Source organism: Erigeron canadensis, chromosome 5 (assembly GCF_010389155.1).
Source record: "Erigeron canadensis isolate Cc75 chromosome 5, C_canadensis_v1, whole genome shotgun sequence".
NCBI classification, from domain to species: domain Eukaryota; kingdom Viridiplantae; phylum Streptophyta; class Magnoliopsida; order Asterales; family Asteraceae; genus Erigeron; species Erigeron canadensis.
Genome location: NC_057765.1, coordinates 5,153,699 through 5,225,787, shown reverse-complemented (window position 1 = coordinate 5,225,787; position 72,089 = coordinate 5,153,699). Strand labels below are relative to the sequence as shown.

The window sequence follows — 72,089 nt, the reverse complement described above, 5'->3', positions numbered from 1 at the left end:
TTAAAAATAAATTGACCCCAATTAGGGGACACACTTTTTAGTTTTGGCGTTATTCAAAGAGTAGCAAAAACTAAACAAGCTAATTATATAAACGTCATTAAAATATTAGAATAAACTAGATTTTAGACCTTTTACGACATTATCAATATAAGAATTAATATATGGAGAATAAAACTTATACGTTAACATGTAAAAAAATATACTTAAAGAATAATTGAGATATTCAAATGTAAATATTAAATGCTAAATCATATCAAGGCTGAATGGTGTAGGAGAATTCTTTTATACAAACTCTTGTAGAGAAACAATATCTTAACCTTAATTACCTAATTAACCGAGTTCTCATTGATATCTTGCAAAAAAGTAATTTTGTTTTTTGTTACCTATAGTTCTTAAGAATAATAAAAGTAGCAGTTAGTTTGTGGGTTTTCAATAATTTCGTGCGTTGTAATTTTTTTTTGTAAGGTTCTGTTTATACAAGAAGAATCTGTATATCCTAGATATAGTTTGATTTTAATTACTAATAACTACAACATTACAATTAGATAAGATATTGAGAGTTTGTACCTTCTTAGGTTTATGTGGACAATCGTTAATGCATATGTGAAAGGAGATTAGTTTTAATGATTATTTGGTTGGAATGTTTGGGCATGATTTTTTGGTGTGTTTGTGTGTTTCCGCATATATATCTTGGTCCACTATTTTGTTATATTTTTATATTAATAATAAAACCAAAAAATGTAAATTAAATATTTCTAAATTGAGTTAAAGTGTAAATTGGTGATAAAAAAACAAAAAGTGTAAATTTACTATATCTACTCTTAATTTTTAAATAACTACACTACCCATTTTACATTAATAATGACACCATTATTGCAACTGTCGCCACTACTACACCATCGAATCACGTGATCATAACACTAATTATACAATGTCCATGTGATTCAATTCCTCATTTTCTCATTAATTGTCATTCTAATATTTAAAATATCAAAATATCTTTTTCTTCTATCTTGTTTTTATAATTTCAAACTTTTCCTATAATTTTTATTTTTATATGTTATAATAACTTATAGAAGTAAAAAAAAAAAAAAGAAAGTCTCAATTACCAACATCTTAATTCCAAGAGTACAAAACTCATAAGATCGAAATCCCAAGAGAAGGTAAACAAGGTTTAGAAAAACAAAAAATACTCATTCAAACATTGGGTCCAACTCGATTGTGATTACAAATTTGAGGTATTGAGGTAATATCATTTTGGTTTCGGCTCAAATCGATTGTCGTTTGAGGCAAGTATATGAATATATCTTCATAATATCATTTTTGGTTTTGATTAAATTAAGCTTATGTCGTTTTGTACTTTTGTATATGATCCCAAAACTTAAATAATCAAATTAAATAACAAGTTGAAATTGGTTACACTATTCATATTTAGCCGTAGTGAAACTTGGGATAATTATCACCAATCGTTCATGAATTTTGTAATTTTCGCACGAATAACATTTTGTTTTGTTTTTTAAGCCTCGATCAATTAGAAACCTAAATTCTCACGTTCGATTCGTATTTATTTTGACTACTATACTTTTTATAATTTTATCGCACTCTAATTCTATTCATTTTTATTCACTCTTCAATTCCTGGAGTTAGCGTCACGTCATTTTTCACTATCAGAATTTTAACAAAATTTCTACCAAATTTTTATAATGTGAGTGAAGATTTGGTGGTGACGATAAGGATTTTCGAATGCGATAATTTGACTCCTGAACGTGGCTATTAATATAGGCCTTAGCAATCTTAATCGAATTTTTACTTTTGAATTCTCGTTTTGTATATTAGCTCTCATTCATCAATCAACTACTAAATAGGTACTCTGTTAAAGTGTTAAGTCATCCAGCCACTTGTTTTGTCTTTTCCCCTTACACTCGACGAATTATCAATAGTTTTTCAGTATCAACCATTATACACCCTACAAAAATAACTTTGGTCCACTCTTCTGATATAGTAAAACACGCTAAAAACAAAGTTAAAACCCAAGATCTTCGATCTTCTTCTCAAAAATCCTTCTTGTAGAAATTTACGAGTCTGAGTACCACTTGAGTTATCCTCATTTGGTCATTTGATATGTTCTTAATGTTTAAACTTGTAAGAATACAAAACCATTTTATCGTTTCACTTAATATTCATATCTGAAGAACTTTATTATTAACGATGTTCTATCGTACTCCAACTCCTAAATTACATGCATGTTTCGGATGAAAGCTAAAACTCTCGTAATTAAAACCTATTAATTCACCTCACAAATATATAAAGTGAGACTCAAACCTAGGTGAAAACTCTAAAGGTCAAAGACCTTACAAATAGCCACTTACCCGATTAGCTAATGTACCCAAAAAATAGACCTTAAGTAAATATTTAATAGCCAAAAACAAGATTTTCTTTATATAAGAGTTATCATCACATTAAGCACAATTCTTATTAGTTTAACCCTGATTTCTAAAGATCAGACTCGCTCCTTTTTAATGCATTGTGTAAAAAAGAATACAATTTTTTTCGTACCACATATTAGAGGCGGGCCAAGAAATGGAAAAAGAACCCAATTTTGAACTCGGTCAAATCCGGGTTTGACCAAAACCAGTTCGAGTTTTGAAAAATCCCGCTGTTTGATACCCGTTTAGGTTTTCGGGTTTCCAAACCGGGTAAAGACTAGGTTCAAATCGGTTCGGGTTCGGGTTGTGTAACACCCCGAACTAGGGCTCGGAATATTATGGAAATTAAATAGCACATGGTGGAATTATCGTAGGCAACTAAATGAAAAAATAAATGAATTCGGCTGAATTCAACAAGTTAAGTCAAATACAAGTACAAAATGCATAAGGAGCAAGTAGTCATCAAGCGTCTACAAAACAATCTAAAGATGGAAAACGATCCTAAGCATAATGCAAAAGAAGGGCAAATGAATCCTTGATTCATGTAAGTCCAGGCCCGAGTCCAACATAATATCAATCAAACTCCGCGTCTAAGATTTTCCTGATTACCTGAAAGGTGTACTAAACAAAGTCAGCACTAGGTTGGTGAGTTCGTAGTAATGGTTCACATGGAACCATCCAAGACACAATATATGTAAAGTATAAGCGAGTCATAAAATGTACAAAATGTAAGAAAAACCATAACTTACGGTAAACCATCGCACCGCACAAGAAGGTAAAGAGGGTTACTCATGGCGTAACCTAGCCACGTGTTAGTGTACGTACAAGTGTCTAATCACAATAGATAGAGAAAGCATAACATGTCTGCTCAAACAATAAGACATCAAATAATGTATCATAAGTGTACCACATTAACAACAAGAACCACCAAAACCACAATGATCTCAAGTATGAAATACTTGGTAGTACGTCGTACGAAAGCGCGTTCTCAAGTGTATGAAACTTGGTAGTACGTCAAACCAACCAATAAGTACATGCATGACCAAATCCATTCATAAGTCCACCGTATCACAATCCAACCGAAACCACAATGCACATACATTTCATACGACTTTACATTTAAAGAGCCACAGATGCTTATATATAGGGTCACCTGCAGCCTTCCCACCACATCTACAACTCATTAAAGATATCATCGTCTTACATGTATGTACTACTATTCTAAACATACCACATAATCCAGACCAAACACATAACTCAACAACAATAAGACAAATCGTAACTCAAGCCAATCAATCAATAAGTACAAAGCATGTTATCAAGTGCAAGACACTTGGAAGTACGTCAACCAATCAATAAGTACAAAAGCATGTTCTCAAGTGTAAAACACTTGGGAGTACATCAAACCAATCATTAAGTACAAACATAATCAATCTCAATCATAAGTCCATCCATTACCACTAACAACATGTACATACACTTCAGAGGATTTTACTTTCATCAAGTTCTAGATGCTTATGTATAGGGTCACCCGCAGCCTTCTCACCACATCTAAAACCCTTTGAAGGCATAACCGACTTCCATGTATGTACGACTATCCTAAATAATCACTATGTCACAATCATATGCGTAAACCATCCAACAATCAATCAAAACCATCCATCGATCAAGAAATCAATAAGCCGTCAATCAAATCAACCAAACAATCAAACAAACACGTATGTGTACACTTTTCAGTCCGAATCTCAATTGAGTAGGGAGCTACGAAACTCACCTTGATTGGCAAATAATGTACACAACATGTTTACAAATCAAGATGAGATTATAAGTGATTAATGTGCTCCACGTGTCCACAACCTAATAATGTACACAACATGTTTACAAATCAAGACTTATATATGGTTTTAACTAGTTCATCTTGGTTCTGAATAATAAGTATCGAGAGTTAAAAACTAACGGATCCTAGTTATGATTAGTTCATCTTGGTTCTGAACTGTAACTAACGGGCGTTAAAAACTAACAGATTTTAGTTCTGATTTGTTCATCCTGGTTCTGAACTGTTGTTAAGAACAGTCCTAAAAATTAACGATCGTTAAAACCTTCACATTTTTTGACCTAAAATGCACCCAAGCTTCATATTGACCTCAAAATCAATTAGGAGACGCTTCCGAACTCATTTCCAAGCATAAATGAACATAACCCACAACACAAACTTGATCTATAACATCAAATCTTGTCTAAAACCGTTGTTGACCCAAATCAAAACACTAGGAAACCCTAATTCGAACCAAAAATTGTTTTGAACATTTTATAACCATTTGGAAGCCTCTAATCATGTTACCAACACATTTTGGACAAAACCCATCATCAAAAACTTTTTCACTTCACAGTCCAAGACCAATTTATACCCAATTTCAACCAAAACCCTAATTCTTGGCAATTAATCCGACTTGTGAATAAACCAAACTTAATTACATTAGACATAACAAAACATAACCCATATCACCAATTGTTCTTGACCCGCTTTGACTTTTGACAAAAACCCTAAATGACCTAAAATAGGTTCTTGGAGGTTTGGAACTCATTTTTATAGCTTGTACCAACATATTTAGACATAACCCACTTCAAAACTTGATTCAAAACAACCAATTTTATCTTAAATCCGAATTTGACCTAAATTACCCACTTTGTAACCCTAATTTTGACCCACTTCATTTTTGACTTGCAAATTGACTCAAGAACACTTGGGTTTGACTAGAAACATGATAATAAACATAAAATGATGAATTTGAGTGAAATGTAACTTACCAAAACCCCTTCCAAGTTTTGTAACATCCCAAAACTTTTTGACGTTGCCCGTTAACTTGCCGTTAGCGACCGTTAGTTACTATGTGTTTTATATGTGCTAGCATGAATTAAATGATTTACGTGAGATATGTGTTAAAGTGATTTAAAGTAATGAAAGTAAAGTTAATAATGATTAATAAAGTCAATTAATGTTCCCGATAAGATATAAGGGCCGATAAGTGTTCCCGTGGGCGTTTAAAGAGTCGTTAAGGGCCGAAACGAGTTGTAACGAAGTGCAAGCGCCTAGATGTAAAGTTTTGTAAGTTGCTCCAGTATATATATGGCCTTGTGCACGACCCAAAGGCTGGGAAATCAGATTAAAAGCCTAGAAAAGTCTTTCACACAAAACCCTAGGTCAAATCCTCAAGTTATAGTCGATTTCGGGGGATTTCGGAAGGGTTTTTGCTTGGTTTTCGATCCGTTGATCAACCCTACAGGTATTATATCATCAATTGATTGTTTATTAAGTTTTAAAGTAGGTTTTGTCCCTGTAGATTCGACCATGAGGGCTGGGGTTGTTGGAAGATGATGTTTTCGGTTAAAAACGACGTTTTCGTGAGTAAAATCCTTAATAGAGTTGATTAACTATGTCAAGATGCAAACTTTAATGTTGAATAATGTTGTTTATATGTAAATAAGTGAATTCCAGGTGTTTAATTAGATCCATGTGTGTTCAATTGGGTTTTTGGACCAAACGTTGCGGTTTCGAGTCGTTTTGATGATCAAAAAGAGGGATTCATTTATGCAATTGATTGAAGGATTAATTAATGTTTTCAAATTCTTAATTGTGACCTATTTTATTTCAATTTAATGGGTGTAAGTCGTGGTTGAGGTTTGGGATCCGTTTGGAAGGTGAATAAAGAGAAACGAAGTTGGTTTTGCTGGTCGACACTCGAGGTGCGGCGCACCTGGGCCTTGGTGTGGCGCACCTGGTGCTGGGCTAAAGTCACTGGTTGTTTGGTGCGACGCACAGATGGGGGGTGCGGCGCACTTGGAGGTCTGGTGGTCGTTTAGGCTTGTTTTAGTGCTCATTTGACCCATAGACTTTAGGTATAAGTTATGTTGATGTTTAGGGAACTTGGAGATGTTCTTTAAGATCCCGTTTATGTTACATGTCGATTATATGTGTGTGATAGGTAGTCGGGAACTCGAACAAGATACTTTAAACTTGCTTATTGATCGTTGTGCTCGTCATCAGGTAAGATACATGACTTTTCTCACGCTGGAGGCACAACAAAATGTGGTTTTCTATAATTAACCTCTTAATCAGATTATCTTCTATGTGCTGGGTTTTCCGGGCTATGCGAGAGGTTATGTGGGAATGTATGCATGTTGATATGATGATGTTTAAAGTAGAAGTAAATATGTGCATATGAAGTATTAGGCTTATAATAACGTTGCCATGATATGTTTAAGATATGTGTTATTGATAATGTCGTTGATATGCCTTAATGTTGATATGTAATGGCTTGTATGTGAGATTTAAGTATGATATGTCTAGTTCACTAGATACACGTGGGAATTGCTATATATTGTGCACGTTAGTGGGATTAAATGCTAAAGTAGACGTGAGACTAATTAGGTAATGATTGTACCTAATGTTAAAGTAAAATGTGAGATGTGGGAAACCTATCTAGCCTTAGTGTTAGTGCGCAAAAAGTAAGAAATATATAAATACGTGGGAAATGCTATAGTTAAATACGTGAGATTGATGTGGGAAGTGTTAAGTTTAACCCGTGCTAGTTGTATGCTAGTGCGTAAGACGTGGGAAATCGTGCTAGTTATAATGCTAGTGCGTAAGACGTGGGAAATCGTGCTAGTTGTAAAGCTAGTGCATAATATGTAAAGATGTAAGACGTGAGAATAAGTTGATTAAGATAAATATATGAATATGTGAGAAAGATGTACATGTAATTTAGGACGTGGAATTACAATGTGAAGTGGTATTTAATAAGATGTGTTGAGACGTGCGATAAGAACGACGCATAGGCACAATTAGAAGTATATATCCTACATGTGTTATACATATATGTGCAATATGTTTATGTGTGTTATGCAAAGATATGAGATGTTGATTAAGTTGTAAGTATATAATGGTATGATATGAAGATACTATTGCATTGTAAGTATATAATGATACGATTGCCTTGTAAGTATATGTTAATATGATATGATGATACGTATGTGTTGCAAGTATTTGTTAATATGATACAAAATGTGTTGGGATGTGGGAACAAGTAAAGATGGGATTATCTTACGACGTTTGTGGATAATATGTAATGTGATCATGTTTTGATATGTAAAATACGAAGAAGTTTTATGAAAGTAAAAATGAAGAACGTTTTATTAAATGTATGTATCTTACTTAGCTAATTTATTAGCTAACACTTGCTTTTATGAAAATGTTTTGTTCTTCAGGATAAGCAAGTTTGAGCTAGGAAAGGATTAGCTCGGTGAGATGGGTAGATGCAATAAAGAAGACTAGCATAGTTTGTTGAATGCTTAAACTTTCCCTTTTAGCCTTATGTCTTGGCTACTTTCATTTATGATTTATGAACATGTAATCATGATGACATTTATGTTGGTGCCATAACTTGGATTTCATTTATATTGTTTTGATGATGCACGTTAGTAACACCATTTTATAAAGGTATCATCCGGTTACGGATGGAGCAGTTTTAAAGTGATCCTTTTTCGCTACTTTTTAAACGCTATTTGGCAAAGTTTTTTGAAATCCAGGTTTTTAAAATGACAGGTGTTACAAGTTGTTGACCCAAAATTTGAGCTAGATGGGAAGAATTCTTGCACTTTGACTTTCAAAATTTTGATATGATATAGTAATGATGAGGCTAACAATGATTCTTATACAAATCTTACTTGAAACAACAATTTTGTAGAAGAGTTTTAGAGAGATAATGAGATGTGTGTGTGCAAGAGTTCTTGCAAGTTTTAGAGAGATGGAGAGATAAGAGAAATGAAATGAGTGGATGGAAAAATGAGAAGGTGGGATAGGGTTAGGTTTTCTTGATTGGCCATAGGTCATGGGCATAACCCATGGAGGATCCATTTCAATTTCTTAGTTAATTTAATGTCATCAAAACCGTAAAACCAATTAGCGTTAATAATGTTCTCAACTAACACATCAGTCTCAAATTAATCAATAAATTGATCTATATAAACACATTGTACTTAATTGAACTCCAAATTGTACTTAAATTATATTGGCTAACTTAATAATTATTTAAATTATACATGTGGTCAAATGGTCAAAGTCACAATTATTAGAGGTTGGGCCAAACCCAACCACCTCTACCAAATAAACTTCGGATCTCAATATCGATAGGGAAGAAACAACCCGCTTATGTAAGTGTAACCTGGATGGACCATGTAATCGTATAAATGTTTGTATGTCACGTCCACCATATATATCTCGCCTCTAACGAAATGAGGCATCCTTCTTATTGTTGTATTGCTCTTAAACAAACACCAAGATATCCCGTGACCAATTTTACTTCATTTTGTATGAGTGACGTACAATTAGAGTCATCTATAAATAAGGTCATCTATAATTAAACTTTTTATGTATCATATATATGTATTTATATAAATTATGGAAGAATTTCATATAGAAAAAGTTCGTGTGAGAACATTTAATTAATAATTTAATGTTCATATGTGAACAAATTCGTGTATATAAACATATCAAAAGTTATAACTAATTATCATATGTGAATGGTTTCGAACTTTCGACATAAATCTTTCCACACATATTATTATCTAATTATTGTGCCAATATATTAAGTAAGGAAAATTAACTTGGTAAATTGAGTATAAAACAATGGAAACAAATTAGGTATCATTTTCATCCAAAATCTTAGGTGGCACAATATCAAAAAGTGGGAGGGAGGCAAGGTTACACAAGTTGTGGAATTAGCATGTTATGAGAATGTGGGAAACAAACTAAGCCTGTGCAGCCTTGCCACATGCTACAATGAAATAGATTTGTATCTTCACTTGTATGTTTTTTTTTCTTTTTGAAAATTATATCTTCACTTGTTCAAATTAATAAAATTTCGAAATGATTTCCGTGAAACTATATTGTATCCAAATATACATATAAATTAGGGGGGAAAACTGTGTAGAAATAGCATGTAATCGCTTGTACGTTGGTTATTGGTTTGGCCGTGCGTATACCGTATACAGACCTAGCATTTTGTATTTTTAGTTTCAACATTTGACATAGTACGTCGTGTGAAATTTTGACCACTTACGATGGTATTACAGGTCTATTATAGTTGGTACTATAAAATAGAAAATTTTTCGTATTTTAGATTATGAGTGGTGTGTTGTGATCCACACAATCACTTTTCTCAGTCATAAATCACTAACATGTTTCACATTATTGTATAAACATATGGTGAAATCACATTGGTATCGTCATCATATGACCACATAAGCCCACAGATGAAAGCTAGATGTCACAGGTACAAAATTTGTCAAAAGCAAATGGAGAAACTATATCATGTGATTCTATGTGTGAGGATGATGACTTACCGGTACATGAAACCAGAAGGTTCCCACCCATTGACTATCTTTTTTTTTCACACGGTATAGCATGTTTGATTATTATATGGTCAAAAATAAATGGTGTATGTATCATCGCTTTTCCAATATATACCTAAAGTTGGAATTTTATACGTAGACATGTGGTCATACCCAATGTACCAGGAGAAACGATCTGTACACCATCAATTTTTGACGACACGTCATTAAATATGTTTTGTACTATGCAACACAATAAAATACATTTTGTGGTGTATCGCCAAAAACTGATCATTACCCATGTACTAGAGACTCATGAGTCAATAAATGGATCGCACACGTCCAATTGCGAAAATGGGGTCTTATGTATATATATAGAGAAAATCAAAGGAGCAAAAGAGTGAGTTAGGAAGATCAAATTGTAATGGTTTTGAAAATAGAGGTGGTAAAGGGGTGCATGTGCACACATGGATGGTCACACACAAATGTCCCCATAAAGTTGAACACTTGATTCATCCTTCGATCAAAATTTTCATTGCTACCCCACATCCTTTAATACATGCCAAAGTAGCCCCCTTGCTCTCACATGCAACTATGCAACTATGCAAGTATGCCACAAACTCATCCTATGTAAATTCTAAAAAAAACAGGTAGAAAAGAACCGGTATGATTTCTGGATTTGGGTTTGTTCAAATGTATATAAATTGTTCATTGTAAATTTGTTTGTATTTGTATAGTATATGTATATCATTTCCAAAATGTCCATTTTTAATTGATTTTTGCTTACTTTGTTTTCAAGCCACGAGTTTTTCTTTTTTCTATTAGTAATAAAATTTTGTTAAAACTTAAAAATACTTGAGTAAAATTACATTATATAACTAATTTTTCATAATGGTCCAGAATTTGTCTCTTTCTATAAAGCGTAAAAAAAAATAACAATGTAATTAAATAAAATATGTCTCTACTTGTGGTTAAATATATCTAATGAGTTAGAAAATTTTTTTAAAAGACAAATACATACATACACATAAACATATATATATAATATACAAAACCGTCTCTGAAAGTTTATGAATCCCGGCTGAGCGCAAAAATAAGGGCCCATAAGTTAAACGCAACAAATTATATTATATAAATTGATATCTAAAAAGGACAATAAATGTTATATTACTAAATAAAATCTATAACATATATACATAAATAAAATTTCGGGTAGGTTTAAACCAACATAAAAGAACTGCTATTGCTATGTCATTGTTTTTTAAACAATAATAATATATTATTTACAATAAATAATAAACAAAAATAACTACTTGCCATGCCAAATAAATGAAAAGTGGAACAATGAGAGATTGAAAAAGACAACAGGCACCGCTTGATCAGTTCCGAGTTTCTAATAAATAATGATAACTCTTTTTTTAATCCAATAAAATGTATATACGTGGGTTTTTTATGGGTTAAATTATATGTTTTTAGCTTTTAGATGATTGTTAGAGTTTACAGTAAACTAAAATAATTACACACGTATATACATAACAATATAAACTAGAAAAAAATCATGCCCCCTAGAAAACCGGGTCTCGGCCCATCGGCTAGTTTGGCCACCCTCTACACCGTCCAGGTATATATATATATATACACTAGTATGGCACCCGCGCAATGCGACGGCGGTGATGGTAACGGCGACGGCGGTTTAGTGGTGTCGGTGACGGGTGGTGATGACATCGAAATTTAATGTCAAGTGGTGTAACCGTGTAAGTTGATGTAATTGTGATAGTGAAAATATTTTAAAAGATAAGGACTTAGAGTATAAATTAACAAGATAAGGTTCTAAAGTGTAAACTAATTCATTAAGGACAAATTTGATAATCTCTAATAACCATTTTCATAGAAGGTGTTTATTAAGAGTAATTTAATTTTTGCATCTAACCATTTTATAACAATGTCATAATTTAGCGGGTTGATACTTATTATAAAAGAGTATATTATTTATATATATATATATATATATTTTAAGAACTTTTAAATAAGTAGTAACCTTTAAGAACTCTTTTTTCATTAATATAGTAAAGGGTAACATTGTAATTTAGTAATAAATTAATTTTAATTAAATGAATTATAAAGGGATAGTTATTCGAACTTATTGCTTACGGTTACATCTCACGTAACCATTTCAAAATTTTCACCCCAATGTTTGTCATTATATATACTCATTTTTCTTACTCCTTTTTCTAAACATGGTTTGTTTACATATGCTTTTAGTTTTGTTTTTATCTTAGGCTTAAATTTACTAGTTTTATAAAATACTTACATACATATGCTCATATGACTAGTATATGATCACCAACTAATTACATTGATATTTGTTTACCAAAATACTTGAATACATATGCTCATATGACTTTTCATGCATATATGATCACTAACTAATAACATAAATATTTATTTACAAATTACTTGTATACATATGTTTGGCATATGACTGTTCATGTATATCTGATCACTAACTAATAACATAAATATTTATTTATTAAATACTTGCATACATATGCTCATATGACTGTATATGCATATGTGATCACTAACTAATCACATTAATTATGTTTACAAAATACTTGCATACATATGATTATATGACTATTTATGCATGTACATGTGATCACTAACTAATCTTATTAATATTTAGTCCCTAATATTTATTATAAAATACGTGCATACATATGATCATATGAGCGTTCATGCACATGTGATCGATTACTAACTAATCACATCAAATATTTATTTACAAATTACTTGCATACATATGCTAATATCACTATTCATGCATATGTGTTTATAGTTGGATATATATAATGATATGCAATCAAAGACATGCTTATTTATATGTTCACGAGCATATGGTTGTTCTATGTAACATAAATAATATGATTGAATGAATCACAAATTAATTATGAAGAATAGAAATAGCAAGCATGACCAAAAATGTAGGCAAATAAAATAGAATTGAGGCTGAGCAATAAAATTGATTTCTTTGATTCGATGAATCACAATTAGTCACGCATAGCCCGCTTCAATTGAATTATACTAAGTGAACATAAGAACTAATATGAAACTCATTCATAAACTAGTTATCAAATCATGAAGAAACAAAATAATAACAGCCAAAGCAAAAACAATTGTGAATTGAATATTGCAGACCCAGAAACAGAAAATGTTGATTAATTATTAATTCAATATATAGTTGAATGAGACGAGGTTTGTTGTCAAAAAGCTTTAACCATCTTCATTAATTTATGGCAGTTTTTTTTAAGCCAAATGACTAAATCGTCCCTTCATAACTATTAAAATGATTTCTTAGATTTTTAATTAATTACAAATGTGAGCTTTAATTTTATCCATTGATTAAAGTTTCAAAGGTTGTGATTAGTCCTAAAAGGTTCTCAAAGGTTCTTGTTTTTTTTAAAATTCTCAAAATAACTTTTACATATATATATATATATATGGAAAAGAGAATATAAGGTTGTCCGATACCTAAGCTTATGTGTGGAACCCCTCACATACTAATATTTTATTATTTATTATTTAATAAATAAATGTCTGGGCCCCCATGATTTTTATGGTTTAAAAAATTAATATGTGAGTGTCCGACATCTAAGGTTAGGTACCTAACAGCCTTATATTTCCATCCCCATATATATATATATATATATATAGGAAAAGATAAATTATGACCATCTCTTAAATTAGGATCGTTACAACCAAATTTCAATTAGTCATTTTTTTCCCTCTCTCTCCCAAATCTCAACCACTCATGTTCTCTCTCTCCTAAATCTCAACCACTCATTTCTCTCTCTCCTCTTCCATAAATAATTTTATTCCTCTAATTCATTAAAAATCTTTTATCTCAAAAACCATACATCGATAAATTATAAAAATTATTTTGGTGTCTTAAAATTTCATGCTCTTTCATTAAAGAGGTCATTTGATATATTTTGATAAATTTTTAAATCCTAGTGCGGAGCCCGTACAGCGAAGGGCGGAACCCGTCAGGTAGATCACCCCATCACCAATTACCCCTATGATCTATCACCCCCTATGACTTATTACACTCTATGACCTATCACCCCACTAGCAACCCTTTATTAATACCCAAAAGGGCGAAACCGTATCAAATCGGAAAAAAACTGATCACAACTATGACCTATCACCCTCTATGACTTATCACCCCCTATGACCGATCATACACTATGACCTATCACACTCTATAACATATCACCCCACTAGTTACCCGTTATTAATACCTGAAAGGTCGAAGCCTGTATTGTATCAAAAATTCGTCGAAAGTATATCGAATGACCTCTCTAATGAATGAGCATAAAATTTTAGGAACACCCATATAATGTTTATAGTTTATCGATGTACGGTTTTGAAGATAAAAGATTTTGAATGAGTTAGAGGAATAAAATGATTTATGGAGCAGAGAGAAAAAAAAATTAGCGGTTAGGATTTAAGGATAAAAAGAAAAATGAATGTTTGAGGTTGTATCTAATAGTCCTAAATTTTAACATTGTTCTAAATTAACTTTATTTATATATATATATATATATATATTGAAAAGTTATTTTAGGAATCCCAAAATTACATGAATCTTTAGGAAACTTTTAAATCAAGCTCATTTATTGATTATTCATTACATGGTGATTTTTTTTATTTATTGATTTTTGAGGTTTTAAGTGAAATTTTGGATTTTATAATTATGTAGAGACATATATTATTATCCGGTACACAATTATGTAGAGGCATAGATTTTATAATCACATGATGCATGAATATTGCTAAGAGCATATGCATGCAAGTCGATCACATGTATGCAAGTATTTTGTAAATAAATGTTTTTATGAGATAGTAATATGAACATGTGTAATTAATTATATGATAATATGAACATGTATAACTAATCATATATTAAATAATTTTAATTTAAAGAAAGTTACTAAAAGTTCTTACAACTTTGGGGGTTCCTAGTATATACACACATGTATATAGGAAAAATGATTAATAAAGATTAACCTAAAAATCAAACTAACACTTTAAAAATTTAACATGTACATTTCACCAAGTCTATATTTTTTTGTTTTTTTAGAACAACATTCTAATGTACTTTTACTATTAAATTACACACATGCCTGAGATGAAACTCAGCTTTCTCGAAAAATCCCTATTAATCCACCCCACAAATGTTATCATTTCATTATTAGGTTTATATGTAGGGGGATGGGAATATAAGGCTGTCGGGTATCTAAGCTTAGGTGTGGAACACTCACATATTATTTTTTTAATCCATAAAAATTATAGGGACCGATGCATTTATTCATTAAACAAGAAATAACAAAATATTAGTACGTGAGGGGTTCCACACCTAAGCTTAAGTGCTGGACAACCTTATATTCCCTTTTCCCTTGTATGTATCACATGAATTACTTAAACCTTTACCATATTCTTACTAACTTTTATTTAAACCTTGTGTAAAGTTTAAAAAAGCCATTAACCTATTTTCATCATCATCACTTTTACATTAGGTGATAAATTACTAATATGAAACTTAATTTTATATATTAACCAATACTTTATGTTGTAGTTTACCATTGTAATGACCAAATACATGGATAAAGCGTATTCAAATATTATTTACATGACAGAAAGTCTATCATATGACATATATTGTCAAATGTCAATCCGTATATAGTACACGTGTTCAAAGTAACACAAAATTTTGAATTAAACAGATTCCCCCCCCCCCCCCCCCCCCCCCCCCCCCATATATATATATATATGTGTGTGTATATATACATACACACATACATACATATTATCCTATAATCCACGCAAGGTTATAGTTAATTGTTATTTAAAAAGGAATTTTATAAATGATAACATAGAAGCAGAATTGAAGAAATATATATAACTGTTTATATTGATTATTGTATCGTCCTTTGGGCTAGGCCCAATATATGATACCATCCACAATTTGATAATCCGTCCTCCGTGTAGAGACAGTAGAGTTCCTGGACCAGAACCATATGCTATTTGTTATTATTTTGTTCTGTTTTATTTGGGTCAATCGTCTAGAAGAGCAAATTATTGTTCTTTTCACATAATTTTAGCTTTGTGCTAATTAGGGAGTTCTTAATTTATCTAATTTAAAATAATGGATACTTGTACAATGCAGCGGAACTATATATCTTTTTATAGGTGGTGTTCAACACATTTTTAACAGTGTTTGTCTTAGTTTAGTAGTTGGTTTTTATAATTTAAAAGATAATGTGATACATGTATTCTTTTTTAAAAAAATGTTACAATAAATTAAAAAGTTGTATTAATAAATGAATTCATTAACAAACACATAAATTATGAATAACTTATATTGTTTTTATACATATTATAATTGCCTTGAAAAAGTTCATTAGTTTTCATTGACAGTTATAACAAATATGACTTTTATAATGTGAAAAAAAGAAAAAGAAAAGGAGGTATACTTTATAGATTAAATGACTTTATTTTTCTAATTAATAACCCTAAAATGTCTCTCTTCTTTTATCAATAATTTAAGGAAAATGATAATGAGAGTCCAAAGGGTTGTCATTAACAGCTTATTACATGCATAAAAGTAGTACTTTATATATCAATAACCGCCCCCTGAATTTTCGCAAGACAAAGTACAAATTTTAATGCATCAAATTAATTAATACTGACAGCCCTATAAAACTCATGATTTAAATATCTTTATCTAATATTTTAAAATACCTTTAATGACATTATTTACAACACACATCCCTCGACTCTTAATATACCACTTCTTTTACATAAATTATTTTTACGTTAATAAACACACCGCTAACGTCCTCTGTCACCGTCACCGTCACCATGACTACCACATTGTCCGAACACCCAGTAGTATTTTAAGGATACCGCCGAGCAAAGAAACGTGACTAAATATTTTTCATTAACGGTAAAAGTTGTTACTTATACTGCAAAGTAATTTTGGGGAAAAGAAAAGATTCGAAACAATTATGTGGTAGGGGTAAATTGCGTATTTCAAGTTTTTAATTTTACGAAATTAATATAAAAGTGAAAAAAAAAGGTAATATCATTCATCCCTCTATTGTTCAGAAATTTGAGAAACGTTTGTCAAGTTGGAATGTGAAGTTATTATCCGTTGGTGGGAGAACAACATTAATTAAGTCGGTTCTTGGATCGCTTGGGGTGTACTATTTATCACTTTTTGGTATACCGCAAGTGGTCCTTAAGAGATTAGAGTCAATGCGGGCACAATTTTTTTGCGGAGGGAATTCGAGCAGTCGAAAAATGGCTTGGCAAAATGGGAAACTATTCTGGCTGCCAAAGAAATGGGTGGATTGGGTGTTGGTAGTCTGAAAGCTTTGAACTGGGCGTTACTTTACAAATGGAAATGGAGAATATTGCAAGAACCGGACTCACTGTGGGCAAGAGTTATTAATGATATACATGGTGTGGCCACTGGTACTTCATTTTCAACAAAAGGAACTGGTATATGGGCTCGTATTTGTTCGATGGCCACTAGTATGCATCGTCATACAGGTATACCTACTTCTATTATTAGTAAATCTGTTAGTAATGGATCCTCTACAAAATTTTGGTACGATGATTGGCTACTACAAGGTCAGATGAAGACGAGATATAACCGACTATTTGCATTAGAGAATAATAAAAATTGTTCAGTTGCTGAGAGATGGTCTAATTCGGCTTGGATTTGGTCTTGGAGAAGAGCGGTCAGAGGGGGCGTTGAACAAACCCAACTGGATGATATGTGTCAAGAACTAGCCTCGTTTACAATGGGGATAGAGAATGACAAATGGGTATGGAGTCTTCACGGGGCAAAACAATTCACAGTAAGTAGCTTAAGGTTGGAAATTGATAAATTATTATTGCCATCGAGTTCTAGTCCCACATCTTGGAATAAAATGGTCCCAAAGAAAGTCAACATATGTCTATGGAGATTAATACAGAATAAATTACCTACTCGGGTTAACCTTTCATTGCGTGGCATTGAAGTAAGGGATTTAGGGTGTAGTCTCTGCCCTTCAGGATTGGAAGATTCTACACATTTATTTGGTAATTGTGGCTTTAACAATGACATTCGAGATTTGTTGTCTAAGTGGTTCAAAACCCAAATACCGAATGAACCAATGATGCAGGTAATGAATTGGAGAATTGGATAAGAGATCTGGATGTTCCTTAGTATATAAGCAAATTTTGGAAGCAATTTGTTACGTTTGGTGGTGGTCACTATGGAAACACGGATGTGCAATGTTATACTCTGAAGAGCATAGTACTAGTAAAGACGTCTTTAGTTCGATTGTCTCTGTATCTTTTCTTTGGATTTCTAGTAGAAATAGGAAGTCTCATATTCCTTGGTCGAGTTGGATTTGTAGCCCAAACTTTTTGATGTAATTCTCTTGTTTATTCTCTGACGACTTGTCAGAGATTTTATTTTAATAATACAATTGCTGTTAAAAAAAAAAATCATTCATCCCTCTTTTTGAATCAAGAAAAAAGTGGGAAAACAGCAAAGTGCGTCCTCCTTGTTGGTATCAAGTGTTATGGAAGACATTAGCTCCTATGCACAAAGTAGGACACAATATTTGGATTTTGGACAAAAACGCGAGAAGGATACGTTAGCGGCAAGTTTGTTGGCTACACAACTCAACGGGACGAAGTTCAAGAACAGAAAGTGAGAGTCGAAGTTTTTATATGGAGCCGCATGAAAGCATGACCACATCACTAATCCCGCTATCCCGCTATGTTGTAAATCGTTCTTGTGAAAAACGTGAAATAGCTAACATAAAGACACGGTTGACAGTGTAGTTTTGAAATTGGAGGTTTTGATTGTTTTTTTTTAACTTGTGCGAATGTATTTTTTTTTTTTTATCTTAATGAAATGTTATGTTTCTATAATTATATTATTCATGATTTTATGTATTAAAAATATATTGAAATTTTTTTGTTTGTTTTTTCAGTTTGGATAATAACATTACACAAATTGGATAAGTTTAGATAAAATTGAATAGTTTTGACTTTGAACATAAATGGTTTTCCTTGGATACAAATAACGTGACCATTTGGATACTTTCAACAAATTGATGACCACTCTCTTAAAAACGGCTTTAATTGAAGTATACCTTACTAAAATTTAACCATTTTTCCTTGTGCTATTAATTGAAGTATATACCGTACCGACATATTAATACGCAAACGTAATTGGATGAGATTCGTGGTTACAAAATTTCCAATGTCAGCCCCACACATCCATATCCATCTCTTCAGTTTTTAACTTATTTTACCTTTTTTTTGTCCGATTAATGTCTTTTTATAGGACCAATGAGATATTGAGATCGCGAGTACTACAAAATACACATATCGTTCAATGGTATATCTGGATTTTGCTATTTTTACATTTACCCTGATATTCGTAGAATAATTTTGGTGTTGGGTATTCCAACTGACCAACTCCGAAGTATACGTCGAGGTTTTATCAAAATTATTTTCGCCAATCTTGCTTTCATGTCTAATAAAATATCTATTTAAAAATCTGTACAAAACTTGACTAAGTTCTAGTTGCTTTTTTTTTTTTTTTTCATTTTCAATTTTAAACATCGAATGACTGTAAATTAACCAGGGGATGTAATTGTTAAATATTTAATTTTTATACAAAATTTAAAAGTACAGAAAGAAATACTCAACGCAAACAAGATTCTATATGTGCAAAACATAAGTATATACATAATCCAAAAAATTCAAATGTAGACTAAAACTATCAAATTCAACTTGCTCTAATTGCAGTATGTAACGCATGAATTTTTTTTTTTTTATTTTATTTTAAACAACAATATATATTAAACTAACAAAAGAAGTCTAGCAAAATACTAGACCCCCCAATACAAAGAGTACCTTATAAGTACATTATCTAGAATCAATAAATACACGACCATAGAGATACTTTTTGAGACTTGAACTGCGAGGATTACAAAACGGGTCAAAAACCTCGCACCACTTACAGGTAGTCCAAGTTACGAGAAAAATTCTCACAAAACGCATGATTTTAAGGGGCCGTGGGTTTTTATTTTGAGCCTGAAGGTATTTTTGGCTTAAAATTGGTTAAATAAGCTTAACATTATAAAACTTCGACCCATAAATTGTTAGCCTATTCGGATCGTGATGCCGCGGTTGTCCACTTTTGCTCACCCCCAGAACCGGCCTGGACTTGATAGTAGATTAATGTCATATAAAGTTACAAATGGTACAAAGTGTATCATATTAAGTCCCATAAATCACGTTTTATATAAGATGGTACTTATATAAATGCAATTAATCATCTTTTATGTATTAAAACGAGTTATAACATGAAATTAATTATATATAAAAAAAGTGTATCACCACTTATGTAAACGCAATTAAAGTCGTAAAAATAAACTGTCTTAATGAATGCATTGGTGCATCCAACAGAATAATTATGCAAATAGTTAAGATACAGTATGGGTAGAGACTTAAAATCAATTTAGGTCCAACGCATAGACAATGACAAGATATAAGAACTCCAAATCAATACAACTATTGCCCATGAAAGTTGTTGTACTATGCACGTGTGCATCATTAAACTTCTAACACATATTCAACCTTTCAGAAATGTGGTGTTGAATGTTTGATTGGTCCATTTTTATCATAAATATACGTGGGTTCAACAAATAACAAGACAGAGATTGTCACCACTACAGTAGCAATGAATTGTCAATGAAGTTACAACTTACAAGGGTTGTTTTATCAACCCAAAATAGTGTGCATAACGTCTATATAATGGTCAAATCATTTAAGTAAATTAATATCTATGTAACTTCTTTTTCTTTAACGGAATGGTAGCCGTCTCAAATTAGATGGTCGGTTGTTTTTTCCGAAACTAACTACATTCATATAGTGAGTAACCATCTATGGTAGGTTGTTTTTCATATGTCTCAGAATTTTGTAATATAAGGTTTTTTCAACCATTTTATAACTTTAGCAGTTAAAGTTACACAAAAGGCTTTAAAATGTATAATTTTGTTGTATTTCTAGACTTTGTATTGTAAACTCTAACACCTTGTTAGTAGATTTATTTTAATAATATTTGATTGCCGTTAAAAAAAAAAAAGAAAATTCTGACTACGTACCTAAGGAAAAACCACTTGAAACCTTCATGATCATTTGGTAAAGGAGTTACCGGGAATTGATATACGACCGTTAACATAAAATGTGGCGACTCAACTAGCTGATATGATATTATTATCGCCATCCATTTAACTATTGTCGGTTGAGCTGATTGTGCAACGAATCAAGCGGGTAATATTTTATATGTGTCAGGTTGATCTAGAACATCATGTCTTTATATTATTGTCAGTTGAGCTGATTGTGCAACGAATCAAGCGGGTAATAATTCTCTCTCACACAATTACATAGTTGGAAAGATTATTTTCCTAAAGATTTTAAGATCTGGAGTAGATATTATGGGAGCGTAAAGGAACTGTTCTACTACATAGTGCCTTACGGAGACGAATAAAGGATGTCGGTTAGATCTCTTTACATTTGTGGTATGATGCAAAAGGTGTTCGGTTTCTTTCATGGGAGATCATTCATTTGGCGTTGCATTGGGATCTTTCTTCCGACTTTGGTAGTCGTTGGTATGTTACGTGTTTGTCTTGTATCGTTAAAATCTATTATGTTCCTTTATTTGCTTGTTGGATCGTGTCTTGTACCTACTTGCTAGTTTCTTACTAGCGTTTTTAATAAATTTTTAAATGTCGTTCTAAAAAAAAAAAGAAAGTCTTTATCAAGACCGTAAGTACGTACTCTTTCTTTGCGGACATGCTTAATGTAGGTTTTGCAAAATTTGCACTTTGATACTTACTTCGCAATCAACATTGAAGCATTGCCAATACCTTGGTCTCTCTTTGCCTTTTTTTTTAGCTTTGTTTTGGATAGGTTTGAGTGTGTTACTTTGGTCGTTCCTCGTTTTTTTGTTTTGTTTTTTTTTTTAACTTGATTCCACTTTCTCAATTTTGTTACTTGAATCCGAATATAATATCAAATTGGACAAAAGGGATCTTATAAATAAATATATCATCATTTCAAAGAAACATATACAATTGGCTAATCACACTAAGGGGTCGTTTTTTTTAGTCATTAAGTGCTGAATATATTAAGTAACTGAATGTATAAATAATGTCTAAATATATTAAGCAAAAAATAGGTAATTGAAGGTTATTTTTGTTTATTAAGTCAAAAAAAGAACATGAAATTTGACTGAATGCATTAAATTGTTAATTATTAAGTGTATTAAGTAATAAAAAAACGGGACCTAACTCATTGAGAAAAAATAAATTGTTTGAATCAGCTAATTATAAGTTATAAGCAAATCATAGTTTTTGCTCCTGTAGCCTTTTTTTTACACAAAGATGCAAGTTTTTCAATTAAACGGTTTTAATCGGGTTAACCCTGTAAACCGGGTCTCCTGCCAATTTAGCTATAAACTGGTCTGTAAAAAAAATAATATCTAATCAAACCAATTAATTGGCTAGATACCGGTAAAATCAGTTGAAACAACCAGTTCAACTCGATTTTTAAAACATTGTATATAAATCTTAAACTTTAATTTTGTTAATAGGTTATCTATCTTTGTTCAAAGGATACTGTTACATATGCCTAATACATATGTTTAAAATATGTCTAATTCATACAATTTTTGACATATGAATTTCACATTTTCTCTTTCTTAATCTTTATCATTGATCTTGTCATGTGTCAATCATTTTTTATTAGGTATATCTTTAGGCCTACATTTTAAACATATTAATCATTTTCCTACCTTGTTCAAAATGTTGATTTTTTTGACAAATTCCAACACGTTCATACCATACCGTCGTTGGCATGTCACATCAAAAGCAAATCAAATTCACTTATACCGGCTTAGTTATGGTTATACTACGAAGTATGAACTAACTAACTTATGTTACCAAGAGACTCTTTTGACAAAAAAAACTAGAAAGGGTCATGATTGGCTCTGTTAAAAATTGAACCCAAAATGTGATGATGTCCAAAACCTGTAGACTACGAGAAAGAGTTGACCCGAACTATATAGAACCACACCAACCATCAAGATTCCACGTTACAGACAAATGCATATGATAACACGAATCTTAAACCAATAATGCATTGCAATCAGTTTAGATAAGTCAAGTTTGTATCACACAACTGAGTGAGAAGATTTGAAAGATAATTAATCTTGTAATGTGTGCACGTTTGGTAGAGAGAATGAGATGAGAGAAATGCAAATAACTTCATTTACATCACTTGGTAGGGAGAAATGCTTATGGTAAAAAAAAAGTAACAAAATGGTTCTGTTCTCGGTTGATTTCCATCCAAAATCCGAAAAACTTGGGGAGAAATTTTAATTAAAGTGTTTTTTTTCCCAAAGTTTAGTTGTTTATATTCTCAATGGGTTTATATAAATCTGGTCCAGTATTTAAGGGTTTGGGTATAAAATAGGGTTAGTAACGTTTTAATCACCCAACTTTGATACAATAGTTGTTTTAAGCATTTAACTTTTTTTTTTCAAACAATATAATCCTAAACTTTGAAACAATATCCATTCTTGACAAAGATAAGGAGAAACACTATATACATCAAACAAGCCATGGTAGTTGCGCTTCGCTGACCGAGTTGTTTAATATCTAGTAGATATACATAAGTTATATGTTTTCGTTACGGGAAACGATATCTCATATATGCACTATTTTTTTAATCATATATCACCAAACATGAGTTAAAATTATTATACAGTATAACAACTTAAAGGAGATTTGGTTATTTTCATTCTTCGACTAATAAATGATGGTGTATGGATCATCACTTTTCTGCATTGACCGCATAGATAAATAGAACCATACAAAATATCTCCGGGACATCACATTAGTAAAGGATTCACTTTGACGCTTCATATAAGTGTTGTTAGCTCAATGATGATCAAAAACCATTTGAAGATAAATATCCAAAACTTGAAATGAACTTACCGAAACTAGGAGTGAAGCACAAATCCTTCTTTTTTATTTTTGTTTTTATAAATCCGACTGTTATGCATCAATACTAGATCTTAAATCAACTAGTCACCACAAATACCTTCTCTAACCTTTACATCTCATTCTAGGGTGTTGAAATTTATTTATTCTATCATCAAGATCCAAGATTTATTGTGTTCAATAAATACAAAACCAAACGATAAAACTCATTTAATACCATGAAATTGTAATAAACCTTGTAGAATAAAATTGTAGAGTAATATATATATATATATATTGAGAGGTTGGGTATTGTGAAACAAGTATTAAAGTAAAACAAATTAGACAAGATCTTGACCCTTAGATCATGATTAAATTGATGCACGAAAATTCATGAAACAAATGATGCACGCTGATTTTTATAATGCACGGTGATTTTTAGTAAAGAGAAACATATTGTTTTATCTGTTTACTATAATAATCATTTTATTTTACCTAAAACCTACTCTATATATTGAACATATAATACAGGGGATTTGAAACTTGAAAGCAAATATTGGATGGTTATGGTTTTGGCTACGTTGGGGGTAGTAACATGGCATTGTGGGTGCGATATGAAAGTGCTAGGTTGTCCTAGCTATTAGGACCAAACATGCCAGCAAGTCGAGTAACTAAAATGGGACCTCAAATTGTAGTTATTATTATATGTATTGTTGCACGGCCGTAGGGGATTTTGGCAGCCGCACCAACGACCCTACTTAGCAAACCTAAAAGATTAGCTTTTGTCGTTTGTTTGTTGATAATTGATCATATGATTCATATTAATATAGCTTCTTTTTTCTGCATTAAATATAAGGCTTGGGCTAGTGGTTTCGTCACTGGTTCGCCTCGGGTGTGTGATGTTCAACTCGGAAACCACACAACTAAAGCGTAGCAAAAGCCAAATACATGGCAAATGGAACAACATAAAAAGGCTTGCAAAAGGATTGTGGCGTGACGTAAAAAAAGGTTAGCGAGCACAGTCGACAAAGCGGAACAGACTAGAAACAAGTGATTGAAGCGGCTATTAAGTTGTACAAGAAACAAACAGGGGAGGAAATGTGGTCATACGGGTCGTGCTATGAACATCTTAAAAACATGGCCAACTTTTGGAATGACAACGCCTCGATGAGCACACGTCTAGTTCTAGCAGTAGATTTGACTGTCGTTGATATGCCACGTGGCGTGACCCCGACTCCGAATGAAATGGATTCCTCATTTGAAGGGTTATATGTGAAACGAGACAACTCAATTTATGAAAAATAAGAAATTTAAAAATAAAATGTGCCGCATATGCTAGTATGCGCCGCATATGGACATCTCACAGCAAAAACACTCAATTTTGACATTTCATACAAGGAATTATTACCTGTGAATGCAACTAACTATTACCAAATGTTTATTTTATGTAAAACTTTCGTAAAAGGTCTATGCAATGTAAGTAACTTACAAAATTTGTCTAAGTAATGTAAGTTGCCGGGTTGCCATGTTAAAATGCTTACAACTAACTATTACCAAATGTTTATGCTATGTAAAACTTTCGTAAAAGGTCTATGCAATGTAAGTAACTTACAAAATTTGTCTAAGTAATGTAAGCTACCGAGTTGCCATGCTAAAATGTTTACGTGACACTGTTGACTCACTTATTCAACCAAACATAAGTGCCCATCTTCATCTATGTTTTTCTCCAACCTTCAAACACAACCTGTAAATTATTAAACACACTTTCATTACTTTCACTCATCCATCCATGAAAAATTCAATTAGAAAAAAATTAGAAAACCATTGAATATTATTAATGGGTATATCAATCTTTATATCAATCATGATAAATCATAGAAAATACGAATGGATTTTCATTTCAAATGGATTCGGATGGATTTTCGATCCATCTTTATCAATCTCTACAGATTAGTTAGTGGGTATCTTTATTTAACTTGAATTGTTTGTTTATGATTAATTGCTTTTAATTGGTTTTTTTATGAATTCTTTGCTATATTTTTTGATTTTCCTATCTGGATGAATATATGGATTTTGATGCCACTATAAAATTGGGTTGTATATTATGGATTGTTTGATTTCTTATTTGGGTGTATGTATGGATGGTATCTTCAACTTTTCTACTATAATTGATTTTATTTAAACGTGTTAAATAAAGAGTTGGGATTCATATAGAGATGAACATGGATGTGTAGACATAAATATGTTTATAGAGATTTGCGAAAATATGGATTTGGAAATATACATAAAATTGCCATGTATATCTGGAATTGGATTTTGCTGAGATATAAAGATACATAGATCAAAATTTTATATGTCATCTTAACACATAGAAATTGATATCAGTTAGTTAACTGTATCAAGATTAATCTTCCAGATGAATAACAAGAGAGTTAAACATATATTTATTGACTTTTGGAATTTGTTATTAATCTTAGAAATTGAAATTAAATTTGAGAAACTGATAAATGTGGTTTTCTAAGTCTAGTGAGGATGAAGATGAGTCAACACCTATGTTTGGTTGAATAAGTGAGTCAACAGTGTCACATAAGCATTTTGACCTGGTTACCCGGTAACTTACATTACTTAAATAAATTTTGTAAGTTGCATAGACCTTTTATAAAATCTTTATATAACATAGACATTCGATCATAGTTAGTTACATTCACATGTAATAATCCCTTCATACAACGTGTAAACTTTCTCCAAACATTTTCATACTTCAAATCAAGTTGTAAACTTTAAAATAAACTAAAGTCAAATGATTCAACTTAGAGAAAATTTTCATACACACAAACATAACCAAGTCCTCAATTCACAATCAAATGGGTCATTTATCTATTTTACCAGACAACCCAAACCTTCATTTTGATACTAAATTCACCATGACCATGATACTAAATCTGAAAGTACACAAATTACACATATTTATCAAGTTTCAAAATACCAACTTTTGTACCAAGAGCCATTGAAAGGTGGGATGAACTAGGTCTCTATCAAATATATCATTCTTTCTTGAATGAGCCAAAATACCTTCAAGTCTCAACACTTCAAATCAACTAGAATTAGTTCCTTCTTCCAGAATCACCTATAAAATGGTAAACAACTAAAACGTAAGTGAATGCTTAGTGAATAAACTTGCATACATTATATACATGAAGGAAGCCAACGCACAAAGGACTAATGCATATAGCCTATGGTACCGTCGTGCCACATCTATATACTCACCTTTGTACCAACACATTACATTGATCCATATAAGCAATTGATTACAATCACAATCAAATATTAACAATAACAATGCCCCACATGGGCTATGGCCACTACTTAGGTCCGTAATCAAAGACGACCCCTACTTAGGCTCAACGCCAAATCGATTACCACACACGGAATCCAACATCATATGGTAATCGACCCGACACATATACAAGGTATGCGAGAATACTCACCTCCTTCGCGACACTAACAACAAGTCAATATAACTGCAAATGCACAATTACAAGCTTTTAACCTATCATATCATCATAATTCACATATAAGACAATAATCACAATTTGGCTAACTCAAACTAGCCTTACGACCTTTCGTTAACATTCCTAACTCATGATAATCTCATTTTGTCATTGAGTTGTATTACTTCATTAAAGTTTCTTTTGGTGAATTCAAATAATAACCATTATCATCATCTCACTTTACTAGTAAAATCACCATTTTTCCATAATATGGGTTTCAATGCCAACATTCATATTTCTTTTTTAAAATCTATTATGCAACTCAATAACAAAGTATAATATACGAGAATTTGATGAGAAATCATACATAAACTCACTTTTGGTCAAATCCCCCAAATTTCCCAATTCAAGAACTCTAATTTTCAATAGAAATCAAAACTAGGTTAGAAAATCTTTACCTTAAGGAATAGAAAAAATCAAGGATTTAAGTCATAATTTCTTCTCGTTTCTCTTCTCAAATTTCGACCACCACCCACCATACTCAATTCCTCACTTTCAATTTCTTAGTTAATTGGAGATTGTTATTATTATTAATCTTTGAAGAAGTCTTGAATTGTTTGAAAAGTTAGAATTGGTTAGAATGAAAAGAGGTTTGAAGAAGAAATTTTTGTGTTAATGAAAAGTGGACAACGACGAGTAGTTTCTTGTAGTTTTAAATTTAGTTGTAATGTTTAAATTTTATTTAGTTTGTTTGAATTTTAGTTGTATTGTTTGAATTTTGTTTAGATTTTATTAATGTAATGTTATATTTTTAACAAAAGTAAGTTTATTTTTATTTTTTGGATAAATATAAAATAAAAGTAAAATAAAATTGTGAAAGATATGATGAAGAGGTGAGGAAGATGTGTAATTTGTAGTGAATAAGGAAAAGGTGATTAGGAGAAAGAAAAACTGATGTGAGAAAAAGTTAAAATAAAATTGTGAAAGATATGATAAAGAGGTGAGGAAGATGTGTAATTTGTAGTGAATAAGGAAAAGGTGATTAGGAGAAAAAAAAACTGATGTGAGAAAAAGGTGATGAAGAGGTTCACGATTGGGAAAGACCTTAGCTATCTATTTCAAGATTGTCATTTCCTTTAGTTTTTTTACTCAAAGTTTTGACAATGAGTTATGATCAATAAATCTTGATCATTTTAACATTTAAAATTGGATGATATATGGCAGAGGAGTCCTTTTTTCCATCTAAAATGTAAAAATCATACCATGACCATAAGTTAGGGCATATGTTTGATTTAACATGGAAAGAAAAAGTCAAGTATATAAATAAAAGAAAGAAAAAAAAACAAATAGCAATTGAATTTGAACACGAACTTAGCAAGAAAACAAAACATTGCAATTTGATAACTAATTTCATATTAAAACTTCTACTAATCAAACTATAAAAAAATAAATTCAATTTGGGTAAGATGTAGAGATGGTTCAACTGTATCGCTTTAGACCCCTAAAATTATAAGTCCTTAATATTTTGTATATTAGACTTAATGTTTGGATTTTGGACTAAGTATCATTATATAATTTGCATTGCAATAACACCCTTTTGATTTTGCATCAACATTTGCATCTTTTTTATTACTAATAGTTCAATAACAAAAGTCGAACTACATTTTTTTACTATAATTTATATAGTAATGAACTAGGCCTCCAAAATTGATCTCGTTTTAGGTCTCTAAAAACCTTAAGCCGCTGCTGTTGAGATGGTTGGTTAGTTTTTGGAATTGGGATTGAGTAAGATTTACAACATGCATACAATGTTGTTTTCAAATAATAATAACTAATTACATACATTTTTACTTATAGAAAAAAGGACATGATTGATTGATGGGATTTCTCATTATGATTGATTTTGATTGCTTTGTTGGATACTAGATTTGGACTTTTTACTTCCATACAAGTTTCATTACGAGTGCATGTATCGTTTGAAGGATATTTTTATATTAAAATCAGAGTTTGATAAATTACAAAAAGGTTTATCTGAATAAAATCATAATGCTCAATACATAATCTATGACACATAAAGCAAAAAGAGATAGGATTAAGGATGTAAAGATAAATATGAAATCTTTTTATTAAAAACGAGAAGGGTACCCATACGATGCGACGAAATAATAGTGGCAGTGATGGTGACGTTGATGGGTTGTGGTGGCGTGCGGCAGTACGTAGCGGCGGCGGTGGTGGCGATATAATGACGACGGTGACGGTGGTAGACGATGATGATGAATGGTGGTGGTGTTAATGCGTGTATGTGTGAGAAAGAGAAACGTAATTATGTGTTTGGTGTGTTAGGGATATTTTGAAAATACTTAAAGCATTGAATTTTGGGGTACAGTTTGTTTTATAAAAAGTTATAGATAGATAGATGGTATGAAGGATTTACCTAAGGGTGTTGGCATCGTATCTTTCAATTCTTTTTCATATATCTCACTTACCGTATGGTAAAGTCTACCACAAAGCTTTACCATGCCACACTAAAAGAGTTGGTGGCGTTTTTCCATATGGAAAACTTCCGATGGCAATAGGGCGGGGATTGTCGAGGATCTCAATCCCCATCTCCGTACCCGATTTTCACTTGTAATCCCCATCCTCGTCCCAATCCCCGTCGGGTATATAAATTACATCCCCATACTCGTCCTCATCGGGTATCGGGATCCCCATCGGGTATCGGGGATACTTTTTTTGAATGAACATAAATTTATCTTAATAGAAAATATGTAGGTGAATGTATATTTCGACATTTCTTTTTATGTATAAACTAATATATATGTTAAGTAAATGATTAATAGAGTATAACACAGAAAAAGTATTAAACAAAAGCTTTAAACTTAAAACTGATTCTAGAATATAGATAAGAAGTTAAAAGTGATTCTAATAAATATATATAGTAATTTCGGGTTCTGGTACGAGGATCGGGGATTTTCGATTTCCCATCCCCATCCCCATCAGGGGTTAGATTTACATCCTCATACCCGTCCCCATCCCCGGTCAACTCGGGGATTCCCCGGTCAAATCGGGTGCGAATATCGGGTTCTCCATCAAGTACGGGTATTTTTGCCATCCTTATTTACCACATTGATATTCTATCGGATGCCAACCCCCTACTTACATCAACGTTAATAGGTATAATGATGTAAATGTCATGATCAACATTAATCCCATAAGGAATGTTAAAGAAGGGCTTTAATCCACAGAATTTAGTTTCCATTATAATGGTGAAAATGCATTAATATTTTCTCCCTTGCGATTTTTACAAGAAAAAAAAAAGTCTCCTTTCAATATGACGGTTTTGTCTGGAAATATGCACAAGGCCTCCTTGTGGTGTTACAATTTTATGGGTAATTTTTGAAAATTTAAAAAACTTGAATATTTTGATATATTAAAGACAACTTTTGGTTATCTAGACTATTTTCTCATTTATTATATAATTTAAATTCTCAAAAAAGTTATATACTTGAATTATTTTTGTTTTATTGACAAACAACAAACATGAGAGAGAGAGGTATAGAAAAGGAGGGACACCCAGCTTCAATATTTTTCCATAAATACCCATCCTCTAAACCATTTCCTCTTCACTCTTGTTTTGTAACAAAACTAAAAGAAAGAGTGTATATATTATTATAGTAAGATAAGAATTGAAAATGGGAGCATGGAGAAAAGGTGTGGTGATTGGCCGGAGCTCTACCGGAAGAAAGAAAAAGAAGGTGGCGGCATTGGTTGTTTTCAACAAAAATAATAACAAGTCCATGGAAAGGAAGCTAAGGCAGCTACATCAGATCATACCCGGTGGGGTGAACGATTTCGACACCTTGTTCGACAGGATTGCAACTCATATCACCATGCTTGAATCTCGAGTAGACCTTCTCAAGAACATTTATTCTGTTTTTGGTACTTCTTAATCTTAATTAAGTGAAAATATTTCTATAATAAATATTCAACTTATGCTATTTACTTTTGTTCTTAATGTCATTATTTATTTTTCTATGAACCCGATGTAAATAACTTGTGTGGGCGGGTGCATATGTATTACTTATTAAAAGGCGCTATGTTATTCGGAATAAACTTTAGTTAAGGGATGTATTATGTGTAAAAGAACAATTGTTGTTTGTATGCAGATGATTCGCTTTTGTTGAAGATTCGGTAATGTATCTTTGCTAGATGTAATTCTTGTGATCACTCAAAAGGCCAAATCCAATCATTGATCAAATATATATTATTATTATACTAGTTTTCAGGTTCGTAAATTGGACGGACAGTCTTAAAATATAAAGTTTGAAGGTTATAAAAAAATCAAAGTATATTTAATAAAAACTAAATAAAATTCAAATAGATAAAGTAAAGCTTTAAACTACGATTCAAATAAGACAAAAAGTTGAAAAAATATTGCGTAATAAACTAATTCTTTGGGGAAAAACTATCATACATGTCGGAAAATATTCATTATCAGAATAATCGTCATCAAACAAAGTTTTGTCTTCTGATTCATCTGAATACATGTCTAAGAATACATGTCAAATATACATGGTTAGTGCTGATAATTCAAATTTAGATAAACAAAATTTTGTTCATAGAAACAAAATTGCATAGCGTCTTAATGATCTGATTGTTTAATAGAGCGTACTCAATGATTTCTTCAAAACTTCTGAAATCAAAATGGTGTGTAGGACCAGAATAGAGGTCAAAAACTTTGACCAAAGTGTCGGGGTGATTTACCTAACGGGTTTCGCCCTTAGTCATCATGGCTCCGCCATAGACTGAGAGGCTCCGCCTATAGCTTATGGGCTATGCCTTTTGAAAAAAAAGATTTAAATTTTTATATGGAATTAGTTAATTAAAGAGAGAATGAAAAAAGTGAAAAAAAGGAAGAAAAAAAGTTCAAAAAAACAAGCTAAAAAAAATTTAAAAATGAACCTTCTCTCTCTTCTCTCCTTAAGGTACCTTCTCATTTGATCTCTATCCTATAAATATAAATATATATATAGGGGTGATCCCTACACAATATTTTTATGTTATAACCCGCATCATTGTTCAGATTTTGCCAAATCACATTCCGTTCGGGTTTTCTAATATGAGTTAATTTTTGGTTTTTTCCATATGTTTTTTGTAACATTTGTAATTTTTGACTCATTTGCCTTATTAAAAACGTTAAATAACCATGATTTATTTACTTTGACCCGTTGACTCGAACGTACTAAATGACTAACTAATTTATTTAGTCGAAATGATTCAATGCTTTGTTTGGTGATTTGTTGACGTGAAAGATACTAGACGAGACTTGGTAATCGTATTTAATCGATTTTGTGACGCAATGGGACGTTTAATTAAACTAGAAATGTATTCGGGTGATCCATGGGTCGACCCATAACCCATGAACCACCACTCTTGACCCACCCTATCCAAGTCTTCCATCTCATCTCATACATTCATTCAATTCTTCCTCCTTACACTATCACTCTCTCACTAAATGCAAAGCTCTATCCCTCTCTCTAAATTTCTAGTTCATTAAATGTTCATATAACAAGAAATGTGCAAGAATCATCATTTTCATCATCAAGTAATCATCATATCAAAAATTTAAAAGTCAAAGTGCAAGAAATTGGGTAATATAGCTTAATTTCGGATTTAAAGCTTGTTTGTGGTTTTTGGTAAGTAAATCTTGTCCAACATTCTCATTTTTATGTTTATGAACTTATTTTCAACTAAAATGGAGTAATAATGGGTCAAGAATCTAGTCAAAACATTTATGGGTCAAATTAGGGTTCTAAATGAACAAGTGGGTCAAATTCCGAGTTTCATGCTTGATTATTGAAATGGGTCGAAATCCTCACATGGGTTATGATTAAAAACATGTTTATAATCTCACTAAATCGATTTCCTGGCTAAATTCAAGTTTAAACTTGCTAGAAGTCGAAATTAGGGTTCTTGAACATAAAAATTAAGTCAAAAATGGATTTTTATAAAATTTATTATTGTGGATCGGTTTGAAAGAAATTTTGTTTCTTTATGTCCATCACGACCCACTGTACACCAAAATAATGTTTAATTCCAACATAAATCGTTTTCCAAGCTTGAATTAGGGTTTATAAGCAAAAAGTCAAGTTTAACTTTTTAGTCAACTCCTTCCTTGCCCAGATTTGTTCTTGCTTTTGCCCAGAATCGTTCCTCCCCTGTTCAGCGTAAGCTATGCCCTCCCTGGCGTACCTTACGCCGGTCTGCATCAGTGATATGCACATTACGCTATTTTCTCTCTGTCTACGCCACATAATTGAATTTCAGGCGCCAAAAACGTGTTTTCCACTTGACCGTAAACCTACGCCCCTTCCCACCGTATCCTACGCCCAGAAACTTATAACTAGCGTACCCTACGGCTCTCCAAACCGTACCTTATGCCTGTTATAGTTGAACCCACCGTATGTTACGCCACCACCACTGTAGATTACGGTGGTGTGGATCCATTGTTTTTCCAGAAAATTGTTTGAGCTCTTCTTCTTCTTCTCCTTCTTGCCTTGAGTCCAGTCTTGTGTGATTTTCTCTTGGTCTCTGTATTGGTCGTGTTCTGTTTAAAGAGAACACATTAGATATACGAGAGCAAGTACCCGCGCGTTGCGGCGGTAAAATGATGAGGGTGATAGGTCATAAAGTGTGATAGGTCATAGTAGATTATATGTCATAGAGTGTCATAGCCAAATGCCTTAGTCGTACGGGTCCACCCTCTGATTTAAAAATTCGTCGAAAATATATAGAATGACATCTCTAATGAAAGAGCATGAAATCTTAAGAACACCCATATAATTTTTATAACTTATCGACATACGGTTTTTGAGATCAAAGATTTTGAAAGAATTAGAGGAATAAAATGATTTATGCAGGAGAGAGAAAACTATATGCATTGATGTATGGTACATTATGCATTAATATGTGTATATTGTTGAAATTGAATGTTGAAAGTTGAAAAGTATATTTGCTTTATAATACAGTATAGATATATCTATAATCCTTTATAAAGAGGATTGAGATTAAGAAATTAAGCAAAAAATTTCTTCCCAAAATACCCCTTCATAAAACATAAAACCCTTATATATTTCCCTTTCTCCAATTCCCTCTAATCATTACACACTCTTATCGACCTAGCTTCTATCACCCTCCGTTGTCGCCCCCCTTCTCCACTGCCTCCCGCGATATCCACCACCGCCTGCCTTTCTCACTTTTTAGCCGCTGCAACGCGCGGGCACTATGCTCGTAATATATAAATGGATTACGGTCCCTTTCCCATTTCTTTTTATTTAGCATTTTAATTTAATTTGGCCCATTCCAGCTTTCTTTCGGGCTTCTCTTTTTGAGCCGTTCCTCTATCACTGTCCAAGTCGAGATGATTAAAACAAAAGTATAATTAACGACTAAGGAACTAAAATCGATTTATAAGCTAATGTATACAAAACTACAAATAAATACATACATGAATAGATATATAAATATGAGTACATATAATAAGAAAATGTTATGGGTTTAGACAAATATGCAAATAAATAAACATATTTATATTAATACGAATGTTATATGAACATATTGATAGGTCGTGAACTTTGAAGAATTCGGGACAATTATAATTCGTTGAACACTTATAATCCCATTATAACTTGATGATATAAGGCAAATGTGAGTTCCGTTGCTCCCTACTCTTTTGAGATTCGGACTAAAAAGTGTACATACTTGTTTAAATGTTGATTGATTGGCTTGTTGATTCTTCAATGGACGTTGTTACCTAATGCTCCTTTAATTATGCTTCGATTGTGAATACATGTTGTGATTTGGATAGTTGTACATACATGGAAGACGATTATACTTTCAATGAGTAGTAAATGTGGTGGGAAGGCCGCGGGTGACCCTATATATAAGCATCGATGATTCCTTGAAAGTAGAATCGTATGAAGTGTGTGTGCATTGTGTTGTTGGTTGATGGAAAACATTTTGATATGGAATGGGACATAGGATCTTGCATGATAATCTTTTCCCCAAACCGTATTATAGATTTGTGATTGTAATAACGATTAAGTCCATGCTAATGGCATAACGATAAGCCCACGATTCGTAGCATAACGTTGATGTTAAAGTTATTGTTTAATGTGTATATTGTGTATGAATGTTTAGTTTATTATGTAAGTCGTGCCAGACAATGTATTTTGCGCATTGTTCATGATGTAAGTCGTGCCAGTTTATCGCGCATTATTTATTATGTAAGTCGTGTCAGAAACGTATTTCGCGCATTGTTGATCATGTAAGTCGTGCCAGTTTACCGCGCATTATTTATTATGTAAGTCGTGCCAGAACCTATTTCACGCATTGTTCATCATGTAAGTCGTGTCGGTTTATCGCGCATTATTTATTATGTAAGTCGTGTCGTTATAACTATTATTGAACGTAAACGTTGACTTGTATTGATTTATGTAAACGTGATTAGGTATTCTAATCCTCGCGTATCGTTAGCGGTTGATATCCCGACACTTGATTCCTATTACTTATCCCTACGAACTCACCAACTTTATGTTGACGCGTGTTAGTACACTTTTCAAGTGACAGGTTAGCTCAAGGACGTATTGGAAGATTGATTACTTTATTATGCTAGAATTGGCCTTGGACTTGGACTTCTTGAATCCGTGATTTGTTGTTTCCCAATGGATTACTCGATCCTTTTTATGCATTTATATTCACTCTACTTAACTTCCATGTCGTGTTGTGCTATTTATATAACCCTCATGCTTCCGCCTTATTGGGGTGTTACATTTTTCCATCCGCGTAATTATATTGAAAATGTTTATTCTTTTTTTATAACAATTTTCAGATTTTACCACATTGAAATATTGGATCTTTTTCAGCTTTAAAATTATAGGTTACTTCTTGAATTTTACATATTTTTTTATCTTTCGGGTTTTCAAATAGTATATCAAAACTTTATTTTGGGTATTGCCTTTGAATAAATATCTATTTCAAATGTCAAAGATTAAAGATTTTTAACAAACATATATAGCGACACATCATCAATAACAAAACATAAACTATTCGTCCATGCTATAGACCGCATCATTATTCGGATTTTGCCTAATCATATTCCGTTCGGGTCTTCAAATACGAGTTAATTCTTGGTTTTTTTCATATGTTTTTCATTTCGCATTTTCAAATAATTATATTGAAAACTTTTTTTTTTTAAATAATATTCAAATTTTACCACATTAGATCTTTTTCAGGTTTAAAATTACGGGTTAGTTCTTGGTTTTTTACGTATTGTTTTTTTCTTTTAGGTTTTCAAATAGTATATCAAAACTATTTTATTTGGTATTGCCTTTGAATAAATATCTATTTCATATGTCAAAGATTTTTAACAAACATATATAACGACACATCATCAATAACAAAACATAATCGTTTCCAGGTTTCCAAACAATATAAACTTTGATTAAATTTTTGTGGTATCGTCTTTAGGTAAGTGTATATTTTATATGTCAAAAATTTTAGCATTCATAAATCATCAATAACAAAAGATAATCGAACTAATTGAAACCGTGTAACGCACGGACGGAAATTATTATGGTTTTGTTTTTAAATAAATATATATTTGATATGATAAACTTTTAAACAAACATATCCATGACATAAGGTTTGTTAATTCAACGCAAGTATACTAAATAACACAATCGTTTTAACACGGTAATTGATGTCCCACAACGCGGAGCCGGAAATTTCCTAGTTATAATTATGGGTAATGATCCCTACACGACATATTTTAACCATATACAACATTATATCCATTATACAGTTCTACAGTACAATACTATAATGCATATAATGTTCTGTATGACAAAAAAATTGTTGTGTAGGGATCACCTCCAATACATATATGTTATCCTATTTCCACAACCCCTTTTTTGCAAAAACCGTGAAAACTCCTAATTAAATAATGTTACAAAAAAGGGAAAAAAAATCAAAAAATAGGATAAAATGACACTTAAGCGATAATCCTAAGTGTCAAATAATTAAAAACATATATCCTCTCTTATAGTTATATATATATATATATATATATATATTATAAGGGTTTTTTTACCCGCACCATGCGCGCGTTATTTTAAATTACTTTTTAAGACAGATTTGATAACACATGTAAATACATATATATGTTAACGATTATGTAAGAACACTTTACTTACAAATGCTTAACATATGGTTGAAAGATAGACTACTAGAAAAACAGCTATTCTTGACGCGCAATGCGCGTCATAAAAGGGTCAGATGACGCGCAAAAGCGCGTCAAGGATGAACCAGTCATACATTTTCATGACCCGCATTTGGGCGTCATCCTTCAATGACTCTCGGTTTATGACCCTCTTTTCTGACGCCGTTTTTGGGTGCATAACCTATTTTTTTTTTTAAATAATTTTTTTCAGTTCCTAATTTTCTATTAAATGATAATTAAAAACCTGATAATACAAAATTAAAAACACAAATATCAAAATAACACATTTCATATATATATATATATAAACAACGAGGTTAATTCAAGTACTAATTCACGATAAGTCACAAGTTAATTAACGACAAAAGTTACATATCGATACTAATTCACAAGTTAGTTTGACAACTTCCACATCGACCACTGGGTATACAACAAGACTACCCGAGTCATCCGTGCAGCTCTAGTTCGACATTTTGGGACGAGTTGCTAGCCACCTGTTCCCAAAATAACAAAAAAAGTATTATAATACATTTGCTTTTAATTAACTTATTATAATTAACTTATATACATCGGCGGCCAACAGCAGCCCCGCAACTCCGGAACTGACAGGTTTCTTTTGACCTCTAAGACCACCCGACAAACTCAAATTATTACCCAATTTCCAGGAACACAAAGGACTAAACTAAAGGAACAACAATATGGACGCGTTTGAAATGTCGAAATCAGATTACAAGCTGGAAAATGAGGCTGATCAGCTGCAGTGGTGCAGCTGTTCAACTCGCACAAAACAGCCCCCTCAAGCTTAAGACCAGAATTATACCTCAACATTTTTATACATTCAAAGAGGACACAATGGACTACTTCTTACTAGAATAACATCAAGAGCAATGTGTACCTCTTCTGGAAACCATACACCTGCTTGTGTGCTGCCCTCCAGAACAGCAAGAGCAAACGCAGCTGTTGAATAACCAACTGATCTTGAAAGAATGTATGCGCACAAAATTCAATTGTTCAGTGAACTCCCAATGCATTAAAGAGGCAATTTCAAACTCATTTATATTGAAATGGGTTCATTTGGATTGTATTTATATTGATAAAGGGCCAATCCGTTTTCACCCACATTTATTTCCATAAAAGTGGACAAAAATATGGTGGCTGGTCAGTTCACCCTAAACCAATCCATATTCAACCACATTTAAAAGTTGCACGTTTTGTGATATACCCATCTTAACTTGTTGCCCAAACTGTCATGCCCATTGGATTTGTCACCTCTTTCTTGATGTTTTGGCACACAATGGCAATCGTTCCTCCTTAATCAGAACCGTCAATAAATTCATTCAAAAAAGTCAAGGGATGCATAGAACCTTCTAAATCATTTTTTCATAACACTAAATTAGAATTGTAATCAATATTATTGTGTGATCATATACTCATATTAGACAAACTAATTACTTATAAGCAAATACAAATTTTCTGACAGAAGTGTTGTGCCAGTCCCAGACACCCAGCTCTACCATTTGGACCAGTACAAAAACAATACACATGTTGACCCGAACCCCATTATCCAACTTGCCTAACCCGCCCAATGAAAAATATATGAACTTGTGCCAGCTATAGATTTCTTGGATAACAGTATGTGAAATCAAAATCATAATGGCTTTATTACCAAAGAACAAATGGTATGAAATGTGGAGAATGTTAATACCTCAGCCTTTCAGGCTCACCCTTATTTTCACTTTTTACAACACGTACTAGTTCTGCTGCCATCACTGTCAAGATAAGCAGATAAATTTATCAGGTTTATAATAACAGATGTATAAACTATTAATTGTATTTAATTGATGTATTTATATATAACAGATGAAATTTGTATAATAAAAAGACCTTTTGAGAACAGATTTCAATATTCACTTGGCTGTTGCCTTGATTGTTGTTCATAGTCGCCTTGATTTTGCCACTTGTAGAGTTCGATACATACTTTTAGGATCTGATTGAATCAATGGATTTTCTGCGTTTCGAAGGAATAACAGGATTAGAATCATCATCAACTTCAGTAAATTAAAAAAAACATTCAAATTCAAATAACATAATTTTATGATACAACTTAAATAATTCAGATTAAAACATATGATATATATGTGTATGTATCTATATACGAACCGTCATCGAGGGGAATGATTTCTAAACAACTACGAGTGTAATCAAACAAACTATCAAGTTCTTCGATTTCTTCTTCTGCTGCGTATAATCAAAATATTGAAATCCTTACAATCAATGAAATATTGTTGAATTTGTAAAGAAAGGAAGAATCGTTACCATTAATTTGTGATTATTGAATTGATTGATTGGTTGATCCATTTTGGAGCTCCTCTTCGTTGCCAAAATTATAGGGTTTTAGGGCTTCCGGATCTGATTGAAAAAAATAAGCATAGGTTCGATCTGATTGAAAAAAAATTATAAGCTTTTATATGGGTAACAAAATTATAAGGCGACACCTGAGAATGACACACAAATGTAAGTGGACTCGGCATTACACTATATTTTTTATGACACCAAAAATTACGTGTCATAACCCTTCAAATTTTACATGTTATGACGGATTATTTTATGATTTCTCACTTTGTGCGTCATCTATTAACGTGGGTCATAAAAAACGGGTCAATGATAGTCATGTTTCTAGTAGTGTTATAAAACTTTAGTGAATAATAAATGTTCCCATTATTATCTTGCAAAAGAATTCATACATAAAAAACCTATTAAATATAATTAAAACTACAATGTTTATTTTTTTTACAAATTAAAGACAGAACAAGGTTGTTATAAACCTACAATGTTTATATAACCTTAGTTTTGGAATTCATATGATTTATGATTTTGGGGTTTAAATAATTAAATGATCTTATACCTTTTGTAGCTAGATATTGACAAATTAATAATTAAAATCTAAAAAAATAGAAGTATATGTGATAAGTAAACATTGACGTTTTAGTTATTATATATATATTTTTTATATATGGGTGAGATTCGTTTTGTTATAATTTTGTATATATATAGTTTTTATTTAATATTATCTCTATATATATATATAAATCTTTATCTCAATTTGATGATGTGGCATACCTCAGATATCGTCACATCATCTTTTTCTTACATGACGATCTCACGTCGTGAGTCTCTTAAACGCTAACACCTAAGCTGCCACATGTACATTGTTTAAAACTTGAACTTAAATTAATTAATTTAAATATAAAATTTATTTTACGGGACTCGAACCCGCGACCTATGTTAAACGTATAACACAGATTTGCCACTTACTCTACAAAGCAGTTTTAATGTATTCTCCAAAACAAAACTTTAAATACATCGCCCACTCATCAATATCTCAAAGAATAAATCCCGCATACATACGTTCAATTGAGTTGCTGTAAAACTATATTCACTTTCCTAAAAACTCAAAAATCCCTTAATTACTATGAATCTCATGTCTATAAATCTTATGGGTTTATCACGAATCCCCAATTTTATTTACGTACGAGAACTTAAACGAATTCCCAATTCGATTTACTCACGAAACCCTAATTCAGGTACCCTAATTCGTTCTATTTACGATTCCGTAATTTTCACTACGTTTATTCATTCCGTCGGTATTATGTATTGTTGCTTATTAACAGATTATTAATCAATCAATGGGTCTATTTTGGGTCTATTTTTTATTTATTTAATTATTTAGTATTCGCCCTCATATACCAAAATTTTAACTATTATTAAAGAATGGTTGTGAGTAAATCATGTTCTTAATCAATGACCTGTGATTTTGTTTCATATTATTTGTTATTAAAAATTATTGATTATAATTATTACATAAAAACTTCATGTTTCAGTAAGATGGAGACAACCATAACCATGCTTGGAACGGTAACATCTAGGACACGCAATACAAGTGTAAGAGTTCGAGTCTTGCATGCTTGGTGGCAAGCTGTTAGTGGTAAAGATCCTATGTTGGAACTTATCTTGGGGGATGAACAGGTTTGACATATTATTCATCATATTGTGTGTTTACTTTCTTTACCGTAATTGGCTTTTTGTTTGTGTGTGATCTGAGACTTGGGTTATCTGTGTTGCCTAAATTGGACTAACATGATATATTAACAGTGCCGCTTAATAATACAATGTCACACCTAACTCATATCAATTATATCTCTAATAAGGCTTATACGGCTACAATTCCAAACTAAGTTCCTCCTTGGCCAGTTCATATCAAGTATTATATGGCTGTATGAAAATACCTCTTTGTTCTAACTTTTTGTATTGTTTAGTTAAAGTTTACTCATCATATTTTTAACCTTTTAGATTGTAATTGTAGAATTAACGCATATGGTATACTAATGTAACAAGGAGGTAGAATAGCGGCTTTAATAAGAGGAAAGTCAATAGATCAGTGGAAGAATGTTATGATTGACGGTGCAACAGTTTTTATGAAGAACTTCACTGTTACTACTAATGGAACTGTCCAAGGTCATAAATTTTTGCCAACTGCGCATAAGTATAAGATTGTATTTTCACCAACCACTATCGTTTGGCCAATTCAAGATTTCACTGGATCCCGCCATGCTTTTAACTTCACATCTTTTACTCATATTGCCACTAATGATAAGATTAAAGATAATGATTGTGTAGGTTAGTTTTCACACATCCTTTGTTTCATTTTTTAACTAATGTGAACATATATCTTTTTCTGATTGTTTCATTATTTTTTAACTAATGTGAACATATATCTTTTTCTAATTCCATGTACAATATTGATCAGATATCATTGGACGTCTTTGCAAGATGGGAGATATTGTTAACTTTGACAGGAAAGGTGTCGAATCAACCAGGATGGTCTGTTATCTTGAGGACTTAGAGTAAGTTATCTCATTCATCTTTAGATCTGTATACTATTAGATTCAAGTTTGTGCTATTTTTTCGTTTGTTAATTTCAAAGTTATGGATTGTCCCTTGCATTCTATATTTCAGATCAGTTCAAATCAAATTGACATTGTTTGGAAAATTTATTGAACTTCTGACGGATGAGGTTTCAAAGCAAGACCAAGACCGACCGGTTGTCATCATCCTTCAGTTTGGGAAGATTAACCAGTACAGAGGTAATTTATATTAACTTTTTCCATTAGTAGTAAGTATCTATTTTTTTTAAATATATATATCTAACAACCTTTTTTTATAGTACTTATCTATTCTAACATTTTTACCTTTTTCTTATGTTTGAATTTCAATATTTATCAATCTAGAAAATAAGGGTGTTGCAAACACTTTTAATGGATCCAAGCTATTTGTCAACAATGACATTGATGAGATAAAAGCATTTGTAGAAAGGTAATTCCACATTTTGTTAATAACATCATGTTTTATCGAATTCTCCATATAATTATGTAAAACAATACATCAAACACATATACAATGTTAATATATCATGTAAATGTTCAGATATGATGGAAACGGTCAAATTGAACAAATCGAAGGTTGTCAGTCTACAATCATGAGCCTAGATGATTTTCTAAAAGATTGTGATCATGTGACTTTGGCTGATTATATGACACATGAACCGGTACATATACATATTTTCCCTATGTTTTCACAAGTAACAAGTTTGCGCTCATAAATATAGTGAATGATTATTGATATATATTATTTCAATATTAGGATGGCTCTTATGTTACATGTGCAACAATTGATAGCATTGATGTTGACGAACCATGGTGGCATTCAGCATGTAAAAGTTGCCGCAGAAAGGTTTATAAGATAAAAGAAGCCGAAAAAACAGAGACTTATGTTGGTAATGGATTAAGGTGCCCTGGATGTGGTCCTAATCCTAAATCTCTTTATCCGAAATAGGTTGAATAATAGATATAATATATAAAGTTTACATAGATAATAATTATAAATCATGTATGATAAACTATTTCCGTTATTTTGATACTAGGTTCAATGTGTGCATCCGTGTTATTAACGATACCGGATCTTCATCATTCAAATTGTTTGACAACCATATGAAGATGCTGATTGGAATGAGTGCTCATGATCTGAGGAAAAAATATCTTGATGATCCGGATATCATTCCTGAAGAACTTACTGAAATTATTGGCAAAACTTATCTCTTTAGGTTTCAAATTTCAGAGTACAATAGGCGAGAGGATTATCACTACTATACTGTCAATTTAATCACCGATGATAATCCAACTATTGCAGCTTTTAAAAAGAAGTTCAATATGGACACGGTATGAAAACTCTGCCCTTATCTCTCTAAGTTCTTAATTGGTTAATTTGTAAACCTACAATTGTTTAAAACCTTATTATTTTATGTATTAGGACACGTCATCTGTTGTAGCTGATAGTGAAACCTCATTGAGAAGTCCAACTGAAAAAAATTCAACAACTGACTCGGACAATGATCCCGAAGTTGTCGAGTGTTCAATGAACAAGAAGAGAAAGGTCCTTCATTGCACTGATCTTGAAGAGGAGTAGTCTTATAGGTCCATCAATTAATGTGTTATCCATTTAGATTTTTTTTTCCCCCGATTTTCTTGGACATGGATGTCATGTTTTGCACTCTGTTACTTTTTTCAATAGTTTTTGACAATGGTTTCTTTCACACAATAATCTTTTGAGATATAATGGATAATAATGTATTCATGGTTTCCTTTTTCTTTTTATAATATTTATAGTTTATTTCCTCATGTTAAATTGATAAATGGTATTGTTGAAACGGTTTGTTAACAATACCTGTTTGTTGTACAAGTTTTCCATAATATTAAGGAAGGTATTCCATGATATTAAACACGGTGTCAAGGTGTTCACTTCCAATAATTACATTATAATTTTTAAAAACAGTACGTACTATATAACAACATGATAATTATATCACCTTTTAAAGAAAAATGCCACTTGACAGCTTATATACCATGTAGACGTATTGAAAACACTAATTACCCTCAAAAGCCACTATCACTGTTATAATTGTCACCAGTAAACTCAGGATTGTTTCCCAAATCAACACCGTTGTGATCAATAAATCAAAATTCAAAACTTTCATACAACCACGGGACACCTCACTTTATAATAGTCAAGCCATGCACGTACTCTAAACTACGAGATGTAGACCATAAGCCGTTATAGGTAATTCAAAGAAAAAACCCCAGGACATGTCACTCTAGAGAGTCAAACCCATGACATGAAGTAAAACCAAGAATAACTCCAGCCATTTAATCTAAGCCTTCATTGTCAATCTAAAAAATATATCTAACAACAATACTCAGTTGGAACTTATTAATTAAGATAAATAATAACTAGCATGCTCTCCATGCAATGTGGCGGTATTCGTGATATCTATATCTATTAAGATTATTAATTAAAATTTTAAATAATATAATATAAGTATCTACTATCTAAGTCTAAGTGAGTATATAATGTAGTTTTTCGTCTTTCAACATGAAAAATTTGAGAGGATATGGATGAGATATTATACCACCCAAATTTTCCGATACAGTGGTTCGATCTATGATTTATCATTCATGGACGTTGATAAGATCCGTCCATTTAGCAACACCTTAGGATGGCATAACCTTAAAATTAAGGGCGACGTTCAAACGAGGAAAGGCTTACGGTGGATACCTTGGCACCCAGAGACGAAGAAGAACATAATAAGCGACGAAATGCTACTAGGAGTTGAAAATAAGCATAGATCCGGAGATTCCATATAATCTTTAGATGTAGAATTCAAAAATTAATTTAGAGTTGATCCATAATTGGTAAGAAAAATATATGAGTCTTATTACCATATTAATAAGTTTATTGTATATTAATAATTTCAAAATACTACATGATCATAATTATTGGTCCTTCTACATAATTATAATATCAATCATATTTTTTTAACATGTTATGAGTTTCCTATTTACATATATTATTATTATTATTTGGGTTATTATAATAACTATTTATACCTTACTTTCCATATATATATATATATATATATATATGTGACAAATCGAAACAATTATACCTTACTTTCCATAAATTTTAGATGAATCATAATTTCCTTTATTATAGTTTTCATTCTTTTATAAATAGACCTTAATTTACGACATCATCATCAATATTGTAATACAATTTTTTCACATTCTTTTACTTTGTTAAATCGATGGCAGGTCGACATCAAGGTAAGAATTTCTTATAAACTTTTAATTTTACTAATCAATTAACTTTTGGATCATAAGTTTTTATTTTATATTTATAAGTTATTTGTAATATATCATCACAGATTCATCACTTTTGAAAAGAAAATGCACAAATCTCAATGTGGATGATCAAACAAGTAACTTATTATCTAGCCGGATTGACAACATAATCGCAAACTTTGATCAAACTGGACATACTTAACAGGAGATTAACCATGTTTTGGCATCTATTGACAAAAGAGCAGCAACGTTCACAAAGGTGTTTGATAGCTTATATAAACGAAAGAAAACTGACCATGGTAACTTCCTATTTACATAAATATGCATTATTATTCCAGATTATTCATAAATTTTCTAATACTTATAATAGTTTTTGTAGGTGACATATCGAATGAAGATATTACACTTTGAAAAAAATTCAAAGAAGGCTTCACAAATCTTGAAACGGATTTGGAAAACTGTAGAAACATAGGGAAAAAATTGTCTAGCACTTTTGACTATGTTACAGGACATCTGAATAAAGTTGCCAAAGACCATGAAGAAGCTAAGAGAATTTTTGTTGAACTTGAAGACAAAATAGCTAATTTGAAGAAAGTGTTGGGTCGTAAATCAAAATCAAAATATGTTTTATTTTTCCTCTTATTATCTTGAATATTAACATGTTAATGTTTTCCCTTCGTTCTACGTTATAAACAGTAGTTATATTTAATAGCTTTATTAGTTCTAATAATAATAATTAATCGTTTTTATTTATATTTAAGTTTCTTTCAGATCTATTTTACTCGAGTTTTATTATATCTGGTTACATCATAAGAATATCATATCAACCAAAACCAAATCACGCTTATCTGCCTTATCCCTCTTAAGTTTATGTTATAAATAAACTAAACTAAACTAATATGACTAATAATTAAAGCTTAAATTTACTTTGACACATAAGCAATATAACCAATACATATCGTTCCATTAATCTTTAGTCTGCTGTATATACTATCATATATAATTTAGATTTCACAACAAGGAGTTACTAATTTGTTGCATTATTTTGAGATTTCTCAAACTCAGATTCCAACAGATCATACATCACAATCAAGGATAGGCCGTCGTACATCTTTAAGATCAAAACAAAATACAACATCGTCAAATGGTGGTACGACATCAGTAAATATTTATGCAAAATCCTACCCTTTGATTACTTCACACTCCATATTCGATAAAGGCAAAGGCATAGCTATTGAAGCAAAGAGTAATGTTAGAAATCCTCATTACGGTACGTTGTTAATATAGTGTCACGCTATTCATTTTCCTTATTCTAACTGATTTAAAATTATATGACACACATCAAAATTAAATGACATAGTTGTATCGTGAAGAAAAAGAATCCAAAATAAAAAATAATCAAAATAAAGAAGTAGAGACTAAATAAAAGAACAATAAACTTAAATATCTCTAATTATCTTATTACTATCTATTATTGTAGAGAATTTGCCAAAACACCCCCTTAACAAACTTACATCTGCGGCAGAAGCAAGAAAACATCGAAAAGCAATTTTGAAGAGAAAGCGTGAGACGCTTACCAACAATTCACATATCAAAGAAGTAAATCTTAAAGATGCTTTTGCTCAACCCAGAACCGTACAGCCACTTAACAAAAATTCATCTGCAATTGAAAGCATAAAAAACCAAAAAGGTTTTTTACATCAAACGCATGGAACCCTTACCAACACTTCACAGATCAATGAGATAACCTTTAAAGATGGTTTTGCTGTACCCAGAACAAGACAGCCACTTAATACAACTTCGCCTACAACTGAATCAAGAAAAAAAAGAAAAGCAATTTTGCAGCAAAAACGTGAAACCATTGGCAGCACTTCACGGGTGAATGAAGAAACTTCTAAAGATGCTTTTTCTCAAGCCAGAAAACGGAGCAAAGATATACTGCAAGCAAAGAGAAACAAATCACGAAATACATCGAATAATGGTTATACATATTCAGACACCCAAAGAGTTGCTGCTGATGTTGATGATGAAGATGTCAATACGAATGTCATTCCACGTGGAATTTCAAATGGTATAGTTTTACTTAATTCATCATCTATATGCTTTTCTTTATTATATACTGTATATGTTTTTATATCAAAATCTAACAAAATTACTCTTTGTATATCAAATAGAGTACATTGACGAAGGTGATCCAATTTACCCTTCTCAATCATGCGGAGCATTGCTGTGGTATAGCGAGACTTTAAGAGGTACCGCCAAAGGCAAAACAGGAACATATACATTGTGTTGTAACAGTGGAAAAGTTGATCTTCCGGTTTTCCCAAAAGAACCTCCTGAATTATTGTTCAACCTGTATACAAATAACCACCCAAAAAGCAAACATTTCTTGAATAATATTCGTCGATACAACATGTTCTCTTTTACATCCATGGGTGGAAAAGTCGATACTAAACTTAATAACGGACGAGGCCCATATATATCGCATCCAAGGTGAGAATTGTCACAGATTGGGCAGTTTAGTTCCTCCTAACGAGTCAAGTCCAATTTTTTCACAGATGTACATCTATGACACTACAAATGAGGTTGAACACAGATTGAAAGCAGTCAGGTTTGTTACCAATAAAAACCCTTCAAACTCCATATTTAAGTGCAACTAATCGTAATATTATTGCATTTTATTAATGTATGTGTTGATTAACATAAATTTTACCTATTTATTAATCAATAGACCAAATGACCAGTCATCCTCAAAAAAAATCGAACTGTTAGACAAAGATCTTATCAAGGAGATTAAAGAAGTGTTGGATAACTGTAACCCACTGGTTAAAATGTTCCGTCTAGCCAGGGATAGGTATGAACAAAATCCAAACAAAACATTCAAGTTGAAGCTGATAGGAACAAGAGAAAAGGATGGCAGGATTTATAATCTTCCAACTGCACCAGAAATTGCAGCTTTGATCCCCGGGGACATTGATTATACCTATGACAACCGAGACATAATAATTGAAAGTCATTCTGGTCAACTACAACGTATAAGTGAACTTCATCCACAATACCTTGCCCTTCAATATCCCTTGATTTTTTTGTATGCAGAAGATGGCTATCGTGTAGACAGAAATCACAAGAATGTAGCTAATCTTAATACAGGCAAATCAAACAGGGTAACAATGCGCCAATTTTTTGCTTACATGATTCAACAAAGACATATACCAAGATTGCTACTGAAATCAAGAAAACTTCTACAACAATTTTTAGTTGATGCATACACCATGATCGAGTCTGAAAGGATAGCATATATACGATGCAATCAAGGCAACTTGAGATGTGAAAGTTACAAAAACTTGGTCAAGGCGATGAATGAAGGTAACAAAGAAGCAACTTATCTTGGACAACATGTAATCCTGCCATCTTCATTTACTGGAAGTTCGAGATATATGATGCAAAACTACCTTGATGCAATGGCACTTTGCAAGAAATTTGGTTATCCTGATCTTTTTATAACATTTACTTGCAACCCAAAGTGGCCAGAACTTATAAGAATCTTGACAGCCGAAGGTCTTAGTGCAGAGGATAGAGCTGACTATGTCGCAAGAATGTTTAAGATAAAATTGAACAAACTAATCAAGATAGTTACAAAAGAACAACTATTTGGACCTACGGAAGCTTGTAAGTTGACACCTTTTTTAAATAAAAATCATTACTGTAATTGTATTATAAATATCAAATTATTTTTAACATTATAATTAATCTTTGACAGATGTATACACCATCGAGTTCCAGAAACGAGGACTACCACATGCACACATTTGTCTTTTCTTAAATGAAGAATACAAATTACCGGAACCTAAAGATATTGATCGCACCATTTCTGCTGAAATCCCCGATGAAAAAACCGACCCTGACTTATATAACTTGGTAAAGGATTTTATGATTCACGGTCCTTGTGGTGAAGCTAATCTGGATTCTCCATGTATGGTTGAGAAAAAATGTTCAAAAATTACCCCAAACCACTTATTGAAGATACATCTGTTGACAAAGAGGGTTCCCACTTTATCGAAGACGTGATAATGGCCGAACCGTTATAAAAAACAATGTCCCTTTAGATAACAACTATGTTGTTCCTTATAACAGCACACTTTTGAAATTATTTCAAGCTCATATTAACGTAGAATGGTGCAATCAGTATGGATCCATTAAATATTTGTTCAAATACATTAACAAGGGCCCAGATCGAGTTACAGCAGGATTGTATGATGAAGAAAAAGATGAAACTCGAGAGTTTTTTTATTGCAGGTATGAATACTAACTCCCATTATTTTCACAAAGTTTTATATGCATATGTCTACATATATAGATACCATCAACTAACTATTGTACATCATAATTATTCTTTTCTTTATTAAAAAAACAGATTTGTTTCCGCATGTGAAGCTGCATGGAGAATATTTGCCTATGATATTCATCAAAGGCATCCAACAGTGATTAGGCTCCCATTTCATTTGGAAAAACAACATAGCGTAATATTTGATCCAGATACTTTTGAGTACATGCTTGAGAAACAATCCGTTAATACATCCAAGTTTCTTAAATGGATGGAAACCTATAGGGAGAATCCATCATTGTTCCCCTTCACAAGGTGATTTATTTTATCTTAGGATCTTGCTTAATCACGTCAGAGGGCCAAGATCATATAAGGAAATCAAAACAGTTAATGGGAAGGTCTGTAAAACTTTTAAAGAGGCTTGCTACGAGTTAGGACTTTTGGATGATGATAATGAATACATTTAGTGCATTGAGGAGGCTAGCAACACTACTTCTGGACATTTTCTCCGTACAATGTTTGTTATGCTACTGATATCAGAAAGTCTAACCCTTCTCGGTACTGTTTGGAACAAAACATAGAAGTTTTTGTCCGAAGATATATCGCATAGGGAAAGACTTATACATCAAAACCAAGGTTATATCCTTATTAACTTCTATATGTTTTGTTAAACAAGTAGAATTAAATTATTTTTTACTAAATATGGTATCTAATTTATGCGATATGTAATCAGGTCTCGAAATGGAAGAAGATGAAATCCAAAATCTGACATTAAACGAAATGGAACAACTTTTGAAAAGGACCGGTCGCTCTTTGACTGATTATGACACCATGCCTCATCCAGAAAATAACCTAATCCATTTTTGAAGGAAATCGGTTGATTGATGATGAGACAACCGCATATAATGTTACATCATTAAGAATCGAACATCAACAACTTTATTCAGCATTAACCGATGAACAACGAACACTATATCATACCATAATGGATGTTGTAAATGGAAACAAGGGAGGTGTTTACTTTTTGTATGGTTATGGTGGTACAGGCAAGACATTCGTTTGTTAAACATTAGTTGCCGCAATCCGTTCTAAGCGAGAAATTGTGTTGAATGTTGCCTCAAGTGGGATAGCAGCACTATTACTTGAAGGTGGAAGAACAACTCATTCCAGGTTTGCTATTCCAATAAATATTGATGAAACATCATTTTGTTCTATTCGTCCGGATAGTGATTCTACTGAACTAATACGTAAAACAAAACTCATTATTTGGGATGAAGCACCAATAGTCCATAAGCATTCATTTGAATCTTTGGATAGGACTTTTAGAGACATTCTAAGATCACCAACCCAAACAGCATGAATGAGCCATTTGGTGGGAAAGTTATAGTTTTTGGCGGTGATTTTAGACAAGTGCTGCCAGTAATCCCTAATGCTTCAAGACAAGATGTAGTTATGGCTTCACTTAGATCATCATATTTGTGGCATCATTGTAAACTTTTGAAGCTAACGAAAAATATGAGACTAACTGTTGGAGCATCCACTGATTTGGAAGACATAAAAGAATTTGGTGAATGGCTTTTGGAAATCGGAAATGGTACAATAAATGAACCCAATGATGGCGAAGCAACAATTCAGATTCCGGATGACATCCTCATAAAAGGCAAAAGTGACAAACCCATTGATTCAATTGTTGACTCAATATATCCTGACATCTCCTCTAATATGTTGGATCCAACTTTTTTTCAAGACAGAGCAATTCTCGCACCTACACATGAAGTAGTTGATCTCATCAATGAAACAGTCATGGAGAAAATTGACGGAGAAGAGAAAGTCTATTTAAGTTCTGATTCGATCTGTGAATCGGAAATCGGATCTGATTTTAACCAACACTTATACAATCAAGATTTCCTAAATTCTATTAAGGTAGCTGGCATACCAAACCATCGTTTAGCTCTAAAAAAAGGAGTCCCAGTTATGTTACTTAGAAATATCGACCAGCCAGGTGGATTATGTAATGGTACAAGACTTAAAATAAGGAAACTCGGGGAACGTGTTATTGAAGCCGAGATAATTTCCGGAAGCAATGTTGGGAAAATTACTTTCATTCCTAGAATGAAACTAACACCATCAGATAAAAGAATACCTTTCCGATTTCAAAGAAGCCAATTCCCTTTATGTGTTTGCTTTGCTATGACTATTAACAAAAGTCAAGGACAAAGTTTGAGCCAAGTAGGTTTATTCTTAAAGAACCCAGTCTTCAGTCATGGTCAACTTTATGTAGCACTTTCAAGAGTCAAAAGTAAACAAGGTTTGAGGGTTTTAATTTTGGACAAAGAGGGGAACGTTACAAACACCACTAAAAATGCGGTCTTCAAGGAGGTTTTGACAGATTTATAATTCAAGATATGTTTTTATATACTCCATGTTTAATAGATTTAATCTTTATAACTTTTTCTTTGTAATAAAATTTACTGCTTATATGAATATCAATCTATACTTTATAAACGTGCAACGCACGGGTCTAAATCTAGTTTTTTTAATATATCTATAACTCTTATAAAACAATAGTTAACCAAGTATTTTAAAGCTCTCTTGCAATATAAAACTAATTTGAAAAATTGCCACATAAGATTTTATCCTATGTGTCAACTCCATATTTTACTTTAAATAAACTATATATTTAGAAAACAAATGAACGTATATATGTTAAAATAAATAAATAAATATATATATATATATTGTAAGAATCTAAGATATTCTGATTAGATAAAATAATATCTTCCCTTTAGTTTAAAAAATCACGTCTATACCTAATGATATTTCATTATCTTTTTTATTCAACATTTATATGAGGTTCCTTTCATTTTTTTTTATGGTGATTATATGAAAATTTGCTCAGGCCGTTGGTTAGTTGGAACTCTTATCGCATTAATTATTAGTGGCAATATTTTAAGTTTATAAGCTTTTTTATCACCACTAAGTTATAATCTTATATGAGTTAAGAGCTTTGTATAATATCATAACTTTCTGAAAGAGTTATGTTAATTCTTTCGTTCATATCACTATGAAAATTATGTACAATTTTTGGTTTAATTCTTTGATCTTTTTTTGAATTTTATGATAATGGTTAATATAATCTCTTTTTTCTTTTGTTTTTTAACAATACAATTTTTCATTGTGATGATGAGAAAAATATTATGATGGTAGACGAAGAGTTAGTTCAAAACAAGTGTATATTACAATTAGTTTAATGATTGGATAATGAATACGTTATTGCTAATTTAATTAAGTGAAACTAAATAGATTGTTCGTCCATATATTTTTCTTTATGATCATTATTGATCCATTCCATTAACTCATTTGTTCACATATTATTAAGCGTTTCATTAAATGTTTTTTTAAGCAAGTTTAACTCAAATCTCACTTTATTGAGCACCTTTTTAAAGCAGCCGCAATGAATACGTTATTGCTAATTTAATTAATTGAAACTAAATAGATTGTTCGTCCATATGTTTTTCTTTACGATCATTATTGATCCATTCCATTAACTCATTTGTTCACATATTATTAAGCGTTTCATTAAATGTTTTTTTAAGCAAGTTTAACTCAAATCTCACTTTATTGAGCACCTTTTTAAAGCAGCCGCACATCGTGCGGGTAAAAAAAATCTTAGTACATATATATATATATAAATAAGATAAAATAAATATTATCAAAAATTTATGAAGATGCCACATAGGTTGAAATCCTACGTGGCATTTTTGTTAACGTAGCTTTGAGTTTGCAGAGGGTTTTAAAAAACTAGGATTTCTACTCTTTTAATAGATATATATAATATAATTAAATTATATATGGTAGCGATAGTGAGAAAAGGTTTTTATAGATAAAATGTACAAAATTTAATGTTTTTTGGAATATATTTAGCTAATTATGTTACGAGTATTAGGCTAGATTCAATGAAGTCATATAATGCGTACTTTTTATGTATGCATCTTCAGAAAATCTTGAAAAATCTTATCTTTTTATGGATAAAAATCGCATAAAATTTTATATTTTTTATGGATAAGATCGCAACAAAACACATTGTGATTTTGCAAAAGGAAAAAAAAATCAAAGTCAACATATTGTGATTTTGCAAACTCTTGTAGGGATTTTTAGAATCTCGTAGTAATTTTGAAAAATCTCATAACGATTTTGTAGATCTCGTAGCGATTTTGAATTTCTCGTACCAATTTTAAGGTTCTTTATGCGATTTTGTCTAGCTATCGCGATTTGGGCTTAAGACTTTTTTTAGTGTTTCAACTTTTCGTGAAAATCTCTTTCAGGAAAGCCACTCAAAAATGACTTCTCTAACTAACCTTTTTAGACTAAAAAAAGCTACAATCGTTTGGGTAAAATGAAAACACTTAAATGAGATAAAATTTGAAAACAACTTTTAACGCCACTCCTTATAGGAACTCTCATATTCTTCCACTATTCATTAGATTTTATTTCTCCTAAAACACCTCAAGAACACCCCTTCCTCATAACCCCTTATTCTTCCCTCACATCAGTATAGGACGCGCGTCTAAAGTTAGAAGAAACCCCCTAGACGTCGCCGAAAACGCACTTCGTGCTAATAGCGTCTTCTAGGGATGTGCACGGGTCAAAACCCAGCCCAACCCGCGACCCGTGAAAGCATGAAAAATGGAACCTTGACCCGGCCAGTGAAGGTCCGGGTCGGGTCGGGTTCGGGTGGGTCACAAATTTTTGGTTTTTGGCTTCACCCGACCTGGGCCGGCCCGACCCGACCCGTCCAACCCGTGACCTGCAAATGCACTAAAACGTGACCCACGACCCGGCCCATTAGTGTTTCGGGCGGGTCAGTTCCGGGTCGGGTTACGGGCTTCGGTCCAAATACCCATCCCTAGTGTCTTCTCCCTCCAACACATCAGACACAGCCTCGGACGCAGGGGAAGATGCCCCATAAGAACCGGCCTAAATAAGGTAAGACCAAACACCCCTGTATATCTCCTTGAATGGAGGAATTGTATTAAAATGTTATTGGTTTCTGAGACCACAAACTTAGAGCCTTTATATTCTCATTTCATTCTCATTTCATGCACGTTGTTAATAAACATATCATTGTCGCTCATACAATTTAGTAATATTGGTTTTTAATTGAAAGATAGTTATCAATGAAGGCTTCTTTGTTAGGATTGTTTACATGTTATTCTGATGTTTTCATTTCATCCCATATGTATTTAAATCTTAAATTTCGTATGTTCATGTATATTCATTTTCGAATATGAACAATGGCACAACTAAACCAAATTGGAATCCATATATATTTGACGATTAAGCATCGGATATGTATCAAAAACCTTAACAAACCGGAAATAAGTAAATTAGCCATGCATGTTCCTTTCATCAAGCTAAGTTTTTACTCGTTTAGACTCTTTAGGCAAACAAACTATATATACAAACTAACCCGAGCTTGAAACATATCTCACAAGCGAAGACGAACTACAATATGCAAGGCTCAATTGAACATGACATTAAAAAGTTTAAAGGAGTGGCTAGATGGTAACCATTCATGTGATTATCACACCATTAGGGGTCTGTGTATTGAGAGACTGAGGTTCAAGTTGTGCCAAATGCAAGTCTGAAAATGGAAGCTAACTGTCGATTAACAAATACTCAGCATGAACGATTCGCAGGTACCAACAAGAACAAGTTAAAGTTTAGAGACAAAAAATATAACAGTCTATTAAGGATAAGTATATGGCCTGAAAACCCGAAGCACGACCGAGCCCGGCCCGGCCGGTAGTTAATCGGTCCGGTCCACTGATTATAAAATTGTGGATTTTCGATCTTCGGATGGTTCAGTCTAAATAGGGAAAAAAAAAAACCCTGAAGCCCGTTAATAACCCGAAAGGTGTAATAAAGTATAAGGCTTTTGAGTAATGGGCTTTTAATATTCCGCTAGCATATTGACCGGTGTTTATAATTTAAAGGGGAAAAAAAGAACAATCAAACAAACGTTTCCTTGTCTCACACTAGCACGTTTGGAGCCGGGAGGAAAAGAAACCTAGCGATTAATCACTCTAAATACGCTCTTCAACATCAATGGTACGTATAATCGATCTTTTCTTTCTTCTACTTCTTCTTTGCTACTATATATGTGTGTGTGGTGTGTGTATATAATACATATATATACCCATAAAGGGTGAGGATTCAAGTTGGGGACATCTTGACCATTAAATTAAAATCAATGATCTTTCAATCTTTTTTTAGAACGACATTCTAATCTATTATTACTTCTAAATTACATGCATGCCTAGGATGAAACCCATGACTCTCGAAAAATCCCTATTAATCCACCCTCACAAATATGAGAAGTGGGACTCGAACCCAGGTGGTTGCCCTAAAGTCAAAGACCTTACCAATAGGCCACCAACCCCATTGGCTACCATTGATTTTCATCAAATGGTCAAGATTGTTCTAATTTAACCCCTCAAGTTAGAAACAACTTGAGGGGATATACTCATAAAAGAATACATAATCATCCTATCTCTTGAAATTATGATTTGCGCAAACGAGATTTATGATACTACAATATATATGGGTGGTCCAATGGACCAATATGATTTTATTGTCTATGAATGAAATTTAATATATGGAATGATATTGATAAAATGGCCTATCTATACTATATTATAAAGCAAATTTACTTTTTAACTTTAAATTTTTCAACATTTCAACATTCATATAATATCTTTAAAAAGAAATCTCAACCACTTATTTTTTTCTCCCTCCTCAAATCTCAACGACTTATTTTTCTCTCTTCTCCATAAATCATTTTATTCCTCTAATTCATTCAAAATATTTTATTTCAAAAGCGTATATCGATAAATTGTAAAAATTATATGGGTGTTCTTAAAATTTCATGCTCTTTTATTAGAGATGTCATTCAATATACTTTCGACGAATTTTTAAATCCGAGCGCGGAGCCCAGACGGCTAAGGCATGTTGCTATCACACTCTATGACCTATCACTTCGTAACACCTATCATACTCTATGACCTATCACCCTCACCATCTCACCGCTGCAACACGCGGGTACTTTGTCACGCTATTGATAAAAGGAACCGATATTGCATTCTGCTTGTTTGGATATTTTTTTCTTGATACTGCTGGAAATCTGGAATGCATCGGTGGGCTTAAGCCCAATAGGTAGTTTGCAATACCAAAAATGTAGCCTGCAAAAACACAAAAGAAACAATTCGTGCATAATGGCTTTTAACCAAGACCGTACCGGTTTATCCCACGACTGAACCGACCCGCCTGATATCTAAACGGTCCGGTCCTCGGTTTTTATTTTCAAGTGTTTCCGGGCTTCGGGTTTATCCGGGGAGCTCATTCTTACAAACCTATAATCTTTTTAAGCCACTTTTGATAACTTATTTCACTAACAATAAAATATTTGAAAATATAACTTTTCGGTGAACAAAATTTTAAAATGGGCCACAATATTTTAGGGCCGATTAAAGAAAAAATTTCAAGGATAAAATGTAATACAAACTAACCAGGGGGACGATTTCTGACATTTAGACTAAATATACACTCGCAGTTTTCTTGATCAAAAAGATAGATACAATATACATACACCACTTTCTCCCCTTTTTTGGCTTACTTATTTCTAGGGTTTTAAATCTCCATCAAATCAGATTCGTCATCATAATCAAATTCATATCCACAGATCCGTAATTCGATTTCACCATGGTAAAAATTCACCTTTTATTCCACCTGTTTATTCTAATTTACTTATCGATTTTAATTTTATTTATTTATTTACTGAATTCAAACCCTATGTGTGTAATTATTGAATTTTTGTGTAGGAGAATGGAGGAAGTAATTTGGACTCTCAAATAGAGTCACTGTTGAATGTCGAGAAGCAGATGAGAATGAACGGCGATGTCGCCGGCTTGAAGAAAGCCGTAATGGATATCATTCAGCTTTGCTTTCAAGCTCGCGCTTGGAAGACTCTCAATGACCAGATTGTTGTTTTATCGAAACGCCGTGGACAGTTGAAACAGGTATATATATATATACTCTTTCATTTATATATATATATATATCAGATACATGTAGGTGTAGATAGGGTTAGGTTGAAATGATAAAGGAGTGAATCTAAGAAATTTATATTCCGAAAGAGGAAAAATGTTATTGACAAGGTGTTGAGATGTAATCTGAATGTTAGTTTCCCCACAGTGAAATTTGATAGGTGACCGATTTTATATTTTTGATGACTGGCTAGACTCGGTCCGAAATTATATAGGAAGTTGATAGGAACTGTAAATATTTAAAAACGAGCCTTTTAATCGAAGCCCTAGAGTAACGAATGACAGAACTTGATGAAGTGTATTCTGTTGCATCATCGAGCCTGACAGATTGGAGGGTATTTAAGAAGCTTCGACATTAGTTACTACTATTGATGGAGTAACTATAAGTGGTTGTAGTAGCTTCTTTTCATTGGTTTTTAGTTTGTTTAAGATCATTCAACTTTGAATGTTTGCAGCTTCACATATCCTTTTAGCCAACTCTGTTGCCATATACATCATCAATATACTATAACATTTTGCACATTAGGTTTTAATATCAGTAAAATTTGCATAATGGCTACTTTCTCCCGATTATCAAACCACACTGAGGTGTCGTTGCCATCCCCCAAACGAGCAATCACGGACCCGCTAGTTTACTTCTTCTCTGAAGCAGCTTTATTCAATCCCTCTACACATCAGACTAATGGAACATCAAAACATATATTTTAGTCTATACGGATGTACCCATCTTACCAAGGGAGGTGTCGTTTTGCGTTTACAAATATGAGCCGTCATCAAAGCAACATTCCAATTTGCGACTTTGGGAGTTCCCTGAGACCTAGGTTTTGCCTCTTGTTAGTTGTTTTTGGAACCATAAGAACCATGTATCAGCTTTTAAATTACTATGGTTTTTGAAACGGGAAGGATTAGCATTGACAACCAATATACTTGCATAGATGAGATTCCTGCAATAGTAAGTTCTAGACGGCCTGCAAACACAAGGGACCTGTTTATCCATTCGCGCAATCTAGTTTTTTTTTTTTTGTTGCCATTTTGACCAATGTTTTACAATTCTTTGTGCAATAGGCTAGTAGGTATTAACAGTACCTTTAAGTAATAGCCTGAAAGCTCACTTTCATCAAATGATAGAATTTCAAGAGTATGTGTCTTTAACGAGCTCAATTTGTACACAAGAAGGCTGTTCTCTCTTTCTTCTCTTTTTCTTTTTTTTTTTTTTTTTGGTGAAAATGTGAATTATATTAACTTTCAAAAAATATGTACATATTTACATATATATGTATCTTGGACAGCCCCAAGAACATCAATCAAAATGCAACAGACTAAAATCCTGAACAAATACAGAAATAAATACTAAAAAAACTCAAACTAATTCCCCTGTCATCCAAACATTCTAAAAGCTGAGCACTGCAAAACCAATTCAAAGCCATTCAGCACCCATAATACTTTGAGACATACACTCTACTTCAGCTCCAACATTCAACAGGGCCATGCAATGGAATAGGCATATCCATGCACTTAAACCTAAAATACTGCAGCTATTTATGACTGCTCCTCAAACACAAAAACTTAGGAAAAGGCTGTTCTCTTTGTTATGGCTGGATTCAGTCTTTTTTATTATCATCCAAAGAGTTCTTGATAACAACAATGGGTTCAACATCTCCATGCTTAAAAAATTTTCAGATCAACTGCCAAGCACAAGTATGTTATATGAAGCTATTCACACTTATGGAATCTGAAAAGTCCTTTTTCAATTTGGTATCTATACGGATAAGAACCTTAATGATTAATGTAAACGGAGGGATGAGGATAGTAGTGTTTTCCGCCAAGGGCTTTCTTGAAAATGCCGTAAATGTTACCCTTTACATTCGGTTTGAAAGATACGGTTTTTGTACAGTACATTTCATGATTCATTCGGCCTATTTTTTTGGGTGGATTACAACATTGTTTAAATAAGTTCTGAGAATTCTCAACCTGCCACATCATACACCTTCAGAATAGTAACTTTGAATTTTCCAAGTACATTGGGGTGTATCCCTCGATTGGAGCTATCCTCTCATAAGCTCGTCTTCAAAGTATATTATTCAAAATGTTTCATTCTGAATATATTCAGAGTTGTTTGTATCAGCTATATCAGTTAGACATTCGTGATTTCTGTTAGCAGTGATTTTACTCAAGCACTATTAAATGACATTGCAACAAGCAATCAGTCTATAATCTGTCACTTTATCTTTTGTGGCCACCTTCATTGGTAAAGTGGTTTTGTCGCATCAATTTCCAAATTTTCGTTGACAAAATAATGTCTCACTTCCAAACATTGTATCTTTTCCCACGTTGCCATTTTGAAATGTATGTAACCTTCAGTGTTAGCGACCAGGAGATTTGTCATTTTGAATGTAAATCAATGGTCTTAACCTCATCATCTTCAAAATGGTGTATTTTAAACTGATGTTTAGTTGGTGAAAGAAAGTTTAAGTTGGTTGGATTTGGATCGGTTGGGTGATGTTTTACCAACTGACTTTGCACTATATTACCATCATAAGGCATCTCATCAGGTCCTCTAACAGCTTCAATAGAATTTCTCTGTATCTATCCCTTAATTTTCTGAGTTCAAGTTACCTTTAATGATTATTGTGCTGAAAAAAGAGGTCTGGCTCAAGCCGGTTTTCGGATAATTTGGACATAGACAAATATACAAGTAAAGGGGAACACATGATAATTTAAAGTTCTGAGCGCGCATAGTTCTTAAATTTCTAATTCTTAAAAAAATGGAATTGCTTTTGTTGGGTTTGTGAAGACCTTGGGCTTAATTAGCTTAGGGCCGGTTTTAACAAAATGTTTAGGAGCCCATATTAGGTTCCTTGTTCACCAAGTTTTAAACCCAAATCTGATTTCTATATATATTCTGGTCTTTGCATTCTACTTGTTGTACTGAGCATATTAGTAAAATCCTTAGTTTCAGCCGTGGATTAGTTCACACACATGTGTGAGATACCACATTAAGTCTCGTGTTTTTTATTTGTCTTGTTATTCTTCCGCTGTACAACCTGATCACTAACAGATCCGATTCTTAACAGCTTTTGCTTTCCTATTTGTTTGGTTTGAAATTGTAATTGTAATATATATATTTGAAAGCTTTTCATTATTTTTAATATGTGATGCTTCACTCACAGGCTGAGTTCCTAGAGTTCTTATGTATTAAATGTATGAAAAATGGAATTGCTTTTGGTTTTCTATTTGTTTGGTTTGAAGCTGTAATACATATTTGAAAGCTTTATATTATTTCTAATATGTGATGTTTCACTCACAGGCTGTCACTGCTATGGTCCAACAAGCAATGCAGTATATAGATGAGACACCAGATGTTGAAACCAAGATTGAGCTTATTAAAACTCTAAACAGTGTATCGGCTGGGAAGGTTAGCTTGATAACATCAGTTTTTGTGCTTTTTTTGTTGAGGGTTATTGCTTTCAACCTCTTAAACTGCATCATCCACTTGTAGATTTATGTGGAGATTGAGAGAGCCCGATTGGTTAAAAGACTAGCTAAGATTAAGGAAGAGCAAGGGCAGATAGCTGAGGCTGCCGATTTGATGCAAGAAATTGCGGTTAGTTACTATACTTGAAAATCATGTACATAAATTATTGCCGTGCTTGAATTAGATTGTTGGAACAATATTTAAGTTGCTGACTTTAAGTCACCATTTTTGTTGGATTCAATATTTCTGCTTATGATAATCTGAATGAGGAATCAGTTCTGGATAATTTGTAATTCACTGGCTGCAAGAAAATTCATCCTTTGTGTATAAAATAAATTGCTTTCGATTTCCATCAACTTAATATCTCTCGTTCCTTCACAGTAATTTCATTTCTGGTCATGTATCTACTAATTGCTTGTCAGCATTTCCAAACACTCACATCTGTTTATCTGGTTACTACAGTGTTAAACAGAAGCATACAAATCCAAACACACTATAAAGTAGCTCTCTTATACTACTAATATCTGTCTTGGTGCTGGTCACAGGTGGAAACTTTTGGTGCAATGGCAAAAACTGAAAAGATTGCGTTCATTTTGGAACAAGTAAGAAAATATTCTTCAATCTTCCTACCTTATATTTGGAACCGAGGTATGACTCATGGTACCGTAATGTACGCAGGTGCGTCTGTGTCTAGATCGACAAGATTATGTGCGTGCACAGATCCTTTCAAGGAAGATTAGCCCCCGAGTTTTTGAATCCGATCCTTCTAAAGAAAAGAAAAAGCCAAAAGAAGGTGAGAGTATTGTGGAAGAAGCCCCTGCTGATATACCATCATTGCTGGAACTAAAGAGGATTTACTATGAACATATGATACGGTATGCAAACCTGTGATTTTCTTGTTTCAAAGTTGTTTTAATAATTTATATAAAGTAATCATATGTTTTGTATAATCAGAATCCAATATTTAACTGCAGTTAAACTGGCTGTAGGAGATGGTGTGTAGATCTGCTTTTGTTATTCGAAACCATGATACTAAGTTAATTAGTGGTTGCGAAATTTTAATGTATGAGTTTGTCCATAAAAAATAACTTGATTTTAAATAGAAAGTTGTATGACTATACAGGGTATATATATATATATATATGGGGGAAGGGAATATGAGGCTGTTGGACACCCAAGTTGGGTTGGGTGAAAAACCCCACACATACCTTTTTTTAAAAGGTAAAAATCATGGGGGGCCATGTATTTATTTAAAATATTAAAATATTAGTATGTGAGGGGTTTTTCACCCAAGTTGGGTGCATAACAGCCTCATACTCACTTTTCCTTATATATATATATATATATATATTCTCTTTTAACTTGAGTTAAAATATTCTAAATTGTGATAAAAGGAGTAATTAGATAATTTTGTTTTTCCCTTTAATAACTTCTTTGTTGCAACTATTCTGAAACTGTGAATCTGTTAATGTTTATTGGACCCTTAATCATCGGATGCGGCTTCTGTTAAAGATCATGCTCGTCTAATATCCAAGATTACGAAAAACCATAACTTATGTCTATTATATGTTGCTGTTAATCAATCCCTTTTTTTACATTCGTTTTTTGGCTCTCTTTGAGTTTCTTTTACTGTTTCTTATATTATTTCTACCTTTTATATATGTGCAGCTATTATTCACACAACAATGAGTACCTCGAAATCTGCAGATGTTACAAATCGATATATGAAATTCCTTCTGTTAAGGAAGACCCTTCAAAGTGGATACCGGTAAAAACTCTCCTCATTTGTTGTTTCCTTAAACTATTTAGGTTTCAACGTGTCTCATAAATCTTTAATTTTGTCTATAAATTTAATTATTTATTAATTTAATTTAATGCAGGTTTTGAGGAAAATTTGCTGGTATTTGGTTCTGGCACCACATGATCCTATGCAGTCAAGTCTTTTGAATTCTACCTTAGAGGATAAAAATCTTTCAGAAATTCCTCATTTTAGGTACATTCTTTTAAAATATCCGATTATTTAAGCTTCTCCATAGTTATTTACATTTTTAAAGCAAAACATCACCAAAGTCAACCAGGTTCATGGGTAGAAATTGCGATGTGTATTCTTATCCTATCTTATTTTGTGTTATAAATTTACTCATGACCTTCGCTGTGGTTTCTCCCTGTGGTTATAAGGTTGCTACTAAAACAAGTGATAACAATGGAAGTCATTCAGTGGACTGCTTTGTGGAATGCTTTTAAAGACGAGTTTGAAAACGAAAAGAACTTGCTTGGTGGCTCATTAGGAGACAAAGCTGCAGAGGATCTTCAGGAGAGAATTATAGAGCATGTAAATTTTCATTAAATTAGTGTTGCATTTTTCTTATATTTCATTGATAGAAATGTCCATTTGCTTATTGCAGTCTTTTTGTACTTGCAGAATATCTTAGTTGTCTCGAAGTACTACACAAGGATCACGGTGAAAAGACTTGCAGAGCTGCTTTGTCTAACAATCGAGGTCTGTATACATTTTTCTTTACATATATGTCCACATTTCTTATTGTTCCTTGATAAGTAAAAGCCTTTTCTATATGACAGCTTAGATATATTATAATCTCATACCACACGCCCAGAGATAATGTTAATGAATTAGAAGTTTATGCATTTGCAAAACTTTTTTTTCAAGTTTTAATAGTTATATTAATGAGGAACACAGTAATAGTGATTGAAAACAAAATTATGACATTGCTTGGTTTAGGAGGTTTTGTGCATTATATATAGGGTTTTGGATGACTTCCAACCACTACCTCTTTGAACCATTTTAACATGTATTACCAATTTACCATGCACCCCAAAAAGAGCATTTAGTACTACTAAATTACTCAGAATTGTTAGAAGTTAGATTATTAAGAGCAACATGATGTCCCTACCATTTTATGACTCCAGTACTACACAAGAACAACTATCTTAGCTTTTTGAGGGAGGGTTTTGGATCTGTCCGTGTTTTGGTTGTAGTGTTATTGAATTTAGTCAATTTGATCATCAATCAGCTACTGTAATAAAACAGGCTGTCCAAGATAGTGTTCGGACCTGTTTTTGTTATTTGAAATGTAACAAATAGATTATCACATTTTGGAGTGTTTGTCAAATCTGATTGTTGATAAAGGAACGGTTCCGTCATCATTTTAAACATGTGTAAATGGGTAATCAGGTTCAAACATAAACCAAGCATCTTTATGGTTGTGTTACTCTTAGAAAACATCTTATTAGCTAATATTATTCCCGGTGTTTCAGGAAGCGGAAAAACATCTTTCTGATATGGTGGTATCGAAAGCACTGGTAGCGAAGGTAGACCGACCTTTAGGTATTGTTTGTTTCCAGTCAGCCAAAGACAGCAACGATGTTCTAAATTCATGGGCAATGAACTTGGAGAAGGTTCTAGACCTTGTTGAGAAAAGTTGCCACCAAATTCACAAGGAAACAATGGTCCACAAAGCAGCCTTGAAAGTATGAACACCTGATGGATGACATGGCCATCACATAAACACATGGAAAGGTATTTGACCAGGTTCTTGATGATTAGTGTGTGTTTTTCCACATTGAAGACTTGTAATGAGAATGGTCGATTGTAAGAGGTGGACAGATGTTTTATGATTTCCTATCATTTAATTAGTTATCTTTTGCTTTTGGTGATATAGTACTGAATCTGTGACTTGAAATATGTAGTACCTTGTCTAAATCATTTGTTTTGAACCATACAATTTGCATCGCAATATGCTTTAACTTGTTATGCATAGACAGTATAGTGTTAGCCACTTATGCTTGACTTTGATCTAGAGTAAAGACCTTAGGCGGCGGTAAAATGACTTGCGGACACGTTAGGTAATGGGTTCGAACTTGATTTGAGTTCATATCAAGATGATTTGGGCTGGGTTATCCAGTTGACCAGCTGACAATGCGTTAACATGCTTATGAATATTGTGTAATATAGATACCGACAAATCTGTGTTTTCAAAACAGTTGTCCAGGTGCAAACTAATTTGTATATAGATATGGAGTTGACAACTTACCACAACATGATCTTTTACAAAGAGTCTGCAATGCGTGCCAATGGTGCTAATTGATACGTAATAGCGTTAATACCCAAGCATATTTTAAGTTATGTTAAGTCCGTCCTAAAATGTCTCGATAACTTTAGGAGTTAATGGATGTTTCCATGGTTCGTGGATGATCATAGCTATCGGCTAAACACAATTATCGGCTAAACAGATACTGGTTTGACAAACTGTGAACGTAAATCAGACCTTTGTTTAACAGAAATTGGTTTAGCCGTTTAGGTCTCTGATTAACTGAAAATGAAATTGTTAAATCATGTATCATCCTTGAATTAACCATGGATATATTTTGTAAGGCGTTGGGTTATTGTTCATGTGAGACTGGGTCAAAAGGTTTAGCGGTTTTGAGAGTATAAATATGTAGCATGAGGGAAACTTTAGAGTGAATACAAGAGGTGATCTTGAGGTGTCGCCTCATGCTGGATCTTGAGAAGCAAGTGTAGTAGCGAGCTAGCGGCTACATGTAGATGTGGGCAAAAAAACCGGTTCCAAAAAACGGGTTCTGGATTATCCAAGAACCGTATCCGACTGGAACCGGTTCCTGAAGAACCGCCGGCTCGGGATCGGTTCCACTTTTGGATCCAAAAATCGGTTCCTTACCGGTCGGTTCCAATCGGTTCCGAAAACACCGAAAAAACATGGTCAAACGTTGACCAAGAACCGGTTCCAATCCAATGCCCACCTCTAGCTACATGTGAAGGACTGAATGGTAGGTTTTTAGTTTTTTTTTTATAGCCCATTATTTTTAAGCCTTACTGGAAAAAAAAACCCAATGCAAATGTTTATTTCTATCTAAAATAAAACTTTCATAAATCGATAGCCAGACAAGATTTTTCCTATTTAGATTACATGCGAATAACGAGTCTGTCTTATGTTGATATATACGGCCTAGCCAGAACTAAATAATCATTTTCAATCTTTTTCTTGTCTTTACCAGGAGATTTACCTAAAAAGATTTCAGATATAATGTCTTATATGAAAACATGATCTTGCACACTAATCACCTTATAAGCGGGGTTAAATGGGTGGGAACTCTCTGGTCCCATGTATCGTATAGGTTCCCTAAGTCACTACCGCATAGACTACAGCTCGGTGACTCTCTGAGAAACTAGGTGGGAGGGAATATGCTTAGCAAGGATTTGAACCTGCTTATAGCTGCCTAGAACTCTTTATTAGGGGATGGTACCATTGTGGTTTCACCCCATTGGTTAATCACCTTATAATTCCCACTCAATAATCACCTTCATGGTGGTTGCCAATGCTTTAAAACCGGATATTATAACCGGACCGAGTAAAGCAAAAATCCGGTTCAATAGGTTGGACTGGTTGAGCTGGGCGGTTGAATCAGATGGATTGTTTTAATTTTAATTATAAAAAACTACTAAACTTATTTTTTTTGGAACGACAGAGAAACTTTATTAAGAATGCAACTAGCAAAACACTAGCTGCAAATTACAAATACAAGAGATAAACAACACCAAACCAAAATCTAAAACCATAAGAGAAAACACTCCATCTATGCCACACCTATCCATATCAGACCAAAAGAAATGCCAAAAACGAAACCAACACAAGCTTATCAACATTGAAGTGAAGGGGCGTGCATTCCATTGATCCCTAGTCACATCACTTTTTTTTTTATCTCAATTTGAAATCCATAGATAAGAGGTAGTCATGATTGAATTGAATAACTCCATACTAGTAGTTCGAACCTCATTGTGTAACGTATTGTTTCTAGCTTTCCATGCATGCCACCACCAAATAAAAAGAATTGCCTCCAATTGATTACATTTTCTTGATTTAGCACTCAAGTTATGACACCATTTAAGAATATCTTCAGGTAACAAATCCGGAATGAAGTATTTCATCCATGAACTTAGCAGTTTTCTCGTGTCCTTTGTAAATCGACAAAGTTGAAAGATGTGACTATAATATTTGACCCCATTAGAGCAAAGATGACATATGACACTAGATACATCAACACCTTCTGCAAAAAGGTTAATTGTGATAGGTAGGCAGTCACGTCGCATTCTTTACACAAAATTCGTTGAAATTTTTTTTTTTTTACAATCCATTAAACAATAATACTTATACCTTTTAGTTATAATGAAAAAAAAATAAAATATAAGCTTCAAAATTCCCAAACAACAAAAATTAACATTAAAATATAATTTTAAACTAAAATTAAAAACAAATATATATATTCAAAAAAGGATGAACCAGAACTGCCAAATAGAAAAAAAAAAAAAAAGGTCAAAAATCAGAAAACTAGTCGGTCACTCGATCCAACCGATAGACGGTTCGAAACTCAAAACCAAACTAACCAGAAAACCAAAAAATGCCGGCTCAACTCGGTAAAAAAAAAAAAAGAAAATTTCGTCAAAAACGTTGTTACTCCATAATTATGTATGGGCCATGTGATGGGCTTTTTGAGGTGGGCTTAATACTACAACCAAAAATGATAAATTGATGGAAAAATAAAAAACCCTAATAAACACAATACTGGTCATTTGCATTGCAGTTCATCGGAGATCTTTCCTTCCTTTCCATCACAGCCGCCGCCACCATGGTAAAAATCAAAACCTCTTTGTTCACTCTGTATCTCATAAATTATATACATACATACATATCTATACATATATGTGTATATATTATACGATACTGCGATGTACAACACTTTGCTGTGTGTTTCTAGCATCAGATAACACTTGTTTCTGAAACAGTTATTAGCTAGGGTTTACTGTACTGATATATATATATATGTTGTTGATGTAAGTAAGTGTTACTAGATCCTGCTGTGTGTATTTGATAAATACTCATTTTTTAGATTGTTCTATTACCCTTTTAACTGGCTGACTGAAATTTTGACTGACAGTATAAATTTTATGCTAAATAGTGTGATGACGTGCTAATCGTATAGTTCGAAAAATAAATAAGTTTCGATGAGAACGTTGACACGAATCTGGTAAAGTTCGTGTCGTGTGGTTAGAAAGTTGTCCATAAACTTAGTCGAGGCCAGCTTTGAAAGTTAGGAATTTTCCACGATTGGGGCAAATGATGTAAGCCGAAGGTGCGGTCCAATTTCTGTGACCTGGCCGTTCTTTTGTTTTAGTATGATTGCGTACTTTTAATGGTTACTTGCGGTGCCTCGTCATTTGAAGTTTTAAAAGCTTGTACTTTTAATTTGTATGCGGATTGGACTACTTTGTGTAGAATTGTATTATTTATTTTCCAATGTTTTTTCAGGTTAACGTTCCAAAGACTAAGAAAACTTACTGCAAGAACAAGGACTGCCGAAAGCACACCTTGCATAAGGTGACTCAGTACAAAAAGGGAAAAGATAGCTTAGCTGCTCAAGGGAAGCGTCGTTATGACAGGAAACAGTCAGGTTATGGAGGACAGACCAAGCCTGTCTTTCATAAGAAGGTCAATTCACTTTTCACATTTTCTCCGATATTTTCTTCAATGATTTGGAATCATTTTAATATGTGTAATCGAGTTTACTATATTATGTAACTTTCTGAAGTTTGATTTTGATCCTGAATGGCTGGTGTCTGGCTGGAAATAGGTATTTGGGTGGTAAAATCTGCAGGTTGGTAGCGCTCGGTAGGGTAATGGGTGAAAAGTGCATTATGCTTAGGGATCAAAATGGAACAAATCTGTTTTGTCTGACCCAGTAACACTTTTGTTCATCGAATGGATAGTTTTAACTAGCTAGATTTACTAAATGTGGTAACATAAGTTGTGGTCATACATAAATTAGTACGTTAGTGTTTTTAATACCGTGTATTGGTCCTGAGCGTTTAAACACATACTAGGCCAACTACTTTTGTTTTTATGAGTTACTAACTTTTTATTTTTTGAACGGCATCAAAATTTTATTACAAATGCTAGTAAGAAACTAGCGAATACTTAAAAAACATACATCTTGGTCAGTTGGTCTAAAATAGAGAAGAAGAACTATTACTTGAAGAGTTACTAACCTTTTACTTGCTCTTGGAGATAAGAGAGAGAACCAATGTCAACCCATATATTTGTAGGTTTAATTTACTTGTAAAATTGTGTTATCTGATCCATTTGTTTCTCCAATCAACAGGCAAAAACCACTAAGAAGATTGTGCTGAGGTTGCAATGCCAAGGTTGCAAGCATGTGTCACAGCACCCAATTAAGGTAAGCTTTATATTTGTTTTTCAAGAATGTTTTCTTACTCAGTTTAATGGCCGTTAACCACTTCTGTTGTTACTGTTGTGTGCAGAGATGCAAGCATTTTGAGATTGGAGGAGACAAGAAGGGCAAGGGAACCTCACTTTTCTAAGCAGTTATTTGTTATTTTGATATCATTTCAGCTTATAGATATTACGTCTCTTTTCGATTTTCTATGCAACAATTAGCTTTCTGTTGTACCGGTTGAATTTGGCATTACTAGTTGATGGAAATATCTGTTTTGGAGCTTTTGGGTGTTAATTGGATTTTGAATTCGGAAAATAGCATTGTGTGTTTTTCTTTCTGGAGCCTTTTGCGTTACAGGTGTCTTTTACTCTCCTTCAACCTTTGATACAAGTATGTGCTTCACGTGTCTTTCGTTTATAGTTAGATACTAAACCAGGAAGGTTGCAATAAATGTAGTTTGTAAGATATCTAAGTATGTGCATATCCTTGTCCTGTTTTATTCTGCTAATTATGTTTACTCGGACAGCCTGCCATTTTATTTGGTGAAATTTGAAGTAAAATACACTAAATACACATTAGCCTATAGAGTATTACATTTTCATCCACTGTCATGTCCTGAAAGCTGCGGAATTGATATACTCAATGTCATGAAAGTGCAGCTGGATTATTATTATATGGGTTGGTATAATTTCTTGTTCAAGTATGTGTAAAATCCTGATTGTGTTATTTTTTCATGGCCATGGTTCTGTTTTACAATATAATTTGAATACTGTGACATTTCTTATTGTGGTGGGGAAGGAGTGATATGCATCAAAAAAGATATGTTGAGTGTAATACCAATTGCTTTTCTTGCTTACAGAGTAATTGTTTTGGTGAACAGTCATTTCTAGTGCAAGTTTGGTTTTTTGGTTTGACATGCAGAAATTCTGCCATTGTATGTGAAAAGCCTTTCACGCTATACTTTCAACTTCCAAAGCCACGGATTACCCGGTAGGAAGATCTCAGTAATCCTTTAACGACTGGCCTTGATAGTTTTAAGCAAAGTGGGTTATACTTATGTTACTTTCGAATACCATTTTTTGTTCACCATCAAGGTCAAACCTGGCAAGTTGGCAAGTTTTAAGGCTAGGTTAGCTGCACATGAAGGTGCGGCTTTTTAAGGTAGGTCATAATTGGTTAATACAATTTTTTACCCAAGCTACCCAATCCATTGTATGTCGATCTTAAAGGCTTTATAGAAGTTGTTACTTGATAAAACGATTTCAACAGAGGGCTTTTGTTAGGTTGGAGATTTCTCAAAGAAAAAGCTCCTATTAGTTGCATGAAACCAAGTGTGTAGACTGAAGGATAAAGGCTACTTGTGGTCATTCATCTAGAAATGATAAATCTAGAGTTATTAGGCTCTTCGTCAAAACGAATCATTTTTCTGGAATTCAATTTTCAAACCAACCGCACTCGAAATCGCAAACAAGTGGATCCAGACTTTCACATGCTTGAACTTTGGACAACAGTTATACTAACAGCAAGACATTTATAAATAATGCATCAAAAAGCTGACTGTGAAATATAAAGAACATGAAAAGGAAACCAGTGAAAAATTCTTGCAACTCCTTTTGCCTTAAATCCCTCAACCAATTTATGGAATTTATCTTCAGCATCATCAATGTATCACAAGTTGCTATTTACTTGTAAAAAAAGAAGTAATGTATAAGCAGGTTAAAAGCAACTTATTAGCTGGTTGATACAGTCCAAAAAGAGTAATTTGAACGACTTATAAGGTTGAACTGCCGGTGGTAACCAGAAAACTAAGAAAAAAACCTAACAAAATCAACTTGACTGCCATTTTCAAAGTAAACGAAACCTTACAAGATTGCAGAATTTAATTACAAGTTGGATTTGTCCCCGAAGATTGTGGATTTTCAAGTATTAAACCTCTGAATGTAGAGAAAAAGTCGGAAGTAACCTCCAACAGAATCAC

The 72,089-nt window shown here is 32.7% G+C and overlaps 3 protein-coding genes, 1 long non-coding RNA gene and 1 pseudogene across 6 annotated transcripts; 4 read left to right on the top strand and 1 right to left on the bottom strand.

Moving 5' to 3' along the window:
- Positions 1–37,976: 37,976 nt before the first annotated feature.
- Positions 37,977–40,196, bottom strand: LOC122599970. 3 transcript variants are annotated; one of them, XR_006323974.1, is made up of 6 exons: positions 40,022–40,196; positions 39,866–39,943; positions 39,590–39,713; positions 39,411–39,474; positions 38,601–39,015; positions 37,977–38,199 (listed from the first exon to the last, which is right to left on the bottom strand). It is a non-coding gene; the product is annotated as an uncharacterized LOC122599970 (long non-coding RNA). The 3 variants fall into 3 exon arrangements; XR_006323973.1 differs by having other exon boundaries at positions 39,866–39,940; XR_006323975.1 differs by lacking the exon at positions 39,866–39,943.
- Positions 40,197–41,590: 1,394 nt separating this feature from the next.
- Positions 41,591–50,730, top strand: LOC122601056 (annotated as a pseudogene).
- Positions 50,731–51,619: 889 nt separating this feature from the next.
- Positions 51,620–52,660, top strand: LOC122601055 (ATP-dependent DNA helicase PIF1-like). Its single transcript, XM_043773832.1, has one exon. It carries the CDS (start codon positions 51,620–51,622, stop codon positions 52,658–52,660), a length of 1,041 nt encoding a protein of 346 aa, XP_043629767.1.
- A 5,249-nt stretch (positions 52,661–57,909) lies between these two features.
- On the top strand, positions 57,910–65,581 carry LOC122600277 (26S proteasome non-ATPase regulatory subunit 12 homolog A-like). Its single transcript, XM_043772980.1, has 11 exons — positions 57,910–58,027; positions 58,144–58,341; positions 61,676–61,783; positions 61,868–61,972; positions 62,389–62,445; positions 62,522–62,718; positions 63,512–63,611; positions 63,724–63,836; positions 64,022–64,175; positions 64,266–64,343; positions 65,120–65,581. Exons 1-11 carry the CDS (start codon positions 58,025–58,027, stop codon positions 65,336–65,338), a joined length of 1,332 nt encoding a protein of 443 aa, XP_043628915.1. The 5' UTR covers positions 57,910–58,024; the 3' UTR covers positions 65,339–65,581.
- A 2,825-nt stretch (positions 65,582–68,406) lies between these two features.
- Positions 68,407–70,426, top strand: LOC122600217 (60S ribosomal protein L44-like). The gene is made up of 4 exons (XM_043772896.1): positions 68,407–68,509; positions 69,187–69,366; positions 70,037–70,111; positions 70,197–70,426. The coding sequence occupies exons 1-4, from the start codon at positions 68,507–68,509 to the stop codon at positions 70,254–70,256; spliced, it is 318 nt and encodes a 105-aa protein (XP_043628831.1). The 5' UTR covers positions 68,407–68,506; the 3' UTR covers positions 70,257–70,426.
- The last annotated feature ends 1,663 nt before the right edge of the window (positions 70,427–72,089 follow it).

What these genes read in the sequence shown, in the direction of transcription:
- LOC122601055 (XM_043773832.1), top strand. Translation starts at nt 51,620, where the DNA reads ATGAATGAGCCATTTGGTGGGAAAGTTATAGTTTTTGGCGGTGATTTT.
- LOC122600277 (XM_043772980.1), top strand. An exon ending in ACCCTTCAAAGTGGATACCG is followed by an intron (nt 63,612 to 63,723) that starts GTAAAAACTCTC and finishes AATTTAATGCAG; the next exon opens with GTTTTGAGGAAAATTTGCTG. An exon ending in AGGAGAGAATTATAGAGCAT is followed by an intron (nt 64,176 to 64,265) that starts GTAAATTTTCAT and finishes TTGTACTTGCAG; the next exon opens with AATATCTTAGTTGTCTCGAA.
- LOC122600217 (XM_043772896.1), top strand. An exon ending in AGCCTGTCTTTCATAAGAAG is followed by an intron (nt 69,367 to 70,036) that starts GTCAATTCACTT and finishes TCCAATCAACAG; the next exon opens with GCAAAAACCACTAAGAAGAT. An exon ending in TGTCACAGCACCCAATTAAG is followed by an intron (nt 70,112 to 70,196) that starts GTAAGCTTTATA and finishes TGTTGTGTGCAG; the next exon opens with AGATGCAAGCATTTTGAGAT.